The sequence below is a fragment of the Platichthys flesus genome, chromosome 7 (genome assembly GCF_949316205.1).
Source record: "Platichthys flesus chromosome 7, fPlaFle2.1, whole genome shotgun sequence".
Classification (NCBI taxonomy): Eukaryota; Metazoa; Chordata; class Actinopteri; order Pleuronectiformes; family Pleuronectidae; genus Platichthys; species Platichthys flesus.
In genome coordinates, this window is record NC_084951.1 from 6,530,520 (window position 1) to 6,591,467 (window position 60,948).

Here is a 60,948-nt window from a genome sequence, read left to right on the forward strand (position 1 = left end):
AGGAGATATTATTTCCTAAATGCATCTCCTCTCTCCCCAGGGTCTGGCACCACTGCTCCCAGGGAGGTGTTGGTCATTCCCTGGTGCCCAGGGAACTTATGCCATTACTCTCTCTCATCCGGTGAAGATAACGCACGTGACAGTGGACCACGTCTCGCGCTACAATTCACCCACTGGCAGCATCAACTCCGCGCCCAAAGCCTTTGAACTCTATGTGAGTGCTCCCAATACTATTAGTTGAAATCCATTATACGAGGCACTGCAGATGTCCTATCACTCTGTGTTTAAACCTTGAAGAAAAAAGTGAGTCGCATACAATAGTCGCAACTCTAATGTATTATTTCTCTCCCAGGGAATGACAGATATCTCAGAAGAGAGAACTCTCCTTGGAACATTCACCTACAACAAGAGTGGCGAGTCAACACAGACATTTCAGCTGCCTGTAAGTTCAAATGATCAAATCTATGAAGACAACGACACCATGAAAAAAAGTCTAGGCCTGAACACAAAACATGGCTTGCTCTTGTTAAGTCTTAAATCTTAGAATGCAGTAACTTTATGTCTGTTTAATTCTATCTCTTTATTCCTCTCACTCATCGCAATTGATATTTGTCTTCTTTGATTCTCTCCATTCTCCTCTTTTCTCCTGTGCCCTGGAACCAGAACCCAACTGACGACATCTATCGCGGTGTGGAGATGCATGTCCTCAGTAACTGGGGACAAGCTGAATATACATGTCTTTACCGCTTCCGTGTTCATGGGAAGATTGCCTCCACATGAGTTCTAATGGACTGTCTCTCTCAGTCCCTCTCTCTGTCTTTTTTTTTCCAATTCCCATCAGTTTATGTTTTTGGATGTAAGCTGAGGTTATGGACATGTCTTCAGTTGTGTACTTGAACCGAATTCAGTTCATATTCAGCTGTATAAAATGCATTTCATAGATGAATGTAAACTATAATACCAGATGTATCATAATCATAAAATTCTACTATTTTCAAGAATTGATGAAATAAAGCATTATGGTTTCTTACTTTAATTGTCATTGCATATATATAAGGGGAAGAGCTGAAAGTCAAGACCTGCTGAGTTTTGCTGCCCTCTTCAGGAAGATAAGTCAGTACACTTTTGCACAGATCTGTGGGTCAGTGTCGATTCAATTTATATCATAACAAACATTTTCAGACATGAACTACATCGCCATCGACACAGGCCAAGCAAATAGCCCACTCAACTGGGCAGGTTGCACTGCTCTAGTAAAAATAATTATAAAAGTTTATTTTGATTGAAGTCACTACAAATTAATACACAGATATTGTGATGAATACGATATATGTCGTCTGCAATCATTATACTTTCAACTCGCCAACATGTTAATCAATATGTTTTCATAACATTGAAATATGAAGTATTGATTATTATTTTCAGCCAACTGCAACAAGGTTTAATTGTGTCTCAATATAAATGAGAGCAGCATCACACTGGGTAATATTTGACCTGAGTTTGGCTCCTGCACTTAACAGTGAATTGAACCTGAGCCACCGTTAACTTTGGATATTGCACTGTATCAGTGTGCAGTCCAACTTGACTCTAAAACCACCTCAGATCAGACTTTAGTTAGCTCAATTATCTCGGCCCCCCTGAGGTGTCTAAGGCCAAGTGCCCAGCTTTACTGCTTTATCACCTGATATTCTTTGTAAACCTCTCCAGACCATCGTGCTAAGATGCTCTTCCGAAGCAGGGCTTAGCTCTGCTTAGTACCAGATGACTCCTCAAGCCCCATGCCGCTTCCAATACCGCAGCACTGCCTGCAGCCAAGCCAAAAGTGATACAGGGAGAGAGAAAGCAGGAGTGCGGCTCTAGCAGACAGGCAGCGAGAGAGGGAGGGAGCAGATGAGAGGTCAGAGGAGATAAAAGGATGACAGAAGTGACAGAAGGGGATAGAGAGGCAAGAGAGTGTAGAGTGGGGTGGAGAGACTGAAGAGGTGTGTGTTGGAGGGTGATTAGATGACTACTTTGTCTCGTCAGGTTTGTTCTCCTCCGTCAAGGCGCTCCCAAGCAGCCGACCGTCCTGCTGAAACAGGGAGAGATGAAAGTGTGCAGGTAGCTCGGGGGCTAGCGAGAGGAAAAGTGAACTGAGCCCAAACAACAAGGAGCGAAACAGAATGGGGGTTCGGTTTGGTGAAAATAGCTGGAGCCGAACTTGAGGCTGAATTCATAACACCAGATTGGCATTTCATTGGCTCATGTCGTCTGTCGTTCGATGCTATAGGTCATGCTATAAATTATGGGGGCTATTCTGTAATTCACTGATCCAGCCTGGTGCAGTGAAAAGTAAATTTTAACCGTTTCCAGGATCCGAGCATAAAAAAATAGTATTTTCAGAGAGTTACTGCTTAAGTTGTGGAAACATACAAATAGATTACAGTTTTAATGTTTTTTATGAAACCAACTGTGCCAACTACTTGTTAATTGTGCCATTAAAAATATGATAATTAGCTATTAGGTGTTCCTGTTTGCCGTGTCTACATGAAGTATTTGCGTTCACTCTTAGCAATAACATTTATCCTGAATGTGTCTCCATGTTAATGTGTATGTGGTCGCACTTGCATTCACACAGGGAAAAGAAAGTGGCCACCTTTGAGCTTGGTTTGAGGGATTGCATATCTGAGCCCATTCCAGAGACATTCGGCTGCATTCAGAAACCAAACTTTCCAGTTGTCGTCTGATCACTCAGAATGGATGTTATGCTGTCCCAGGGAGGTTTGTTTATTTGTGATCTATTACAATCTACATCCTGTAAAATGCAAGGCAGTGCAATGACTTCACCAAGGAGCATGGTGAATATCTCTGCAACTTTTTTTATGCCTTTGTCATGGATGGAATGAAGAAGAGACCGATAACATGCAAACCAGGGACGTAATGCTCCACTGTGAGCTTGTACGATTTTTCCAATATTCACCATCTTGGTTTAGCTATTTATCAAGCTGGCATATGCTAATAGTTGAACACAAAGTGCAACTAAGGCTGATGTCATCAGTTTTGCAGGCGTAATGAGGGAAAATTTGAAATGAGAAAGTCTGGGGATGACCAAAGTTTTTACAGTTCCTCCTGAGGGGAATTTAAACTTCAGTATCAAATTACACGACACTCCAAAACTTGTTAACACATTTCTCTTATGCTAACCTCATCATTGCCCCTTGAAGAGTCAGGAAATAACCACAGTTGTAGACATCTGTTTAATTACATGGCAATCCATCCAATGTTTGTTGAAATATATGTTCTAAAGTAACCAGCAAGCTGCTAGCATGGCTAAAATAATTAAGCTGCCTACACATAACCAGTAATGATAATTATTTTTTACTTTGGCAGTTCAAAACCCTTTTTCATCTTATATCAGTGTTCTGACAACATCGTTGGTCTGCCCATTATTAAAACGTTTTCAGTCCTGCTCATACATGCACTCGACCACCTCGTTTTCATATCATTAGATATGTCATTTAGACCTGAAACACTTACACCAGAGTGATAATAACTCCCTGAATTAACGAAAATTATCTTTATTATTTATTATATTTGCATTCTGACTTTTTAGTTTGGTCCATGTCTCATCTGCTTTCATAAAGGAGGCAGGATTTATAGCTTATACTGAAAGCAGCCATTAGTTGGCGATCGAGACCCTTTGGCTTCACTCTTGGGAGTTGTCATGTCATCCAACTTTATATTTACGTAAAGTGTAGAGCTAATGTGTTGTATAAAAGCAGTAAAAAAAGTGATTTTGACAGACACATGAGTGATGAACATGTCCAAAACACGCTCCACTTCATGAATTGTCAGGTCATGCACCAGCACAGTCACAGTTTAGCACTTCATTTTCTTCAGCTTTGACAGAGGGGGAGCAGCCAGGGCTGACATGACTCTCTCTGCAGCCCTGATTCTGCGCTATCATCTTATTTCCCCTGCTGGTCGTCATTTGTTGCGGCTTCATAACAGCAGAATGAACGAGATCTGAGCCAGGCAGTATAACCGCCCACCTCCTCCAAGACGACCAAAGTCAGCTCTCTAGCCTGCTTTTCATATCTACACTCACTAGTCTCACTCTACGCCCCTGTTTTTCCTATTCTCACTGTTGCTGTCTTCAGTTATGTTGTCCCCCTCTCTGTGGACACAGACGGGTCTTATCGCAGTTTAATCACCAGCTGAGAGTCAAAGGCTGGGGGGCCCAAGGCCTATGTGACTCTGTCTCTTATTCCGTGTCGGGGCATCTTGAGAGCAAGGCAGTGTGTTTGTTTTGAGAGTGGTCGGGGTTATTGAATTGCCAGACATGCCTCCAGGCACAAGAGAAAGAGAGACAAGCGAAATAAGAAACAAGTACATTTCAAACATCAGATGCCCGGATATGTGAGAACACAAAGCCAAACAGAGGGGCGATGGGAGATGGTATCTGCTGTCTGTGAGAGTGTGTGCCCCTTGTGGATTAATCTAAGCACTGCTCGCTTTACCTGCTGTGACAAAAGTGCTACAGCATGGAGTTCAGACAGTATGCAAGAGGCATATTACAGGAGAGGAGGGGGAGCGGGGAAGAAACCCCTGAGGAAACCATCTCAGCCTGTCTCTCTAAAAGACCAGAAACACTCCAATCTGCTCCTCAGCTTGAAACCTCTCCACTCACAGAAAGACACAAGAGTCTGAGACAGCCCTGCAGGTGGAGGAGAGAGGAATATGGGGGGAAAAAGGATTTTGAAAAGCACTTAGGATAATAAAGTGAGGTCAATTCCATTCAGAACAAAGACAAGGTGTCTGTGATATCCAGGGCAGATTCTCTCTGGAGGTCTGAATCTCTCCTCATAATGGACTTTTTAATTGATTGATGGCTTGCCTGTCAAATCCTTTTGTTCCCATGGGGTGCGTGTGGCGCTTTTTAAAATTTATATTTTCCAACTGGATGGTCTGAGGGACGTGACGGGGAAGAGAAGTTGATCTGTTTTGATATGATTTGCTCAGGAAAGGAAGGATGAAGATGTTCTGTTTTTTTATGTTCTGCACATCACTAACCAATATGTTCACTTGCTATTCTTAACATCCACGGTCAACTTTATACCCAATTTGTCTGTGTATACATGTCCCAGTCAGATTCATTACTTTTTGTGTGGTAGAAACGCTTCTGCTGTAGTCTCCCCCACGTTTCTCATGTGAGTTGTGTTTTTGTGTACTTGTGTTGTCAAACTGATGAAAATGTTGTATTCAGTTCTTTGTGTTTTTTCTATGTGCATGTGTGTCCTTAAATTCAGGTACGCTGAGCTTTCTTGGCCACTGAACAAACCAGCTCCATGGGGTTTAAGACTGGAGACTGTGCCAGTCCTCAATCGTTTGAAGACACAGTCTGGTTCTTTTCTTCTATTCATCTGAAGTATCAATCCCTCAACAGCCATCGTCCTGTGCTACTTGTCCTTTTTTTCTCCATTTTGATAATAAATAAAGTACTACTACCTGCAGTATAGTACTGGGCTAATACTGCATTAGATGTAGTAACACATGTTGTACAAAGAAGGGTTTGTAAGTAATCAACCAGAATTGGGGCAATTGTAGGAACCATTATCAATGTCTTCATCAACATCACTGTAGCACAAGTGAGTGGAAATCACACGGACGCAGCAGCTTCTTCTTTCCCAGAATACATAGAGTACACAGAGTACAATTCCAAGTCTCATATGTACTGCTTTTGATCTGTTGAGTTCTCCTGTGGTAACGTGCACTTGAGATAAACTTAAAACTTGTTACAACTTTCAAATTCACAACTTTGAGGATATGTACGGACAGGGAGGGGAAATAAAGACATCAGACGAGCCAGATTTAGCAAAAAACATGTTTAATCTCTCCTTGATGCGTGTCTATTTACACGTAATAAATCTGCAAAATAGGAAAGAGCAGGATATTTACACAGGCGTGAAACAGCCAAAACCTGTCACAGCAGCTTCAAGTCTCAAACTCTTAAAAAGGTATCAGAATTCATAAAGTATTAAAACTCTTTAAGTTATTTTTTTTCTTTCTACCTCCTCTTAATCTGTGTGTGAAGATATTTTCTGTCCTATACTCCTCTGAAATGTACTTTAATCAAACTCAGCAGGTGATGCTGCCAGAGAGTTGGAGCTGAGGGATGAAAAGCCCTGTTGAGGGGGATCAAATCAGAAATGGCAGATGAATGGGGGATGTATTAAGGTTGTGCGCTGTTATGGGTCTGAGGTGGTGTCATTTTGGTGGGTGGAAGTTGTGCTGAAAAATAAGCACACTTACGATACACTTGTAAAGTTTTAAAGACTGCTTTCAGAATGTACAGAGGGTGGGCATGGGTTGCTAACACCTTGTTTCAGAAATAGTCTGACATTTTGGGAAATGTTCTTTTTCCCTTTTCTGCTGAGAGTTGGATGAGAGGACTGAAACCCGGTCTAATGAAAATGAAGCTGGAAACAGTGGATAATTTAGCTGAGCAGAACAGCTAGAAGGGAGCACCAGCTAATCCAGTGCTTTTTAAAGGTTAAATGAACAAAAGAAATTGTGTTCTTTCGTTGATGGGAAAAATCCTTTCAGGTTAAGTCTCTTTATTTTATTCTTTATATCTACACCCCACTCTGCTAAACCTAGCTAACCATCTTTATACACCTTATTGATATACACTTAAATGTACTTGCACAAATATGTGCTAGTTGTTCTTGTCTTATAGAGCTACATGATGATGTCACTGTTATTTCTCTGTATTTAAAAGAGAGCTGGAGTCACAATGTAGTTAGCATAGATAAAATTAGCAAAAAGACAAAGAGAAAACCAGTGTACCGAAGCTAGCTTGATCAACAACAAGGTAAAGGTTGATAAGATATTGTTTTAGGGGTGGTTGTGGTGGAGCTTCCTGTTAAAAGCTTGCTAAACCTCAAACGGTGTAATAAGGTACTTCCAGCATATTCCCTTCAAAGCACAAACCTTTGAATTGCCTTGCCTTGATTCATATTTCTTTTCAGTATGAGAAGGGGCTGACAAAGCTCGGAGAACAGTTCTGAATCGGTCAATCAATGAGAGACTCCTTCATCATTTCATCACTGTCTTTTTCTATGTGAAAAACTGAATGCGACGGATGCAACAGAATGGAAAATGAAGCGGTAACATTGCCTTCAAAGCGCTTCCTCTGCCTCGCCCAAGTCTTTTCATCTTTCACCCCGACAAGTGGTGAAGCAGAAAACAAGAGGCTAAGAAACAAAAGCACCAGAGACCGAGTGAGTCTTATCCCACCATCTTGCTAAACGTTTCTTTTTCTTTTTACACCCTTACAAAGTTATCAACAAGGCTTAATAAGCCTCATTACTCTTTCCAGAATCTCTAAAATTATCTTTACAAGCCTTTAACACAAGAACAAATGAGCAAGTGAACTGCTGTCAAAACACCCATTTAAACTGAACAAAATGTGTTGATGAGAGCCTGTACATGGAAGTAATGTCTCGATTTCAGCATTCATGAGCCATAGAAAACTAAATTACTTCCTAGTTATTTAAAAGACTGTAACTGAAATCCGTTTTGTGGAAGTGCTGAGAAGCAGATGGATCAAAATTAATCTCCTGTCATGGAGTTCCTCTCCTGATGTGGATGACGAAAGCTTTGGTCTGCTGCCCTGCATGTTGTTTTTTTACCCTGTGTAGATCAGTGGTTCAAGTATGGAAGCACAAACAGTACATCTCACCCTGTCCCACATTCATGCTGTCAGATGAAACGTGGCGTTTCAGTTTGAACTGCAAACAAATATACACTGCATTTTTTAAAGGGTTTCTTTACACATCCTAATCCCTCAAAGGTAATGTGGTTTTGTTGGAGTCAAGAGCTTCCACTTGACAGCAGCAAAATGTGTTTGGCTTGGAGGCTACACAATGCCACTGATGCTAAGTTTGCCTTATAACTTCAACTGAATATTAAGCGACTGAAGATCTTTATATTACGAACCTGTTTTCTCAGTTGAGGGAAAAATATAATGTTAATTTTTTAATAGTTGGGAAGTGGGATTCAAATAAGGAATCCTTGTCATCAATCTAAAGATTTGCATGTCAGTTTAGTTATCACCTCATATGCGGCTCTTTTCAAAACTTGATTTTTGTTTCCCACTTTCCTTTTAAGCGTGATGCTTTGATTGGAGGGAGTGCTGCTCAAAAGACACAATCCAAAGGGTTCTGATGTGAAAATTAGCCGAACGGCCAAACACACTAAATTAAATATCACCCTGAATTTCGTTCTGTGTGCCAGCTGTGACTGAACAATATCCCTGGGTTATGTTCATTGGTCTGTTTAGTGCTTTTTATCATGCCAGGTGCCTTCTGAACAGAAAGTCCTTTTCAGGATCTGAACCAAGGTTTGTGTTTTTGTTACATCATGTCAGCCAACATTTGATCTGGTTTGTTTTCACATTGCTGCATTGCTCTTTACTTGACATTGGTTAATGTGGGTTAATTCTGTTGGCAGCCTTTATTGCTTGAAAGGAGAGAAATTAAAGATTGATCCTGCTATCATAATAATAGCATAGTGGTAGCAGAACAAATCTTGCATGGATAACATGTTTCAGTTTGATGTGGACCCACAACACTTCTTCTGTTTTGGGTTCAAATGACCTGAAAAGTCCTATGTCCAAACTAAATATGGCAGGTGTGGAAGCATCCTTTCTCTACGGGCTGTTTTCTTCGGAACAAAGAAAATAATGTAATATTGTCAGAATAATTTGAAAAAATATGTGGGGTGCAGATTTAAATACAATTATTTTAGTTCAATTACATTACTTGAACTAATAACTTAGTTTAGGAATCCAAAAATATGCTAGTGTCCTTATTACTACAATTAATATTGAAAAGATTTTCCAGTATTCCCAGCTGACATTTGAAAGCTCTGTTTAAACCAAGTATCTATTCCAGCAAAGGTTAATTTGAGACAATGTGAAAAGAAGAGAGGTGTGAACAAGTCTCATTGTAGATAGATTACAACTGTGTTCGAAAGTATACTTGAGAATTTCCTTGACTGTGTTGGATTGTACCGAAGAGCAGCACTCACTGCAGTCATAAGGATATATTACCAAGATAGAAAAAGCAAAGTAAGTTAGTAATAACTGCCATCTCTCACTTTGCTCTCCTCGGACTGTCTAAGTGTAGGAGGGGATGATAACTCAAGTGGTGCGGTTTAGTATAAACCTAGCAGGCCTGTTCGCAGACACCCCCCAGTTGTCTGCAGACTCTTAGTTATTCAAGCTGGGGTGAGTACTCTGTGGTTCACTGATTATAGAGTCAATTCCGCTGTACTGCAGGAAAAAAAAAAAAAAACTGAGGGAAGCACTGTTGAACAGGAAGGAAAAGAAGGGATAAATCCATACTACCCCATTTCATTTGAAAACAGAATTTTTCCACACAAGCGTTTTGGCTGAGGATGAGTTTTAATTCCTATTCATACTAACATGCCAAAAAACGCGGACATAAGTTTGTTGGTGTGAACAGGAATTGTTAGAATATAAGCTCCTTTTCGCATGTGATCACTTTTATCATAGTTAAATGCAGAATTCAAGCTGTTAGCAAGGAAAAAGGGGTCAGCCTGTTGCTAATTGATTATCCATGTTGTGTTCTACAGTGGGAGCCGAGGCTAATGTTGGTTGCTAGTAGTGGGGACCCAGGCATATTTGTAGCAGAGTTGATATGTTTTCAACCAAAAATATAGTAATGTGGATGTAGCCAACAGGATTTTGATGCATTGGTAACTGCAGTATTCTTGTAAATCCTATGGAAATCAACCTGTTTAACCATCATCTATTTTCTCCATTATCAAAAGAAACAAACAGGGATAAGTAGTTCACTTCATCTGCTCTTGTTTGTGGATGAGTCTGATCTGCTTCTCATGGATGAATGACAGTTCATCAACCATACATTTTACATGACATTACCCCCGATGTGTTTAACGCCAGTCAATCGTATTTTTTTCTCTAACACTTACTGTCATAGGATACAGGAATGTCTTGTTCATGTACGCATGTTTTTTCTGAGCACTGCCAGTTTATGTGGTGCAGCACGTTCTTCACTTTTTTTGATACCCCTGTAAAACCACAGAATGAAAAAAAAAGGCCTTCAACTGGTACAAAAACAACACTGACATGAATCAAGCTACATTTCATTATCGCTTCATAAACCACATTCACATTTCAAAAATGGAGCCTTGAGCTTTTACCGTATTCACTGCAGACTAAGAAAAAAAAAATACAAGCCAAAGTTCGACAACACTGTTTCACTTTCTTTTGCATCACACCAAAAACTAGCCTTCATGTCAGATGGCACATCTAATAAAATGTTTCAGACAAGAGGGGGAAGGCTATAAAACAAGATCAAGAAGTTGCAGAGAACATGTGCCACGGTTCAACCTCGACGGCTGCCTAACTCCTCCAGTGGTCCGACCGCCACACAGAGACCAGGCTGGCCTCCACAGAAATGACTTCATCTAAATCAGCTGTATTTGGTTGCTTCAAAACAAACACAAGAGCACTGTAGGTCGTTCGGCGCACAGGCGACTTCCAGACACCATTTGTCCTTTCGCCAGATATGTAGCACACAACTAACTAAAGACCTCATGAAATATAGAAAGTGTCTGTAATTATATATATATGTATATCTCTGCCAGTTACCTATTTTTTAAACTCTCACTTTCAGTCGGTAAGCATGGCAACATTTCATGAAAGCACATTTCATCTAACGTAAAGAAGTCTTTTTGCACTAAACAACATTCAAAGGAAAACATGGCACAGGACTACTTTTTCCTCATAATTTTTCATCTCGTAAATATCAAATCCTCTTGTCGAACTTATCTATTGTACAGTAAAATGGAAAAGAATTCAACTTCTCATTTGTTTTAAAAACAAAAGGTTTGTATTTATATATCCATATTTATATATATATATTCATATATCCTCTTCTCTCTTTTGATTTAGCTTTGTTGTGCAAATTCAGCAGTAACACAAGTGGCACAGCACTAGGGAGAGTAGGCAGTTGAGGGAGCAACGGAATCAAATACAATAACAAATCAAAAGCCGAGTGGTGAAACTGAGGATGTCCTTTCTCTGAGGTCTTGTTGATAGAGAGTCAGTACTGGAGGAAGAGTTTCCCTGCAAAGTCCTTCCTCATGGTTGCTCTGCGATGGCAGCCAAGTGTCCTGCTAAAGTGTCTTTGAGCAACACACTGAATTTCCACCAGCTCCATGGCGGCTGCTCTGTAGCTGTCCCTGACCACTGACATTCCCGTGGAGGACAGCAACAGGAAAGAGAAAGGGATCAAGTATAGAGATATCGCATCCTGGATTTCTATTAGCCAACAGTTGCTATTGAACCGTAGCTCTGGCTGTGGAAAGCTACTCGCTGGTGACTTGTACCTTTCCCCCTGCAGCGTTTCAGCTCTACGTCCAGCTCCATGAGTCTCTGGTCGCCTCTGTGCATGTACCGCTCCTGATTGTGGCCAAAGTACCCAGCTGCTGCCCCTATAGGACTCGCCATGTGATGAGGGGCCTTGATGAAAATGAACTCTCTCCTGAGCTGAGGACCATATCTGCTGAGGCTGTCGGGGGGTTGATTTGGTTGTTCAGGGCTGGGTTGGTGGCTCAGAAAAGACCCCCAAAAAACAAAAAAAAACACCAACCCTGCCGGCGGGTTTTTAGGTCCAAACTCTGCTATCTCTCCAGTGTGCTGCCGCAGGGTGCTTGTGTCCTGGCAGTCTTTTCGGCTGCTCATGTTTGTTGTTGTTTACGAGGGCGACAGCGAGAGACTTCAAACGTCGAGGGTCTAAATGTCACGGGGCGTCTACGGTTGTCAGGGAAGGTGTGTTGGTCGGCCAGTTCTCTGCTAGCCGAGGAGCGTGATTGGCTGGTCCTCAGCTGGCCAGAGCCATGGTGTCGATCACCTGCTCCAGCTTTCCGCGTAGCCGCTGTCTGCGCGACTGGTCGTCCTTCTGCAACGCTGAAAGGATCTGGACACAAATATGGAGAAAGATGATCAGTTCTTTATATCTTGGTGCATGCAGCAAACTCAATAACACAAATGCTCTGTGGCTAATGTCAGAGTCTCTGTTAGACTGTCCACAACTGCATGATCAAGGCTACTTGGTGTGTGTGTGTGTGTGTGTGTGTGTGTGTGTGTGTGTGTGTGTGTGTGTGTGTGTGTGTGTGTGTGTGTGTGTGAGTGTGTGTGTTGGTGTTTTATTATGTGGGCCTTGAACAGGGCAGAGAAGAGCTGGTGCAAAAAGACTGCATTTATGTGTGCACTTGTCCTCTCTTACTGAAGTGTGTGTGTATCAGCAAACATATTTGTGCATGTACATTCATGCACACGCTTTTTTGTGTGTGCATGTGAGGTCAGGGCATGTGTCAGAGGGCGACTGCGATTTTGCAGCTGCCTACATCTGTATAATAGGCTGTAATGAAGGGGGGCATTTGGTTTGAATGGAGACACCTGCAGCCAGCCAGCATAACCACTGTAATACTGCTGCTACGGAGGGACGGAGGGGAGGGAGGGAGGAGGGGAGGGAAGGAGGGAGGCTGAGACAACTTATCGGTCGCCACATAAAAGAGCGATAAAGCTGGGGAAGGCGGAGGTTGCAAAGGACACAGAGCTGTCCATCAGAAGCGGGAGGAAGGGGGGTTATATGAACCGCAGTGACTCATGGGAGGGGGAAATTAAGGGATGGAGAGGATGGAGGATAATGAGGCAGTGAAGGAAAGAAGGAGGGATAAGGAGATGGAGGAAAGATTAAATAGCTTGGAGGGTGGGGGTGCGAGGGGGCTCTTTCAGTCATTTGGGTCTTAATGGGTTGGACGAGGGAGCATGGAACAGATTTAAGGCTAAATTATCAGTCCACTTAAACAAGGACATTTAGCGTGCACACTTTCACATGCACACACACGTTCAGCAGAAGCAAGTAACACACACATTATTTGACTAATTAATCCTGCCTTCTTCTCTGCTTGGAAAAACATGAGCAACGTACAGCTTGATCACATTAGCAAAAATAGTTCAATATTTGTCAAATACACTTATTTGCTTTGTTGCCGAGAGTTACATGAACTTCTATATTTTTTTCTTCTCTCTTTATTTAAGGGCTTGGGCTCTCAGTTTTAGTGTAAGGGTTATAGGATGTATTGTTTTCAAGTTCAGATATTGTAATGCTTTCACTCAAAACCTAGCGCTTCCACTAAGATGAACCTTGCTTGTGCTTACATTTGCTGTGCTCCAACTTCAGCTCTTCTCCACAGGCTGCTTCTGTGCTTGTGTGAAACATCCGCTCTCTGATTTCTCCTCAACTCTCAGTTTTTTTGGGGCAATGAATCTATCAAAACTCCCCAACCAATTGAATGCCAGGTGTAGTGTTGACAAGTGAAACTGTCCCGCACCGTCGTTGTGAATGTGTTAGGTTTCTGTCCTGCACAGGCGATCAATTTAACCAGGTTAGTACACTACCGCTCTCCAAAAAGGCATTTCATCATCACTCCATCTGGCATTCTATTGGTTAGTTGTTGCACAGAAAAATCGGATGGCAGAAGTTTCTCTTACGCACAAAAGCAGTAAGTGGCGAAGAGCTGAAGCTGGCGTGCAGCAAATCCAAGACTACACTCTTGGAAAAAAAAAAAAACATTCATTTTTTATATCACTCTCATATGTGTATGTACGCTAAATTATGAAGCCATTGCAGGAAGATGGTGAGTTTGTCTGAGCACAGGCTAAAAACAGGGTGGAGACCCTCATTCTGGCTTGTATCTAAAGGTAAAACAAAAAATCGACCTAGCAGCGCTTCAAAAGCTCAGTAATTAGCATGTTGTATCTTGTTTGCTTAATCCCTACAAAAGCCTCATATTTAGCACAGAGAGGAGAATGGCTGGTTTGATCTTCTTCAGCAAAAAAATATCAAACTGCTCCTTTATCAGATAAACCACACACTTTGAGCAGAAATGTGGAGTTTTAATCAGCCGCCGGCAGCTGTGGGACACTGTACATGTCGAGGGGAAATGAAAACCACATTAATTTAATGTGGCTCCGCTAGGTCTGTAATGTGTTGAGCTCATGCCTTAATGTGCATCCTAATGGTGATAATACCTTCCACTCTGTACCACTGGTTATCAGTGTAATTGAATTAAAATGACCTCATGGTATTAGTCAAGGCAAGTGAGGAGGGTAGAGTGTGTGTGTGTGTGGGGGGGGGGGTCGACGGAACCCACCTCGTCTTTGTATTTGATGATGTAGGAGTAGATCTCGTGCAGCGCAGACATGCTGTTGAACTGGCTGAGGTGCAGGCGGGACTGCTCTGCTAGGTAGGCACTCATGTCCTGGTCGCTGATGGCCGGCATGCGGGAGATGTCAGAGTAATACCTGGAGGAGACATCAGGCAGACAGGGAAACATCAAGAAAACATCTGTATTACATCCAAAAGCGTATCCACTTATTTTATTCAAACAGAGTCTGAACATGAATGTCCTGGTCATCCAAAATTGCTTTGTGTTAAATTCATTTTAGCGTGAGCTTTCCAGATGGGTTCTCTGTAGACCTCTTCATCTGTTGTGGCCCAAAAGGTTACGACTGGGTTCAGACAGGTTTGGCCAAATAGATTTTACTATAAAATATGCAGCAGTCTTTCACAAAATAAAACATGTAAAACAAATCTGTTAAGTTCTGTCAATTAGCCATTAGCTGCTGCCTGAAAAGATTGACCATACTTTCCAGTTTCCGTGTCCATGAGATTTTTTTACTCACATCGGTTACACGTGCATGTTCTCATTTCCACTCATACTAAAATGTGTGTCCGCACGGGTGTTGCGTTCATGGCTGCATAAGTTATCCAACATTCAATTTCATTATATTCCAATAGGTGGCGCTAATCTGCTATAAGATTTGTTTGTCAACCGCCATTTATATTGAGATGAAAATGGATACAGAAGAGCTTGCTTCACATATACAAAAATATTAGTTATTTATGTACAGTCCCTAATGTTGAGTGTTGACTTGCACCTACTGAGGTCCGTTCTGTCCGAGCAACAACCTTCACACTATTGACTCAGTGTTCTCGGCCGCAGCAGAGGAGCAAAAACTCCAGTAAATATGTAGCAGGCAGTGAATAGCATGGTATATTGAGAATATATACCAATATTGAGTTGCACCTGAACCTGCCTGCAGGATCCATATCTACACTATCTCAAGGTTTACTGCAGCAGGGCAGTCTGAGGTGGAGAGTGGGTTAGGAGGCATGAGCAAAACGAGATTTAACTGCACCCAATTAACCCTCTCCTATAAATCCCTATCTCTGCCTCCAAATGCTCTCTGCAAGCCTCAGGACTTACTGTAGCACAGTCAAGCCTGTTGTTGTCCAAGTGCATGAGTGCTGCAGCGGCAAGAGTAGAAGGGCAACTTTGGATATATCGTGTAGTTTTGAGCCAACACTTGTTTTACACATAATTATCCCCGTTTGGCAGATGATGTTTCCTGCTCTGCTCGCATTATATCTCGGTAAGTTCAATATCAGAAATATCAGAACATCTTTACATGCTGTTGAAGACCCGGGTAAGCAAATTGCCAGAGAGTGAAGAGGGGAGCAGCCAAGAGAAGATACTCAAGCCTTCTTTAGACATTAACCGTCCCTACAATTTTGTCAGGACTTTCTCAGGAGTTTGCCTTTCACATATTCAATTTAATTAAATTGTATTTGTATAGCGCCAGATCTTAATAATCATTATCTCATGGCACTTTACATTAGAAGGTCAAGACTTTAAAATCATTATAAAGAAACCCCAAATGAGTTAACACCTTGGCGACTGTGTAAAGACAAATCTGGCTTATTAACTGGAACAAAACCTCGAGCAGAACCAGACAGCCACCTGCCTCGACGGGTTGGGGTGAGCAGAGAACAATGTAGTAAAGATGGGAGAGAATAGGAACGTAGCAGAAGACGTGTTCACAACAACACAGAAATCACCAGAGCATTCAGGTGAGGGGTGGATGTAACTCTGTAATGCTGCAGAGATCAAGTTTTTGATTGCAGCACATAACTTTCAGGGCTGAATAAAAGATGTGGCGTGCACCAGAGGATGTATTTCAGCGTGCGTCTGTTCGGAGAGAGGGCGAACAGCTGTTACAGAAATCCTTTATTCAACCGGATGTTTCCTCTCTAAACTTGATTCTAAACAGGTGAAGTGGATTTTAAAGTCAGAGTGTTTTTTCTTGGATCTGATTCATAGGGTCAAGTGGATAATGTCACAGGCAGAACTGATAGTTTTACACTGTGTGATCTTCACTGATAAGACATTAACACAACACTTGTTGTGTCAAAGGTATATATATATATTTTCTTTCTTTAAAGCCGTGGGCAAGTTTGTTTTACTCCCAGCACATGATTGCTTAACACCAATTTAACCAAGCTCCAATCTTTGATTTCTAGAACCAGATAAAGTTCCGACTGTATTTTTGAGTGTTACAGTTGTTTTTAATCTAAATACCGTGTTTATAACCTTGATCCTATTGCTCCAATGGGGCTTGTCACTTTATCATTATTCACCTTCCACACAGATTTCTCAATAGCCAGGCTCCCTCCTCTGCCCCACAACCACCACCCTCTCTCCTCCAGCCTCTGCTCCTCTGATGCCAACCTCCTGTCACCTCCACTCAGGAGCAAGCACCAAACCTTGGGCGACAGAGGCTTTTCTGAAGCTGCTTCCTCCCTCTGGAACCCTCTCTCCCGACCATTCAGAGGCTGCACTGACCTGCCAACCTTCAAAACATCGCTCAAAATTCACCTCTGCAGAACTGCTTTTATATGAGCTATGATGTATTTCATATTTCTACGTATTTGCTTTCATTGGCTCTCTCTGGTTTTAACCATGATGCAATATTACTATTATTATTCCACCAGCTCATTAGTACAACAGAGTATTTTGTACTTGCCAATTTCTCCTTCGACTAGATCCAAAAGCTTGAGATGATTAATCTCATTGTCTTTTGAGATATTAAGAAACCTCATTGAATCCACCATGCATAAATACAACATGTTATCAACGATACCTGTGTATTATAACCACAATCAGACATCTCATACTCAACCGAAGGGGCAATTCAAGTATTTTTGTTATTTCTTAAACCCTAAGTATAATTTAAGAGGCTGCTCCACTATTATATTTTAATGCAGGGTTTTCACCCCCAATCTTATAACCTTTGTCTTGTAAAATTACAACTTTTTTCTTGTAGACACATTAATCTTGTTAAAATATGATTTTTTTTAAATACTATTTTGAAATGTCACAACATTGTCATGTAATATTAACACTTTATTCTCAAAATATTTAAGTGGCCCTAATACTACAAGTCGTACAAGGAACTAAATTAAATTCGAGGTGAGTTTTGTGAATTTGCACGTCAGTTTGTCTGTGTTAAACTTTGACCTACCTCTCCACCCAGTTCTTGTAGTTGGGGATGTCTTTAGCGTAGAGCAGCTTATTCGAAGGTGAGTCTTTTCCCAGTTTGTGTTCTGATGTTGAACAGGAGTCCATGAAGGTCTGGGCCACCACAGACAGACAGGCGTCTGTGATGCTGTTCTTGTGAATGTCAAATACAAACTGGGGGTTCTTGATAACGTTCACCCAGAAACGCAGAGGAAGACTGCAGAAGGTAAAGAAACACACATTCAAGTTTACATGCAGTACATTATAACTGGTAATACCCCTTGTGCCCCTATGCCTCTTGTGACAGGTATTTCACCGACTTTGTTAGAATTGTACTACTTCATTTTAATAATTAAGTGCATTGTTTACATTTAAACCTTGTGTTTATTGTAATCTCACTCAATAGGTGCAATGATCTCAGGTGATGTGTCAGTCGTCTGGACAGATATGCTAAATGTTTTCCAACAATCCTCTAAATGCTTTGCAAAAACTGTCTCCCATCAAATAAATGGGAATAAATAATGTATTAAAAATATTGCAGCAATAGTTCAAAGATGTTCTGAAGTCATCCAGTATATTATGAACAAGCATACAGCAACTATTTAACTCGTCTGTGCATTTTGCAGACTTGCATTCACTGATTTAATGACTTAAGTTTGAATAATTATTCACAGTAATATATACTTTCCAGGCATTAGCAGATGGGATGCAGAACACTATCATTATCACCACATTATATTACACAACACACTCAGTTACAAGACCATTTAAATACACTTTGGCCACTAATTACCACTGCCCATCAATAATTACTAAGCCTCCATAAACACTATGATCTGTGGGTAGTATGCACACTTGGAACACAGGTTATGGACAATCAGCTGGTAAGAAAAACTTTGAGTGGTGTAAAAATCTGTATAACATACGGAAAATGTTAATGTTGAAATGACACAGTCTAGGCTATTCCAGTGTAGTGCTGTAAATTAATAAGTCAGAAAATGATAAATAATGTCAATCAAACTTCCAAGGCCAATGGAATAGTTGAAAAGTTTTGTTTTGTTCCCAAAACCAATTAATCAATCACTTGATATCTTATATATTATGTTGAATCCACTACACATCACATAAAACATAGACAAGTTACAAATCATCCAATCTGAAAAGCTGGAAACAAACATTTGGTATTTTCATTTGAAACAAGATAACTTAAATAGTATATATATGCGCAAAAGCCTTCATTGTATTTTAGCTTGTAACTGTAAATCCATGGCAATAGTAGTTTCAATTGTTAAATGTAAAACGAGAGAGAGAGAGAGATCTCACTTACCAGTTGCTCTTCCAAGTGTGTCGTACGTCGTAGTCATTGATCGAGTGTTTGTCGGCCTGCTCGTCCAGGAAGTCAAACATGTACTTGATGGCGAGGGGCAGCGCACTGCCTCTGTGTGCCGTGCTGAAGATGGTCTCAAACAGGTCGTCCACAAACTTCTGTAACGTACCCTGAGTGGTAGAGTGAGAAAAGTGAGAAAACAAGAACATTCAATTATATTTCTTAGTTTTAATACAAACTAGTGCAGTGCCCATCTGAAACCTGCCTGTTGCTCTGTTCTCTGGTCCTGTGGTACTGATCTGGAGCTACTTTAGGAATTATTCGTGGGTCACTTTTTATTGTTTATGTGTTGCAAAGTGAAACAAAGTGTTGTTCCATAAGAATGAAAGAACATTTTAATTTTAGTGGAGCTTGAATGCCAGTTGTCACAGTGTACACACCCTAAGTTGTGTTTTTTGTTTCATGTGAAGTATGTGGTCAAGATGGCTGCACTGTCATTTAAATTTCAATTGAATACATAGAAGTAGTCAGTAGGCCACCTGATTTATGTTCTCTAATATATTTAGACATTTTTTACGATATTGATGTATTATGAAAACCTTTAAATTTGAGACAATAAGACAATGTCAGTGAGAAGGCAGAGGCTGATAAATGACACTGTGACAGTGCTGTGTGTCAGAATATAGTGAACCACTTTGAGCCACTTGTGTGCACAGCCCCTGAATGGGCCATATGTGTGTATGTTTTCACTGGGAACGGTCCCACTGTGAATCAGAGCAATAACTTAGGCTTTGTTACAGCCTCGCTCTGGTCACTGAGCTGCAGAGAATCACAAACAGGAAGCCCAGCTCCTCGACTCGGAAGCTCTCCTCCAATGACAGCTCTTCAACATAAATGGGACTGAATTTGCTTAACAACACATTTGTTTCCTGGACTTCTCCGGCTGGCTGAATCTATTACTGCAGAAATGTTTGGGGATCGCATTTAGTCAGCCTTCCTGAAATGGAACAGAAATGAATTCTGTCCCAGGTCTGGATCAAAGTGCTGAGATGTGCATAGATGAGACATCCGGGCAGGCAGACGCACATAGACAAGGACAAGATGAGCTACTCAATTATATTTGCCTCTCTGTTTTTTCATCATGCGTGGCCAAATCTTCAATCCCTCAACAAATTACCTGTCTCCTGACACCTCCTGTATCTGCCTCTCTGCACCACAAGCCAACATTTTATTAATCTGTTTTTTCTTATTACCAGTGGAAATTGAAAAGCAGACTCGATTGTAACTGCTGCCCATTTCTCTGCCCCCCCACCCCCCACCCCCCCCGTATGATTAGGGGACAGAGAACTGAGAGACACAAGGAAAGACAGCTGGATTGTCTCTGAGACGTAGAGGATTATATGTAAGTGTGTGTGAGTGGGTGAGTTGAGATGGTTACGGTTACAGTTATGAGCCATGGAATTAATGTCATCCATGAGTGTCCTCACAAGGATAGAAGTACAGGCTTGTGTGTCTAAATACACAGAGGGTCCATTGGTAAAGTATTTGGTTAGCACAAATCCCAAAAAATAAAAGGCTTTGTAAATCAAGAAAATGTACTACAATGTGACATACTGCTATCTATCACCAACCATCAATCATGATGTTATGCACATGATAAATGCTTCACTGGCTCTGGTTAGGTTTGGTAAAATGCTTTAGTACAGGTCTCCTAAGTGCGGTTTATTGATGAAGCTGACTCTAAACCGATCTCAACTGAAGATCTTTACAGGCCAGACCTGTTAAGCTGCTTTCCGACATCACTGAACTCCAAGCAGATTGTGAGAACAAAAATGTCCGAGTGAGAGGCTCTACACTCTCTCTGGAGTTTCTCCTGCAGGCCCCCAGGTAAAAAACCCAGATAATAGCAGAGAAAGTCACTGTGAGAGCACAGCTGGAGATCCTCTGACGGATTCTGCTGTGTCCATAAACATATCTGGGGGCTTGTCTTAAAAGCTAGTGCTGTTGTCGGTATGTCAAGGTTTTGGGATGTAGTTAACTACTACTGTGGTACCTTTGTAGGCTGTAGTGGTTTGAGTTGTGGCAGTGTGCTGCTCGTTGTGTGGAGTGGCCTCCTCTAAGGTTACTATGCATTTTTATATTTGTTGCACGTAACACTTTGTTTGCATAGTGATCTTTTGTGGATTCTCAATTTTGCTGTGCGTGTTACTTTGTAGCACTTGGTTAGCACAGTAAGCCAGACAGTACCGTGAGTGTGCGTTTGTTTTTTGGCCACAACACTTAAATAATAAAACTGTAAATAATACAACGCTGACGCATTATATTTGAATTGACTATGAAACTTTGTGTGCAGAGCTGAAGGGGAGTTGTATATTTGTGGTTTTGGTGTAAGAATTACTGTGCACATTGGTTTCCCTGCGTAATGATGGAGTTTGATTAGGAGGATTTTCTGAGCAACCCTAGGCACGAGTTGTATGAGAAATGTACTAAGGATAATCTCCAATTCATTGCAAAGGAATTAGATATTACTATCACAAGGCAGGAGGCCGGTCGTACGGGCCGTTTCAGCTGTCGTCTGCTTTGGTTGAGAGGAGATTGCTTTCAGCTGGTGAAGACACGAAGGGCGGAGTTGCTTCTCCCAGGTGAGAGGAGGCGGGTTTGGATGAACAGCTGACATTGAAAGAGATTGAGTTGGAGTTGTGTCGGCTTGATTTGAGAGGGATATAAATTACCCATAGTCTTGAGCTGAGAAATCTTGAGGAAGAGACTAAGTAGAGACTGCCTGTGAAATAATTAGAACTAAATGTAGTTCTCCCTCGACTTTACCGGAGTCTGATGTGAGCAGCATCATCCATCTCGTTCCGGCCTTTCATGAAAAGGATGTGAGTGGGTCGGAACAACACCAAATTGGTCCAAAGATATGTGGATACATTTATGGCAGACCATACTTATGGGTAAAGTCCAGGAGGTTTATGCAGCATTGCCTCATGAGAAGAGCCTTGATTATGAGAACGTTAAAGCTGGTATTTTGGGATCATCTGAACTTGTGCCAGAGGCTTATCATCAGAAGTGCAAATACAGAAAACTTGAGTCTCAAACCAATGTCTAGTTTATTCGCCAGAAAGAGACATTATTTGGTGGTGTTCAGCACAGGGTATCGAAATGTTAAGTGATCTTAAAACCTTTTGGCTCTTGGAGGGGTTTAAAAGCTGCTTGGCTGAGAGGGCTTCCACTTCCCTGAATGAGCAGAAGACGCTAAAATATTCAGATGCTGCGATTCTTGTGGATAAATATGTTCTCACTCACAAATCTGTGTTTGGTGAAAAGGATACTGTGCACCCTCGGTTTAATGATAGCGGTTAAGATAACGGTTTGACTTACTTTGTGTGCCGGCTCATGTCAGTGTTTCAAGTGGGGCCTAAGGGGAGATCCACTAGATAGAGCCGAGTTGGTTTTCATTGTTTAAAAAACGGGGACATATCAATGAAACTTTTCATGCTTTGCAGAAGAAAAGCCAGTAAGCCAGGTGGTGCCGTGGTTGATGTAAAAAAATCTATGGCACAAGAGCAGCTGGCAGACAGTGTGGCATCCAACACGGCAACTGTCAGTTCTGTCATTGCCTTTGTGGAGCTGTCCAGTGCTGAAGGGGTTTGCCCTGCTGTGCCCTTTGTTGTCTGTGTGTGTGTGTGTGTGTGTGTGTGTGTGTGTGTGTGTGTGTGTGTGTGGTGGTGGTGGTGGTGGTGGGGGGGAGCTCTAGAAGTTCTTCTCTTGGTTAACATCCTGATAATACTGATCATTTCTGAATTCCGCAACTTCTGCATCCACCCCTCTTAGAGGGTCCAGATGTTTTCTTTTCTTATAGTCCCGGCCTCTATTTGTTTATTCTTCGTTTTGTTAAAAAACTCTTTGTTTTAGTTGTGACTCCAGCGTGGTGTCCTATTTTTATGTTGCAGTCACAGTGTTGAGCCAAAGTAAATTTATGAGGCTTTGGCTGTAACAGGACCCAATTGTGCTTTCGAGTCTGACTACTTTGCTGGACAACCACTCCCTCCGCTCCCTGGCAATTTGCTTTGACTTTTCCTGGTCTTAAGACCCGGAAAAGTCCACACAATTGGTTCCGGTCTTTTCTCCTCTCTGAAAACGGCATTACTTGCTTTCCTGTTCCAAGTTTCACTTTTTCTCTTGAAGATTAGTAGCAGTCATTTTGCTGAAACTGCTCTGCTATTAACTTTAGCTACAGGATGCTAGTTGCAACAACAAAGAGGCCACATGATCAGTTTCTACCTCGAAGTAATGAGTTAATATTACATTCGAACATCCATTTTTTAAGTAGTACTTGGAGCTTGTATACCATCCAGACGCTTCTCCTTTGCGATGTACTTGTGTTCTGCTCAATGCCTCTGAAAGCTTACAGCTGGACAAACATTCCGCCAAATGCTTAATGGAAATTTAAAATGTATATAATTTACCTTTCTAGGATTTTAAGGCCCCTCAAGGACAGTCAGTTTGAGTACTTTCCTCCACATCTACAACCTTAAAGGTTCCATTAGTCTGAGTTTTAGTGTTGGGTTTGAATGTCCCTCAGCTCTTGTAAGTGCTGTTTGAGAAAATAACAACACACAGATGTGCAGGTTCCTCCCCTGCGTCTTACTTTGGTGGCGAGCAGCCTGGTCAGGTAGATCTCAGAGACCATCTTGCTTCCCCGGTCGCCCTCTCTCTGGTCCGAGTGGTCGTGGTTCTTCACCAGATGCCACAGTTTGGTGCCACTCTCCAGGTCGGGCGTGATCATGGGTGTTCTGGATCGTAGGCTGTCTGGACTGCTGGCTGTCCTCAGCATACTCTCTAAATCCAGACACACAAGACAGATTGATTATTTCAGCTTTATGTCAGCTTCCTTTTGAAACCGTGATGCAGTGAATGCAAAAGGGCTAATTTGCCTTGTTAGGGCCATTTTAACAGACCAGTAAATAACCCCAAACACACTTGAATATCTTTCCCCCACCATTTCTCTCTGGGTTGCTTCATTATTCATGGTGTGGGTGTCAGAGTTGATTAGAGTGAAGCAAAGAGATGCATATCTATGACCATTCCATTAAGGGTTGAGAGAGAGGGAGGAAGGAACAAGGGAGGAGAGGTGCACAGGGGGGAGATGAATATCTGCTGAGTAGCTCCCATCCTGGGGGAAAGAGGGAATATGGAATGGATGGATGAGAGATAAAAGAGAAAAATGTTGCCGCGTGGGAAAGGATGTTGAGAGGAGTGGAGGGAGTGAATGTGGGGAGATGAAGGGGGGGTAAATGGACACAAAGACTAAACATCTGGGGGGGAGAGAGGGGTGAAATGGAGAGTAATGGGGGAGCACAGGATAGAACAGTGAATGAGGCTGAATGGGATGGTGCTAGTGCCAGCGGGATGCGGAGTGGCTCTGATACCAAACCTATCATTGCTGCTGGTGGCTGACATTAACGCACGCACACACACACACACACACACACACACACACACACACACACACACACACACACACACACACACAAAAGCAAAAGCAAGGTGTGACACTGATCCATGGGCTGTTTTTAAAGATGGATGATGCCTTTCCACTTCCTCCAACTATCAGGAAATGAAGCCAAAATAACCCAGATGAACGCTGCAATCTGTGCAGTAGTGATCAAGGGTTGGAGCTGTGGTAATGACGTCCCGCTGATAGACGTAGTCAACCAATCAGAATCAACTATTAGTACTGACATTTCAAAATGATAATTGGACATGCGTCAATGTAATAACAACTACCTAAAATGACGGACAACAACTTTGAGAAAAAAATATTTGACATGTACAGAGGCAAATATAATTGGGTAGCTCATGATTTGTTTAATGCAGATTATCATCTTATTGAGATCTAAATATGGATCAACCTATTATATAAAATAAGGTTCTGGACAACAGTAACATTTACAAATTTAAAGATACATGATAAACTGGGCTAGGGTCCTTTCCCTGCTCCAAGCCAAGTTTGGTCAGAGACAAAGCATTACACTTCACTCACCACGGAACACACCTGCTGCAGGGGAGAGGGAGTGATAGCTATGCTCTGGAGAATTCCAAAAACGGCGAGCTGAGCAGGAAAGGGAGGTCAAAATAATTCACTGAGCTACAGCATCAGAGGAAGATAATACACGGCACACAGCACAGCATGCACACACTCCCTTACGGTGACATTAATATGTACACGCAAATGGAGTCCAACAACCTCATGAATTAGAAGAGAGCCTAAACATATGCCAGACTGCAGGAAGAGTTTACAGCAGGGGCTTTGTTGTTCACAGCAGAAACACATTTCTTCATGCTGGTCAACAATCACACGTAGAGCTGATCTTTATGATAACCTCATGAATTTCAGTGGACCATTACCTTATCTATTGGCTGTGTGTGTGCGTGTGTGTGTGTGCGTGTGTGTGTGTATGTGTCACTATCTGCGTCACTTATTGATAGAGCTTGCTGAAGCACCGTCATGAATTGCCTCAGCCTAGTTTAACCAAACTCTGTGAGCTGACTTGAAAACTATAAATTAATTATTCAAACAGCAGTCGTGTATGAATGATTTGTCCAAAGCTTCTTGGTAACTTTAAGTGTTTTTTCAATATGAAAGGTGGATGTGAAAATAGCCACCTTCATATACGATGTCATTGTACAATGAGCTGCTTTCGAGCATTTTCCATACGGGCTTTCTACTCGAACGCCTATGTCTGAGTTGGCCACTGAAAAATGCCACCGGAATTATTCTTCATGTCCTGCACCCTCTCCACAGGCGACAATCCTCGAGTATGACCAGGACAATCTTCTGCAGTATTATTCATATATGAAAGGAAATAATATTCCTAATTTTGCTGACAACCTCCACTTCTCTCTTTGTCTCTTCTGGGCTTATTTTTCTCCTGTTTTCAGATACCACAACCGTCACCAGAGTTAATTCAATATCAATGCCAAATTGAATTTCATATCATAGACAAACACAGGAAAAGGGGATAATACCTTGAACAAAACGTTTTTCGTTTTTTTTTTTTTCAATTTTATTTTATCAGATGTACTTTTAGATTAGTTTACCTTGGGACAACAGCAGAAATGTAAATGTAAGAATAATTTCCCACTGAGTAGCAGACGAGGTTCGAGCTTTATCTAACTACAGAGCCATTTATCTTCATCATATTCTAATTTTCTAGTGAAGTATACAATATTGATGCTGGGCCTCTATCTGTTTATCTGACTGCCAGGGGTCCTCCCTTTCTCTGCCTCTCTTCTCTTTGACTCTGTCAGCTGGGATCGAGGTGTCTACTTTAATGCCTGTCATTTATGGACTGCTTGGAAATAGCCATGGAATAGCCTTGGCCCAGGCTGATAGCAGAGGATAAAAAGGATTGCCATTCACTCAGAGGGAGGCGGGAAAAAATAAGAAAAATAAATGCAGCCAATCATGGCAATGAAAAACAAAGAGAAAGAGAGAATGAAAGAGCAATGGAGGGTGCAGCGGGAGGAATGGGAATCATTGACAGAATGATTTAAATAGGATGAGGTGAAGAGCAGAGCGTGAGCCGTACCGTATCTGCTGAGGCTCTTGGTGAAGGTGGACGAGTTTGAGATGTTGTAGGCAGAGTTCTGCTTCGGCACCAGGGCGATCACTGAGCCGTCCGTCACCTGCACAAACAGACACACAACAAAATACAGTATGAGAGTGACTTAGCGCCCAGCTCCTGCTCGTTCCCATCTGCAGTGCACGATGGCGCTCGTGTACCTGATAGTGAGCCAGTGTGTTGAGGCGCTTCCAGTCGTTGTCGATCTTAGTTGTGACATCTTCATCTTGCAGAATGATTCTGGCCATCCGACCTTGACGCCATTCTTCAGAAAAAAAGAAAAATGGAGGATTAGATAAACTTACACAACTTGTCAGTTCTTAAGCTAAAAACAAATGCAACAAACAGTGAATAATGTTTTCTTCATGTTCTTCTTAATCACAACTGTTGCAGGCTTTGAGTATTGGCAGTGCATGTATTTGTGATGTGTTTGCAGTGTACTCATCCACTTCTTTGAATTGTAGTCGCGACTTAAAAATGCTCAAATCAATATTTTTAAACGAACAATGTCTCGTAGGCCTCTGCAGCTCCTCTCGGCTCCCGTAAGCCTTAAAGAGGTTAGCTGCTCTCAGCTCATTATTTCGCTTTTTACTTATTTTTTCAATGTGTATTATTTTTAGTTCTAAAGTACTGAATGGCTCATAGCTTTTGACTATTGCTGATGAACATGAGGAGCATTTACAGCGCCAAATTTTTTCCTCAGTAACTGGAAGAGACTAGAACAGAATAGGTGAGCAACCTAATAATGTGATAATAAGCAAATGTTGTGTTCACGGGTTTCTGCACTCTCCCAATGTGGTCAAAATATTATGAATTATTTCACATGTGATAACAATAATGTCAACAAAAATCTAGTCACCTGAGTTTGATTCAAGTAAACATCCAACACATCTCTAGCTCTGTTACGACCACTGACATTAACCAGCAGTTCAGACAAGTGCACCGAAGTACTCCTCATACTAAAGCTAACTTGTACAAGTTGTGATTGTGAGCTGAAGTGATAAAATCTATGCATGATTCATACATGCATGTGCAGCACTGTGCTTCTTACCCAGGTCCATATCAGAAGCCTTTGGCCTTTGTGAATAGGGGCTGCCCTTGTACACAGCATCGAGCAGCTTCTCTTTGACCTGAGTGATGGTGTCACAGTTCAGACACTTGACCGTCACCTCGGCGGAATTCTCATTCTCTGGGTTTACACAGTGCAACGTCTGGCAGAAGAAAAAAAAAACAAAAGGGAAGGAGACAAAATAAATTAGGTTCAAGCAGGAACACTGCAAGTTATTTACAATAATATGAGGCTTTGCTCAAAGCTTTAGAGCTAACAGTAAACAAGGAATGACTTCAATGTGCATTATACTGAATCGGGAACAGTGCATAGACGCTGGACAAGTAAGGGCCCCTCTGTGTAAATTGTGGCCTTTTTATGGCCCCTGATGATGAAATTCAGCACTGCAGTAGCTATATTATCATCCAGGCATTTTCCTGTTTTACTGTTTGTAAAAATGAACTGAAATGTTCAACGAGGTTCATCTGTGTGGTTCCAATCCAGACCTGAAGTTCTTTTTTTGGACAGACAAAGTGAATAGCAAAGTAATAAGGTCGGGCCAGTTTTCAGATAACTCCCATCCTCACTCCAAACATAACTGGTGCTGCAGCTTTCATGTTTCCCCTGGACCAAATCCTGAAGCAACATTCCACATCCAGTCAGGGAGAAAGAGGCTCTGTCGTTTCTTACTGCTGATTACTTCCAGTTTGGTTTAAAAATCGTCATCTTTGTCAAATGTGACAGAAACGTAACGAGTCGTGAAGTGATTCAGATCGGATAGGATAGCCCCAGCACCCTGGAGACACAGTGAGTTCACTGACCAGTGTTTTGTAGTCAATCTGCTGCCTGATGAGCTTGTCCTCACTGAGGGAGTAGCGGGCTTCTCCTGTGATGGCGTCGATGGGTCCCTTCTCCATCTGCTGCTTCATGGCACAGTAAAGCATGAACAGAGGCTCCCCAGCACACTCCTACAGAGAGAGGAGGAAACATAGGTTCTAGAGTCAGTGGTTCTCCTTTCTTATTGTCTCTCATTTGACTAACTGGTTCAGTGGAACCTGCCGGTTTGCTTGGCCTGTGGTAAAACTGATTGCAGCTTTCTTTCTCAAAAAGCTAAAGTGATGCTGAGTTGCAGCAAGTAAAGACCGACCCCTGAAGCTGCGCCACACCTGTTTATTCAAGGTTCAGTGGAGCTGTAACCACAATCAGCAGTCATTGTTGTTGTTGTAATTGACAACGTCACTTTCGTGGATGAGACCCAGCTGCCGCTACAGAGCACTGGTTGACTGTTTATTTAAAATGTATAAATGTTAAACATATCATGTGCCAAAAACGCAAAATTCAACACTGCACTTTTTTGGAGCCGAAACAATACACGTGTAGTGTGTGAAGCCGACGAGATAAACAGTCTGGTGGATAGTAGCTAAGATATAAGACAAAGAACCACAAATGAGGCAACGTAAGACATAGATCTGATTGATCAAATGAATTCATAAATAGAATATCCCTTATAGATCATCCTAAAAATGATTTTCTTAATTCATGACACATCTCATGACCCTCTGCATTTATTATGATTTAATATTGATACTTAAAATGTAATCTTCATGTACAGTTAGCTACTAAATGTTGGGAAGATTTGAGAAGTTTTACAGTTTGTCTCTTACTTTCTTTTGTTGTGCTGCTGAGTTCTTGTGTTGGAGCTGCGGTAAATTAACTTTATGGATCTTTTCATTTGAATTTCCCTTCTCTCTTTCTCCTCTTACACCTGCCTCTCCGGGTTTAAAATCTGTGAATCAAATCTTTAAGTTGAATTTCAAACCCAATTTTCTCTGCTGATCAATATTTATAATTCTTAAAATGTACGATAATTTTACTTGATTATTTTGGTATAGTTATCTGTAAGGTAATATATGTATCTATGTCTCTCTGTCTAATGCTTGTTGTGGTGATGTAGGTGAAAATGGACCATGCATCTGTTTTTTTGTGCACATCTCTTTTCTCGAGCTGACCAGCCAAGCATCATTTTCACAATGGCAGAGGATGTAGGATACACCATGTTTCTTCCATGTGATTTGTAGGCAGTGTTTTATGAACGTTTTGCAATTTAAAATAACAAAAACAACAGGTTTGGCTATATCTAAGGCCATGTGCAAGTTATCTACTTTCCTTCTTGGCATCTACATAGCTGGAAATCTCTAAGGTGCATTCCAGGTCAAACAGGACCATGTTTATAGTGCAATAAAAACAATTAGAACCACCTTAACAGAGGCTAATGTGTGAACAGGCACAGTAACATTATAAAATTTTCTCTGGCCAGCATGTCATTCACATTTTGAGTCGAATGTCCAAAACCCTCCCACACCTCTAAACTTAGCATCTATCCTTCCTTTGTCTCCTCTTACTGAAGGATTATTAACGTCTCTGCACAGTGTCTGTATTTTCCATATGCTTCCACTGAGTCTGATACATTTAAATATTCTATTCAATTTGAGAGTTCGCTGCAGGATTTAAATGAAGTCAAGCAGTGGGGATGATTTTCTGGTCCTCTCACTGTTTCAAAAAAGAACATTTTGGGTCCATCCAATCCTGAGAAGCCATCAGGTACAAGGCGAATTTCATACTCTCCTTGTACCTGAAGCTGTGAAAATGATCCAGTTCACTTCCCATTCTATTTCAGTATCTCAGTGGCTCAGTTTGATTCACCCAGCACTGAGACCACATATCAAAAACCAAAAAACTAATTTCTGTGATGAATTTCTGAATATATTTCAGCAGTGGACATTCTAAATATCTGACCTTAAAGTAATGTCTCGCCACATGAATGACACTGTGGTGTAACGTAAAAATCTATGTTGTCTTGCGGACTTAAAGAGTGAAAGAAGCTGTTATATAAAGAACCTTTTCAGGTCTCCCGCATTTGTTTACATCCCAGAGTGAGTCTTATGTGACTAGACCCAGATTATATAAATATGTTCCCCACTTCTCCCTCTATGAAAGACACTTGCCAATCAATACTGTCATTAGTCATCACTCAGGCCTAAAGGAAAACACTCCCAACCGAGGCAGCAGCAGTTTAGAGAGGGGAGAGAGGACACATCACAGCCAATACGCATCCAGACGAGAGTTTAATGATCGACCATGCCGTGCTCAGGGAGATACTTCAGGCGGTGTGTTTGTGTGTGTGTGTGTGTGTGTGTGTGTGTGTGTGTGTGCGTGTGTGTGCGTGTGTGAGAGAGACAGAGCCAGTTGAGCAGCGGGAAAAGTACAAATGTATCTGTTTCACCTTCAAGCACACTCAACAAGTAGCTTTTTCTTTGTATCACGCATTCCTCCCTTTTCTCTGGCTTTCCCCCCTCTCTCCCTGTGATACCAATCTTCCACCCTTTACTCTTTATTTAATCTTCCATCTCTCCTTCTCTCAAATTCACTCACACAGTATTTGCTTCCTGTCTCTACCTTTGATATGATGCAAACATGTAGGATGTATGTGATGTTATCATAGATGTAGAAATGGACGAAACGACTGCTCCCCAAAAGAGAAGCCAAAGCGTCTTGATTGGTAGCTGGTGGTTGGCTGCACTATATCAAATATAAAAAGACAATTTTTTTTTCTCAATGATGGTTTCTGTTATTTCAGGTAGTTGTTATGTGCTCATCTGTCCAGTAAATTTGATTTCAATTATTTGATAATGAAACAGAATGAAACGTCATGATTGACAGCTGAGACCGACTTGTGATCGGTCAAGTGCATCTGTCAATGTGACCTTGCGACCACAGCTCCATCCCAGTGACAGAATGGTTAAATATTGGCTCAAAAACGATTTGGTTATTCCTGCTGATGCTGAATTTTTCACTCTATCCACTAAGGTGGATGTGGTTGTGGCTCAGGAGGTGGAGCAGATCATCCACTAACCAGAACGTTGGTAATTCGATCCCCGGCTCCACCAGTCTGCTTGGCAAAGTGTCCTCGGGCCAGATATTGAGCCCAAAATTGCCCCTGATGGCTATTGTGTAATATAAAAAGAGGAGGATATATAATTGCTGTATGAATGTGTGGGTGAATGGGTGAAAGCAATTTGTACCTTAAAGCGCTTTGAGTGGATCAATAAGACTAGAGAAGTGCTATATAAATACAGATGATGTTTGTACAGAAGTGCTTTTGGTAAAAGGAGGACAGTTTAGAAAAGAGTATGCTTGAAAATACATGTCAATCAATTCTTGTCAGCACAATGAAGACTGAAGACTGATGGAAATATATTTGCATGCTTTACTAATGTTAGATGAGTTTAATCATTTTGTTTTCCTCCTAATTTCTACCTTTAAAAGGCATCACCATAGAGTTTAATATTTTCTCTTTTTGCCTTATTAGACTACAAGGAAATGCATAATGCATCCGGGTGAGAAATACTGAATTTAGCAGAATTTGTTTTTGTTTACAATAAATATTTCCTAACCTTTTAGGTTAGAATAACAACACACCCACAGAAGGTTTAAGGAAAATTAACAAGTTGCTGTTACGTTTTATTTAACCAAAAAATCTGATTAAGAAGGAAATATTACCTCAAACATGAAGAGGTCAAAGGCTGAACTGTCATTGACCCCCTGTAAATGGCAAATATCTAAAGCTAGTCGATTGCAGACTAAATGTTGCTAGACGTTGTAAAATTTGAATTAGCATATTTATGATGTCATCATGCCGCATGCAAGGACAAGCAAGGTGATGATCTGTTAAAACCAAAAATAGATTTTAATTAGACTATACCAAAGTGGAAGTGATATATCTCTCCTTACATTTGATCTCAGAACAAGCTTCTGTCTCATAAAAGATCTAATATTGCCTCTGCATTCCTATCGTACTTTACTGCCAACTGTTCATTCCTTTTTCATTTGCCCCCCCACACACATATTATTTTAGTTATTCACTATCAAAATTAATTCAATGATTCCAGAAATCTGTTTGTGATATGTTCAATATGAATACATTTTAAGAAAAAGAGAAAGAAAACCACAACAACCATCACCAAACACCAAGCAAACAGCCCATTCCAGAGTGATGGTAAAAGTTATGTTGTATAGAATAGTAGTTGTACAGAAGAGTTAGAGGATTGTCTCCTTCCAATATCTTGTCTACTTTACTTCCACTCTCTTTCTGTCGTTACTTGAACGCTGCCCCTCCTCCACTCTTGCTCCTCCTTTTACATTTGCTACACTAAACTGTCGCTGACTCTTTTCCTCCCACATCCTTTCCCCTCACTTCCTCCGTCCCTCGCTTCCTCCTAATTGTCGAGACTCCCTCTATTCTTCTTCCCTCTCCCCACAACCTCTAACCCCTTCTTCTCCTCTCTCTCTCTCCTCCCTCCCTCATTTTAATGCCATGTGCTCTAAGGAACCTTGTTAGCATCTGGGCCAATTAGGTGGGTAGCTACTAACGAGACAGAGTGAGTATACATCACACTGTTGAGCTCTTGCTTTGTCTTTCCGCCTTTGCTGCTCTGCTGCTGCGTGCGTTCCGACAAAAATGTGCGTTTCCTCAACACAACGCCGTCATTAGGGCTCCCTGATTGTATACTGATATAATGAGGAATTGCTGTTCAGGGAAATACATAGTCTCTGAGTCCTACATCACTAACAATCACTGGAAACCAAATCAGCAATGCATGAGTCAGGGACACTGTGTCTCTTATTTCCTAGGCAAATAAACCTAAAGAGTAAAAGGGATTTAAGTAACAGTTTAGATGCATCATATATAGTTTGCATGTACTAGTGAAGGGTCTGTTCTAAACCTGCCTGTTCGCTTGTCTTGTGTTAATGCTCTGAAACTACTTCAGAAGTAGTCCTTGTTATTAGTGAGTCCTGCTCAAACAGTTCTACAATATAATGGAACTTTTTATTGTTTATGCGCTGAGTTTTTTTAGAAACATCCTACCTGGTTTATCTGCATTGAAGATATTCTAGATTTTTTTTCAGACAATTGTGAAATTCGTTGGGGAATGTATTATATTCATACTTGTGAAACAACACAGACATCAAAACTAGAGAATGACACAAAAATTTAAGGTTATTTTCTCTGAACACTCAACATTAACTGAATGAACATAGGCCTATAATGATTATGGTTTAGCGCTCATAATGGGATTAGGATTATAACGCCATATGAGGACAACTCAAAGTTTTGTAATTATAATGTGGAGAGGAGACGACAAACTATTGCGAGAGAGAGAAACGTCAGAAACCATTTTATGAGCAGACTTTCTTTAAGCGGCGAGTGACAGGGAAAAGGGACAGGGGACGGCAAGGATTAAGGGTAGGAGAGGAGGCGTGGGACGACAGCGCACTCCCCAGTGATGAAAATGACCTTAAGGCAGAGAGCGAGAGAGAGAGAGAGAGAGAGTGACGGCAGTAATAATGATAACAGAAATGACACTGATGAAAGAGACATCAGAAGGAGGGAAGCTATAAGAACGACAGGAATATCAATGACGAGGACGTGTCAGGTACCAGACTGAAATTATGAGAGGTGAGAGGATCTGCGCACAAAGGAAACAGACATTATAACAACTGAGAGCAGAAGAAAGCTGCCGCGAGCCTTTGATTATCTTCTGAATGTGTAATGCAAGGTAATATGCACTGGAAACAGGAAAAGCCTTTTAATAACAACAATGAGATAAATCCAACGCAGAAAGAACATAAGCCAGGGGAATTCAATAAAACTCCCTAACACGAAGGCAGTGGAGATATATTTAAAATATTACACGATATGTTCTTAATCCTCCTTAGATCATAACTGTTTATTTTGAATTATGAAAATTGAATGATTATAGCTGGTTGTTGTTTTTCTTACCTTGAGGAACTTATACAGCAGAAATGTAAACCAGTTGGTCAGCATCTTCTCAGCCACAGACTCCGTTCTATTGCAGGGAGGAACATAAAGATCAACATTGAAAGGAAAAGCTACAAATGAGTGAGTCACACAATTATAAATCCTAAAGTTTTCAAGTCTTACAATGTTTGTCAGATAGATCTAGATAATTAAGTATTAATTAAAAGGACAATAAGGAGTTTGGTGGAGAAAAATGTCTGTAAAAGAACTGGTCCACTAAAACAGATCAATACAAGACTCTTGTGAACCCATTACGCGAGGTCAAGGCCTCAGTGCAGACATGAATGTGACAGGAGTCATTTGAAGGCTTTTCTTGGCCCTCAGGCCTTTTTGCTGCCAAGTTGTTGCAATGAGTTCCTTTGCTTTCAATCATATGACCCTGGTTGCAAGTAAATAGTAAATCATTATTTATAAAGACCGAGATCAATAAAGTGTCAATCCATTCATCCATCTGTTTGTCTATTAGTTAGCACAATTGAACCAAAGCTACTGGATGGATTGCCATGCAGCTAAAAGGATGCTGTTTGGTTCACAGAATAACCCATTCAATTTTGGTTCAGCTCCAGATCAGAGAGGTGGATCCAGAACTTATTTTCCCTTTGTTTAACATTTCGATATCAGACTTTTTTCAACACTTTTGTGTAAGAATCAGGCATATGTAAAATGCTAATAACTATGAGCAGGTGAGGTTTTCTTCAGATCTGGATGTGATCCGGATGTATCCGACATGTATTTGCCATATTGCAGCCAGTCAGTGATTCTGAGTGTGCTACAACCCCTGGTTATTTTATTTGTTTCCACATCAGTGAAGCTGACAGAACCTTTACTTCCCTGCCTCATTTGTGGAGTGAGAGATCTTCAAAGAAGTCTCAAACTTCTATGGCTCTTGCAGCAGTTCTCTTTCTATATTAGCCGTATGTGATGCCGTGTGACGGATGATAATGAGGAAAATAGATTTGTCAATGGACAGTTTAACGAGCCGTGGATCTATGCTGTGGCCAGTTGTTACAGCAGGTTGCTAAAAAGGAACATTACAAATCACTACCAGACTCACTCTGAATAAACAATATCTAGCTTCTATGGTAGCACGTATACTAGGATTTGGTTTGTGGGTTTATTTGTAATAGTCTGTTTTGCCCTCATACCTAGTCTTTGTTCGCAGCAAAAGTTTTAAGCAGGTTCAACTTAATGGATTGAGATGAGAGGTGAAACATCTTATTAAAATTGGAACATGTCCAGTATCCAGTCTATAGTTCATCCCTGTCTCTCCACGTCTGTCTCACCTCCGGAGCAGCAGTTTGGGATGGTTTTTGCTCTCCAGGTTTCGGTCGATCAGGTCGGACAGCAGCTGTTTCAGGACTCCAGTGGCGTACTCCATCTCCCCCTGCAGGGCCGTCATGATCAGAGAAGCCACGTTGCCTCTGTCTCGCATTGAGAATGACCTGGAAACACATTGACACTCTCGATGAGACTGTTCCACGAACGTTCGTCACAGCTTTTGTTGGGTCACATTCAAAACTGCTCATAAAAACACAGCATCATGTAACATATACTGCAATGACCGCACCATAGATTTAAAAATGGAACCTTGCTGTAATAGTTGTAAACTTACTATAGTGACAGTTTTGCATTAACGTGATCCTGTTCCCAAAACCAGGAGTCTACTTTGATCTCTACTTTGATATTAAATGCTCTTATTTTGCTTTTACATTTCTTTTCAAAAGTGGCAGACATTGTTTATTCACGTTGTTGAAAGTTGGGGAAAACCTGTTAATAACATTAAGAGAACATATTTAGATGTGTGAGAACCAAACTATCTAAAATGACCATAGCTGCCTGTATGCATGCATTTGCACTTATACAGATGTGTACAATAAATAACAAATAACAGACATAATTTTACTGTATTGTTTATTTTCTTTTAATTGTTATTTATTTGTCTATGTTGTTTGTCTTGTGTAAGCCTGTTTAATTTTTTTAATTTTTGGGATTGCATGATTTTTGTAGTTAATGTTTCCTTATGTGAGATTCCTACCATAAGCCTCAAGGGGTTTCTTTGACGTCACCTGCACATATGTTTTTTGTTTTTTTTTTACTTTTGTTATTTTAATCCAATTGTTTTGTTTGTGCAAATAAAATCATCAAATCAAATCAATAATTAAAGAACAAGAGGAAGTGTGATACCTTTGTGCCTCCAGGGTTCGTATGAACGTCAACAGGAAGTGCTTCTTGGTCAGCAGCTGGCCAAACAGCGTCAGTGCCTTCTCAACATTCGCCTGAACCTGAAGAAACACACAGAGACAGACAAGTTAGATCAGAAACCATAAAGACCTTCTCTATATATCAACATTCCTGATTGTTATTGCTGTATGGCTACTGAGGTCCAGTGACAAAGCACCACATGCCTTCATCGATCTCTGCTAAGGCATTGCCACGTGTAACAAAAGGATTGTCTTCTCCATTCTGCTTATTATTTGACCTCTGCACTGCAATCATTTATGCAAATGCTTATTATTTATTGGTTCAGTCACTCTGAGTGTTTTCTTAGCACTTTGCGGAATCAGCTATCACTTCCGATACGTGAAAGCTCTACAATGAATCTTTGAGCCACACGTCAACACCCCGCTGTCAGTGGGAAACTCTCGACTTTTTATTTGTTCAATCAGCCCAATGTCAGAGATCTTCTTCTGTCTGGGAAGAAGCACGGGGGGGCATGGCAGGACGGTTTTCGTCAGCATTGGTGTCAGAGGTGCACCCTGCTTGTTCCAGTGGCTGGCACCTGTCACTACTCATCAACAGCACGCTAAACCCCCCGAAGACGCCTCGCTGTCCCTCACTCCCTTCGTCTTCCTCAGCGCTCTAATCCCCCCCCCCCCCCCCACACACATTTATTGTTGACTGTTTCACATCACTGGTCTTTCATCCATTTTAATTTCTCCTCCTCTTTGTCATTGGCGGGCTCACACACACACTCACACACACACACACACACACACACACACACACACACACACACACACACACACACACACACACCAGTTCATTCTCCCCTCTTTCTCTCGCTCTCTATTGTCATCCTTTTGTGCCACTATAACGTCTTTTCTCTCTCTCATCCGATGTGCCAATATAAAGTGTCTGGGCCTCGCTCTAAAGGGCTAAATGAGATTCTCGGGCGTCCAGGGTGGAAACTCAGTGTGATGTGAATGTGTGTTAGAAGAGAGTCGGAGCAATGAGATGAGAGACGCATGTACATACGGTACAGTCCTGCAGACAGCAGAGTCTTTACTGAATTTCAAGAAGGGCATGTCTAGCTCTCCTGAAAGCCGCGTACGTTTGTGATGTCCTGTGTGTCTGTGAAAGAGAGACTAAAACTGGTGTGTAGCGTGGCTGTCCAGATTAGAGGAGAGAGCAGTCACACAGAGCAATAAGACTAGGAGCATTGGTTTGCACAGGCCATTGGATTAAGCCAGCATCCCTCTGGGAAATATAGAGGGAGAAAGGCGGAAGTCTAGACTTAACCATCAAACACGTAAGATCCCTTCACATTTGTGCCCGCCTACAATTGAGAGGGGAAATGTACAGACAGAGAATCTGACTTTTTCATGGCAGAAGTAGAAAGATTCTTTTAAATTCAGAGGCTGTTTCTGTCTCCTGATTCTGTGCTGCCTGTCTCTCCTGCGCTGAAATTCTCTCTAACTCTGCCTGGACAGCTTCACCTCTCTGTACTCCTACCTAAATGAAGCATTTAGATTATATATCATTGAGATGCTAATGTGTTTTTTGATGAAATACACTATTGCGGAATTTAAAATCACATTTAATTACAAAGTTGATAAAAAAATCTGCATTTATGGGTTGAACATGGCCAATAATGACTCCTCCTGTTTCAAAATATCTTGCATCTTATGCTTATATAGAGACAACCATTTTGGACATCTCTACATATTGACATTAATGCATAAATCAAAAATGTAACACTGCCGGTGGTTTGAATGGCTCAGAGCCATCGGGTCCTCAGACACAGTTGCTTCAGCACCGGCCGCCTACGTTTCAATTTCTGTCACAAAAATGTGAGTGATGCAACTGGAGTTGTCGCTCATAGGAAAACAACCTAGATAAGCCAAAGCTTATGAAGTTGAAGTTGAGCTCGAAGTTAATCCCTCAATCAACTTTTATGACAATCTTGAAAATATAAACTATTACCTGATAATGACACTGTCTAAGAGACAATGCAGACGCCTGCATTTGTCTGCCTCAATACTCAAACTCTTCAAACATACTGCAGACCTACACAGTGATTACCAGAGAGAAATACATCGTTAGAAGTTGTGCAAGTGTAGGTAAGTAACTGGACTTTTTTCAACTCTCATCCGGGAGGAATCTTCAGTAATTCTCCTTGTATTTTGTATGTCTGCATTATTGGAAATGTCTTTGTTGGTTTTTCATTTCCTGTTGTATTTTGAAGACTTCCTTCATGTTACTCTCTAGTTGTTCTCCCTCTTTGTTTTTTGGTTTCCCAATTAATTACCAGCCTTGCTTTTTCATGTATTCTGAGCTAATGTTTTAAAACCCTGTGTTTCCTGTTGTTCATCATCTGTTCGTCTGTTAACACCGATGTTTAGGTTGTATCTGTTTTTTGTAGACAGCAAAAATAAATGCAGAACTAATAACAGATTCTAAATGTTTTAATTATTTACAAAACTGTAAATGTTGAAAGCCTAATTAAATCTGAAAAGTGGGGTTTGAAAGGATTTAGATCTGATAAGTTTAATACAAGAGTCATGGTCTAAATAAATACTGAACCTAGAATACATTACCTCACAAAGGTTCATATTTGTCTGTTAAAACAGTAAAGCAAATAAAATGGACGTAACATTTGAGTCTGAGTAGATTTACTCCTCTGCTACCTTCCTGCTGGAGAACACTATCTAATTACTCTGTAGTCTTTTAAGTTAAGTTAAAGCTTTATAGTGTCCACTGGAAACCATAATTTACTTTTTTTAGGATTATTCTTTTGTGTAAGTAATCACTTATGTTCCCCCTCGCCAAAAATAGCAGAGGATAAATCACTAAATTCACAAATGGCAACTATAAAAACCCAGAGGACTTTTTGTCTTTCTATTTTTTCATAGGAATATAAATCCACTCTCTGGATTAGAACGGTTAAATGAAGCTGTAAAAGGTCAAACAAATTATTCCTCGACTTCAAAAAGTCAGCGCTCCAATCAAAGTCAATGGAGCGGAACCAGATTCTACATCTTAATGATACTGCTGATTACAAACTTGGCTCGGGCTTTTTAGCTTTGGAGGAGCGTTGTCTCTGTTGACGTACCATTGATTCCACTTCCCTCGGCAGTAGCAGATGTCTTTCTAAATCCGCTGCATCTCAATTCAGCAGGGTAGTCGTATGTACTTGCTTAATTGATAAATTAACAACTATCTATAATACTCCTATCCTATAGTAACTGTGGATCTTATCTCTCCCTCTCTGTTCTAATCCTCTTCTTATCTTTGCCCTCATCGTTGGCTACACTCACAATCCTTTCTTACATCTCTTTAATCTTCAATTCTTACTTTAAAACTCCACTTCTAGACATCATGAGAACACAACGTGCGTCTGTCCCATGAGAATTGACTAATGAGGCTACTTAGGTGCCCGAAAAGTCCCCCGCAGTCATTGAGACAAGCTGAATATATTAAGATACAGTAGGTGATATGTAGGCTATGCGATCGCTTTAAGGTGAACCATGTGTGGAGTTCTTCTTGCCTCAGATTTTTTTCTGAGGTACCAGTCTGTGATGAAACCTGCCATGGGATAATGGCTACCGAAGTATTAGGCTGTAAAGCCAGAAGGACATTTTCATGCTGTTAAATCCAAATTTCAATCCAGAGAAGTACTTCTCCGAAATACTTCTCCGAAATACTTCTCTGGATTTAACTTCTCGTCACAGCTATAAGCAACCAGTATGTCTCTACTTCGGACATTAGTGGCCTAGTATTGGGTTCTACTGCGATTGATTATTCATGTTTAGTTGGTATCCGTTTCAAGTTCAGTTGGTAGTGTACTGACCCGTACCTCCATCTCCTTGAGCACGGGGTGGTCCTCGATCCCAGGGAACAGGACCCTCATCGCATACGTCCGATAGTCAAGGAATGGGATCCCAGCCCCGTCCAGCTCCTGGGTCAGCTCATGGATGTCTGTCTGAAGCTCAGCAAAAGCTAGAAAAAAAAGGGAGTATCAGGATAAAGGTCAGTTATGGATTGGATTTGGAACTCGCTGGCAGATCTTTTAAAAGTGATTATGCAAACTCCTATAGGCTGAGTCACATCAGCATCTAAAACGATGGAGCTCTGTGGTGGTGACATTAATTCGTTTCAGTGACATCAGTATGGTGACATGAATCCTTACTCTGAGGTCAACCGTGGTGACCTTTAACATGTGAAGTTGTGTTATTGACCGATGGCAAAGGGTCTTGTTGTTTGAGGGAACTAAAAGCTGGAGCATAGGGAGAGAGCTAGTCCAGGCTGTCCTACTGTGCTGCTCTGCTCTAATCAGGTGACTCACTCTCCAAAGCCTCTACAACACAAAACCTCCCAATTTGGCGGCCTCTTTGAGCTGCAAAGATTTCTCATCTCTTCTTTTACCACACCAGCATCCACCTGCAGACTGCGGCAGGGGGGGGTTACACATATTTGCTCATCTCTCCCCATTATGTAATCATATCATGGGAATAATGAAGTAGAAGCTTAGAGGTCAGAAACTCAACATTTGTATTAATCTTGTGTTTAAGCACTTCTTTCCTTGTCATTATAAACTCCGGTGTTGATCGAGGGTGTTTGTAGATGACGTGCTGCCTCTGTGACGCAACTCATCAACAGCATCACATGCGGCTTAATTTTTACCTGCCAGTGAACACATTGCTACAATAACCGAGCTCCTGAAATTAACAATTTGGACTGAAGTGAAAAATAAAACAAAAAATAAAACTTATATAAACGTAAGAATAAAAAGTATCAAATACTCTCAAATATGCTGTAAAATCCGGGGAATTCCAGGGGGTTATTTAATCTGATCCTAGATGGCCGCAGCACAGACACAGAGCTGAGCTTTCTTCTGCTTTCTGTCAATGTTTGCTTTTGATAGGATGCCGAAACAGCCTTGTTGGCAGACGTACCTCGTCTGCCAACTGCAGAATTCTGTTTCCATTCCAGACATTATATTAGTATCTTTCATAAATTATAAATACACTAGATTATTGTTGCAGTCTATTTTAGCATCTTATCTAAAATACATCAAACTGTGTTTGGTAATGTCCAAGTGAGTTGTTCCAAAGGTATCTGAAACGTTAACTTTCGCCATGCTAGTTAAATGTAGGATAATGAACCAACTTAGCCATTGTGAGAAAGTAGCAGTAAAAAATCCACATATATATGTTTTAAAGCAGTAAAAATATTTATTTAATATATATATATATAAATACAGGCCTATGTTACTGAGAGTGTGAAATAGGGAAACGTTAAGGGCCATGTTGGAACCTGTGCACTTTAGGTAAGGTAGCAGTAGCCCATGCTTGAATCATAAAGTGACAAGTTTATCTATCTTGAAGTCATCAATCGGTAACACTTGAGATCCCATGTAATTAAAAGCAGAGGGTAATTCTGTAATGCTTCACCAATGGCACTGATTACAAAGATGGACGGTGGACATAAGAATCACAAACCAAGACTGCACTGACAGTGTGTGACAGCACTATAAACAGGATGTATGTGTCAGATGAGGAACCTGCCTGACACAAATAAGGGGAGGTACTGTTGACAGACGCCAACAGTGCATCACTTCAGGTACAGTGTCTGCGTCTTTAACAAGGGGCTAGACAGTTAGGCTTAAAAATAAACACCATAATGAGGATAGAGTCCCACAAAGGCAATAAATGAGAAGTAAAACGCAGACTAGACAGAACCATGAGGGGAATACAGGGATAGACAGTCATTAAAGCACAATAACCCACCCAGGATCAGCTAGTCACTTCATTTTAGTCACGCATATGTAGAGAAAGCAACGGGAAAAAGCCAGTATCAGTGTCTGTCTGACTTTAATTTTTTCAGAAAAACAAATCTGGATGTGACAATTAGGCGAAAATTCCACTGAAAGAAAAGGCTGAACGTGTCTGGAACAGAATTTCTCCAAGTGTGACTTAACTTCAGTAAATTCAACCTTGTCAAAAAAGACTTAAGCACAATGAGATGAAAAAGGGAAAAGCAGCCTGGGGAGAGAAAAGCAGAAAATGGAAACAGAAAACAAAGTTCCTGGAAGACAATTAATTGCATGAATGGATAATTATTAAAAGAGCAACGGATGAGTTTTCATGCATAATTTCCCCCAGCTGTAATTGGCCTGCTTGGTCCACAACAGAGAATGACAGGGGGATAAAGCGGAGGAGATGAAGGAAAGATGAGGGGAAGAAAAAGAAGAAAGGAGAGGAGAAAAGATCATGAGGGTTAGTGGTGAGGATGGAAGGACAGACAGGAAAGGGAATCCAGGGGATAGATGATATAAGTGAAGGGGACTAAGAAGTGCGAAAGATTAGGAGGTAAAGGGTCAGAAATGAGAAGTGGAAATTACAGTGGAGACGTGGAGAAAGAGGCAGAGTAGAAGAGGCAGAATGGGAGAGATAGAGTAGAGGGATGTAAAGAAGATGAGAAAAGGAGAATGATGGAGAAGAGGAAAGGGATCGTTAGATATTCAGGAACATGCTTTCTCTCCTGTCCGTTATCGTCTCCACTTCCCTTTGTCATCTTGTGTTTCACCTGTTCCTCTATTCTCTATCCAATCTTTAATTTATTAATTAAATTAGTAAATGGTTTAAGCTATAAAGGGTATGGTAATAATAGAGACAGAAACACTGCAGCACATCAGGATTCATACAATTTGATTTATAACCCTGGCTTTGTGTCTGCAGCCATTTCCCAAAATGTCCCTTTTTTTCCTGAGTCAGTCATAGACATAACTGGAGTGAGACCATTTACAACAAGCGGAGCAATGGATGTACTGGTGTGTTTATCACTCTAAAATACAAACCATTTCAAATTCAATGATTGAGTTTTATTGCTGCGGAAATTATCCTTGCAAAAGTAAGATTGGGTTATTCTGTAAAACCTTGAACTACACACTCAATAGTAAAAATAACCACAATAACAATCAAATATACAGAAACTAGATTACTAGTTGTCCGCATGACCTTTGTTTGAAAAAATAGGTCCATCCAGACAATAATACAACAATTATAAAAAAGGCTCTGGTTTTGGTGCATGCAACAAATCAAAGTAAACTGTGATTTGTTGTTTCCCATATGCTGGAGGCTTTAAAAATCTGCACTTTGGATTTGCAGAAAATTCTCAATAGTATGGACAGAGTTTGACGCTATATTTGTACTTATTGTGAACATTGTGTTAGCATATGTTTTGTAACAGAAAGTTGTCACTGTGACTTCCCATGATGTTCTAAAAAGCGTATTGGTTCCACCTCTATTTCCTTATGAGTATTAATGTTCTGCTTCTTACTAAATTCCACACAAAGTCTTGTCTTTGCCCGTTCATTTATTTGAAGGTCAATTTGCATTTTGTTTGCTCATGTAGCATCTGAGAAAAAAATCGTCTCTCCTGAACTAAAACGTGACACTTGCCATTCAGCAGTTGTCATTTCTATACTGTAGCTAATTGACTGATGATGAACTAGTTCAGATGAGAGTCCGCTTCTCACGGCCGACGGGGCCTGACGTCCCCTGTCACTTCCCCCCTGAAAACTCCTTGCAGCGAGCAGCCAACCTCACACACAGACGACCGCCCCTTCATCTGTTCCTCCGCCCACACGCACAGTCTCGTCTCAGCGGGCCAACTGGGGGGGCCGTTGCAGGCGTGTTCATGTTCTACTTCCTGGAAAACCAAATGTTTTTTTTCTGTATCGACAAAAATCATATCAGACTTGTCCTGTGTCTGTCCTGTGTCTTAAAAAAAGGTCTTACTCCTCAGACGAGGTGGGAACACCTCTCTGAAAACGTGACCTTGCACCACTCTCCTTGAAACTGCCGCACTTTAAATCAAAAGCTGTCGTGGGTTTTGTCTGACAGCTGATCCTTGGCGGCTGACAGAGGCGTGACTCTGTGTCACGGCTGTGGTGTAATCAGACTGTAACCTTGTACCATAACTGTGTGTGCCTGTGTCATTATAGGGAGTGTAAACAGCTGGACTGTCCCTACATCAGTCACCAGACACTACTGCTAACAGTGTGACCTCACTTGATGCCCCTCTCCCTCCCTCCCAGCCGGCTGTCTCTCCCACCTCATCTCTCATCTCTCTGAGAACGAACTCACGGTTAGAATGTCAGCCTGTAGAGTTCATTCCTCCGCCAAGGCCCGACAGTCGCCTTATGAAACCACATCTATATTCCCTGGATCTGCGCCCGGCTGACATACTCATAAATGAAGCTAAGTGAAAGTTCAGTCAGATAGACCGTCTTCTTGTTCATAACCTCCTAAGTCACATGCACAGTTCCCCGCTCTTCCTGGGCTCCACCAGCTCATCCTCTTTTTATCCAACCAAATCCTGACACGCTCCCTTTGAGCCAATCAACCGTAAGCTGTCAGGGTTTTAAAATGTTCTCTCTCTCCGCTGTCAGTTCAGCAGGGCGAATCTGAGCGACCCCTGCACCATCTCAATTCGGGATTCCTAGTCATCCTCGACGTTCCAACTCTGCGCTTCATCCCTCTTCATCACCACCAGTGTCTGGGCTCCAGGGAAAGTCTCCTCCAGATCAGAAGCGTCTGACTCATGAGACTGCTCTGGCACCACAGACTATTTCAAAATAAATGATAACAATATATGATTTTTCATTCTAATTTACTCGTTCTCATTCATTGCTATATAAGTGTCTCCTGATTAAAATATCAGACGTTAAACCCCGAAACATGCCAGATTTTTGTCCATCTATATCTCAAGGTTAGTCACAAAGAAATAAATGAGAATATTGAAAAACACCTCAAATATTGAAAATTGGTGTGTCATGCGTCAGTGTTTCATACACATCCTGTGCTGAAACTGTAACTGTAATGATAGTAATGTAACTGGGCTGGAGTTATTTCCATTATGTATTTAGATCAGCACTGCATTCTTACATATAAAGTGTTTTTTGCTCGGTACGAATCAGGTATGACACAGTCATGCATTTTCCTTGGTATATACACCCTGCAGCAACCATGTTGTCATCCATGACAACAGCCAAATACTGTGGATCTCTCTCTATATATTTTGGGTATAAAACTCTCTTAATCCACATATCTATCTTATTTTACCTTGTTCAACCGGCACATTTACCAAAATTCATTAAACTTATACTGAACTTCCAGTTTTTATCATGAACTGAAGGACACTTAATCAGTGTCATTGCCTTTCCCTTCAAACCAGTTTACTCAGCTGATATGTAAGTACTGTTAGATGAAGAGAGTACGATGTTGTGTGTAGCAATAATATGGATTCTATGTGGGACTTCACTTTATTTATTTTATTTAGATTAAAAGTGTATTAGCCTGTAACATAGCAATGGTACACACGAGAATTATTGTTTTACAAAAATATTAAACACCTCATTTGGTCTTAACCCAAAAACTAAATTTATTTGTTTCTTTATATTAGCTAAATTTATCTCATGTTCTCTACAACAGTTCAATTGTTACATTTGAATAAATTGTATGTTTAACATTAATATAGATATTAATGAAAATAACTTTATAGTTATTAAAAACTGTGGCTAGCACAGTTTACTCTGTTTATGTGACCTACCTTCTTTACACTCCAGAGCCACTCTGGACTCCAGGTTGTCCATCTGGAGCTGAAGCCGTTTCAGTGTGCGGTCAGCGTCCCTCGACTTCCTCTTATAGGCTATCAGCACAGCGATGATGACCAACAGGAGCAGGCCGCCGCCCCCTCCGATGCCGATGATGGCGGGGAGTGTCAGAAGGCTGTCTGAGTAGATGTGAAGAGTCCCGGGGGAGTACTCGAACCCCCCAGCACGGATCTGAACACACAAATGCAACAAATATTTAATGATTGAGAGAAAAAATAACACAAGTTCCAGTAACTCCTTAATTATAAGGAGACACAGTCATTCACCAGCTAATTTACTTTCCTCTGTCAAATTTTCTGGAAACCAGCACTTCCCAGTAAGACATATAAACCAGACAGTGGTCACTTGAAAAGAATGGTCTGAAGAGATCAAACAGCGGTGGTCTGTTGAAAGAGAAGTCGGTTGACCCAATTTCTACCACAAGCTTCATTAAATGTTTATCTGTTCTGTGCTTGTGCTAAACAGGCTGATCTCTGACAGGCTGATACAGAGGAGTCTTACATCCCCTCAGCTTTGAACATTACTGGTAAAGGTTTTTTCCAGTCTTGCCTTTGGGGGAGCAGCTTCACAAGCCTTTGATAATGAAGATCTCACAAGTTAACTTGCTCAGTGCTTTAAATGATTTACTCTCCTCTGCATTGTCTGCACATCCCCCGGTAAGTGGGTTTTCAACACAGATGTTCTGTTATACCACTTTTCCACCGAGGCAGCTCCAGGGCCAGTTTGAAGCCAATCTGGAACCAGTTCTATGTGTATTGACAGCCAAAGAACTGGCTCTTGGCCATAGAAACAAGAATCGCCTAGAGTTTACACGTGTGTCCGATGACGCGGTGAGTATGTGTGAGTGTGGTGATCAGTGTTGATCATGCGGTGAGTCGGTGTCAGGGTGTGTGTGTGTGTGTGTGTCTCTGCGTGTCAGTGCAAGCAGGAGAGAGGAGAGCAAGCAGAGTAAGGCTGAACTTAATAAATGAATGAACACATGAAATATAAAATAATATATATAGTTGTCAGCTCGTGGGCCAGGTGTTGAGATGACATGGCTCTAAAGGGGCTCAAGCCTGTAGAAAATCAAACTGGTCTTTAAAAGCTTTGTTAGTTGAACCAGCTCTGAACCAGCACTAGCACCCAGTTCACTGCGGTGGATTAGGGTTATTATTTATGTTCTAATTTCTTACACGTTTATGGACAAAGTTAAACCAGCCGATGGTGTAAAAGTCAAACACACACACACATACACACACACACACATAGAAACACTCAACACATACTTAATAGACTACACAAACACCCAGACACAGTATAAGTAATCAAAAAACATAATCACCAGCGTTTAAATCTCTCCCCAAGGAGCTTGGCTAATTATGGGAAGTCAAACACATGTTTTTTTTTGTCTGACTAACTACATTTACATAAGCACAGTTTGTCTCAGAGAGGAGTACAACACACACTCACACACACACACACTGCACTGGATTCCATCAAATCAAGCGATCCTGCAGGGGGGTTGATAACAGATTCAAATGAGGTGCGATTATGTGCTTTGAAGTTTCTGTAAGTGAACTTTCATGTTATCATTATCTAAGTCTGAAAAAAGAAAAGAGAGGAGCCCTTAAATCAATATCAATGTAGTCATAACCTACAAATTGAATTTGCAATGTCGGAGACAATATAACGAGAAGACGATTAAAGTAAGAGTTTGGATTTATTAGTTTGTGGAACGGAAATGTATGATTTGAAGAGATTATGAGACAACTGGGCGGGACAGCAAGGTGGTTGGGTACTCCATCATCCTCTCGCAGTTTAAGGACATGCAGGTTAGGGTTAGATTGGTTCTCTAAACTGAGCATAGGTGTGGATTTGAGGTTGTTTCTGTATGTTGGCTCTGAGATATGTTGGCGACCTACAATAGACAAAGGACGGATGGATGAAAGACAGTCTTTGTCTAGTCAGTGTAAACATCATACAGGATTCATTTTATGACCTAATAACTGTCAACAGAATAGCACAGGCTCACAGTGTTGATTTACTTACATGCATTTAAACATCAAAGCTCTTTTTAAAACATTTTTTTTTTATATTCATTTAATTTTTGTATGGCAACAATTGGTTGTGTAATGGGTCAGTTTTAACTCTGGACTCTGGATAATCTCCTACACTTTTCCAGAGGGGCTGTTTGTGACACAAATCTCTGAGTCGGTTGCTCCGGACATTCTGCAGAGTTTCTCCTGCCAGTTACCGAGTAAAAACTGTAGACAATGTTCGAAAAAAGCAGGAGATTATCCAAAGGCTTCACAGAGAGCGAGTGGGTGTGTTGATGATATTTCTGACAAGAGACATTGACGAAACTGAAAATAAGAACACTAAAATCTCAGGTTGAAAAAGAGGTGTCATACACATAGGACACATAGGAGATGTAATATTTGACAGGCGACGAGAGCTTTGAGCATCGTAGGCAATGTTTTAACAAACACGTGATCTCTAGAGAATTGATAAATTACGTCCTGCCCACTGGATGCTGCGTCACCCCTCGTCTGAATGCTCTGGAGACTTCTGTGATTGTGCGGACGTCTGACAGGAGAATCTCCTGCTGTGTTAAATTCATGAAAAAGTCAGGGACATTTTCCTGAAAGTTCAAGTCTAAAAACAGCTCTGCAGCCATGCACCCACAGAGCAACATCACCAAACTCTACTGTTCCCTTGGTTTGATGGGACAACACCAGATTATTGTTTGGATTTTACAGCATATTACTTTACTGTTCGGATCCGCCCTCACATCTCACGGCATCACTGTCATGAGGCAGCTGCTGTCAGTGGAGCAGCTCTGATAAACCAACTGTGTACCTGCCCAACATCGATCACAGGACCAGTGACTGGCTGGTAAACAGAACAGAACCATAACGAGTGAATATTCGATTTATAATCCAAAAATGCAGCAAGTGGTTATATGTCAAACCATTCTATGTAGCTCACACACCCCCGCAAAAAGAACATCAAGTAAAGCAAATGATGATGTCAGTGTCAGCAGGGGGTCGGATTTGTTTTAAATCTAAAAGTGAGAGGGCGTTTCCTCCCACGCCTTTTCATTGAGGATATTCTGACAGCAGGAAGATAAGAGGTGTAAATGTTTAAATTAGTGAGGACTTAATTACATTTAGCTGCTTCATTTCCAGGATCCTGGTGTTGTTCATGCTGTGCTCACTGTCACACACTGTCAACACTTCCTGGGACACTTGAACAGAACACGCGCCCCATTAACAGAACAGAGCAGAGACAGCGGAAAGGTTATTACCAACATCTGGGATTTTTTTTCTGAGGTAAAGGACAAAACTTTAACAACGTCAGGGAAATATGCATTTCAGAGGTCCCATAAAATGGAGCTTAGACTGATAATTCTATTTATGTCCACATGAAACTAAAAGCTGTGAGGTATTTGCATTTAAATATTCATGAGATTTCAACAAGTTTGTTTTTGGAAAAATGGGGATAACATATAAAACGGGAGGAAGGGAAGGTGAAGGTTATGTTGGATTTGGGAAACTCAGCGATGGGGTTACTTTCCCGGCCCATTGCAAATGAATACGTGTTACATAAGCAGAGGTCACCGGCATATCTGGTGCAATTAACCAGAGGGAGAAGTATCCTTCAATGACTCGAACGCAGTAGAAGTTGGTGACACATTTTCAAGGCGTTTTTCTATTTTTATTCTTGTGACAGACTGAAGGACTGATGGAGGAACTTGAAGAGCTGAGGGCCAAAAACACAAACAAGTTTCTTCGAAAACTCGAGGGAGGTGCACAGCTGCCAACACACAGCTGAGCAACTGAGGGGACACACAAAGACACATTGACGCACACACTCACCACTTCTTACTGTACAGCAACGCACAAATCACACACACACAAACGCAGTATGTCTGGACACCCATTGGGGTCCCATGTATGTAGGTCATTCTAAGTAGGGAGCATTATTGTGCCACAGCTGTGTGCACAAACACAGTCACAGTGCATGTAGTAACACACACACACACACACACACACACACACACACACACACACACACACACACACACAGCAGAAGAGATAAGAACAGACAGCTCTATTTTTTCTTCGGCTATTGTCAAACGAAGGACTAACTCCACCACCCCCCGCCACCACAATGCATCGCTCCGATATTCGACATGACATTTCATTGAAAAAAAAAGAGAAAAACGGGAGGCTAGCAAAAAAGACAGAAATTCAAGAGAGTTCCACCTTGGAGCTGGCTGTATCCAGCGAGAGCTATCATACTGAATTACATGGATGTTCTGTCAGTGGCTTTCTAGGTGTATTGGCGGTGGCTGGCGGCGAGTAAATGTCATAAAGATTGGTGATAAGTTTAAAGCCGGGGGGGGGGGGGGGTTTACTGGTGGGAAATTTGGACAAACAACCAAATATATTCATGGCAGAACCGAGTCGCCTGGAGGAGAGCTGACCTTCCTCTGTGCAGATGCCCCAGGAGCTGCGTGGTGATTTTGAAAGTCTGCTGCAGTCAGAGCGAATCAGGGATTTCAGATCTGCCGTCTGCTGACAGCTCACCACTCCGGACAAGTAAAGCTGGGACGCCGTCGCACGCTCGTTCTTTGACTTTCCCCTGAACTACTTCCTGCTCTATTGTAATTTCTGGACTGCAAATGGAAGCAGCATCGGCATCATTCACACTGTGGGTGGTGGTAAGAAAAAAAGAGAAGCTAGCTACAGCTACTTCACTTGACATACAAAACAGGAAGTAGAACTAAGTGACGCTGCAATGATGCTTTAGCTTGGATTTGCTGAGAGTTGGACAAAATTTGCACATCATAGAGATTTATACAGGGAACGAGGTTCCTGGATTTAGGCTTAGAGACGAGCTTAGTGTCTGCATATCAGTGGCATCCTGGAGAAACAATTCTATTCTTAATACCACCTTTTTATGTTTCTGCATAAGTCGAGGAAAGAGCTGCGCTGGTGACAGTGAGACAGTGCCTCGTCATGGACATAAGGGGTTAGGGTAGCAAAAGTGAATACTCATACATTTCTCTTATCTCTCACCAAATATGCTGTACATTAATTCAGCTCCCTGCTCCCCAAAACCAGTTTGATAGTCTTATGAATACAAACACACAGTGCACAAACACTGCACTGGGGTTGTATTCCTCCAACAACCACTGCAGCTTCAGTTTACACATATTTTATTTCCAGATTCAGATAAGGTCACTGTGACTTTTGACCACTGAAATATTATTTATCTTATTTACTTATTTGAGTCCAACTTAGCTTTCCAGCAACAGTGACTTAATCAAAAAAATAAATCTAGGATTCTAAGTGAATGTTTGTGTCCAATGTAATTAAATTCCAGATCGGTGTTTCCAACATATTGCGTTCATAACAACATGAGGTCACCATGACCCTGACCTCATTTAGAATGCATTTTAACATCTTTAAAACCCTTGATTTTCACCGGAGGTTAACTGTAAGTCAAGCTGTGTCCTATTTTCCGAAACGTCTCTCTCACTTACAGATGTGTGATTACACTTGCACTTCATGTGTGTCATGTGATGCAGGGCAAATTATATATTTTTAGGCTTACCCTCGCACTGTTTAATTCATTCTTTCAAAAAGCAATGCAGGCTCCTTCATTAAGTGTGGATTGTATAATTCAAACATTTACATTTACATGATTAATCAGATCGTTCCATTGTCGTAGCAGATATCTTAAAACATGCTGAAGGAGACAAAGTTCGGTGTTAATACATGGAGATATAAGTACGGACCAGCGTTGATGTGGGCAGCTTTGATTAAAGTGGGAGTGTGGGAGGAGGATTGGCTGGTGGATTTACTGAGGGTTAGGTACATTATATTCTGTGCACTATTAAATGTCTACACCCTCAAAGTAAAGGGAAGCTAATAAAAATACATGAAAAAAGAAGATGGCACTGAGGGGACTTGAAAAGCACTCAAATCCAAAAGCAGCAGCACCTGCAGTGGAGAAGTGCTGACGCCTGCACAGCTGCTGGCGCCGATACACTTCAGCAGAGAGACAGGAACATGGTTTTACATCTGCAGACATGTCTAAAGGTTCACTGTGGTCATGTCGAGGATATACTGTAGCTGTGAGACGTGACATTTCAGACACTTAACGGATGTGAACGTCTTAGACAGACATTTATCAGGAGTCTGGTTCCTGTGACTGAACTCAACTTCCCCACCGCCTTGTTTCAGCAGCAACAGGCCCGCTCAAGGCCAATGAAGAGCAACATGTTAATTGTGCGTTACATATTTAACAGCAGCCTCGGTGCGAGTGCCCAGTGGAGCGTGTCCCCGGATCTGTCGGCGGAAATCGTTTAGAAGCGACACGAGCGGGTCATTCTCATAACTCACAGACAAGGTTAGAGTGACATTATAGGTGGAGATTGTCAGCCTCCAATGTCTCATATTCATAAATACGAGCTACTGGGACAGTGCTGTCTTTTTTTGTCTTTCCAAGAAAATCGCTTTTAAAATACATTTCTAAATAATTTAATGAATGAGAAAGATAAGAAATGATATTAAGGAATCAGGTCACAACATCAAGTTCTCAATTCAGTGCACACGGGAACAAAATGGGACAGAAAAGTGCAACTTTTAAGCAAAGTCAGGACAGGTCAAAGTGACAGAGATAAAGAGGCAGAGGACACAGAGCGCTGATCTGACCGTGACTTTGTGTTGTCCAGTGAGGTTGGGCCATTCACACAGCAGCTGGCTCTCCGACAGGGTGAGGACACAGGGAGTCTCTCCAATCAGCACCGTGTAGTTCAGGCGACTGTTTCCTGGAGCCGCTGGGATCAGGTTACGACCCTAAACACAAAACGAGAAAAAATTCATGAGAGGTAGGAGAGGGCCTCAGCTCATATGATCCCACAGAGAACTGATCATGAGATACCATCAACACCTTTTCTTTAAAGGACGACTTTCAAGTGTAACCCTCTAACTGCTAATTGCTTGGCAGTTAAGTTGTTCAGTAAAACTTCAATCGTTTTCCTCTAATGAAATCATTCAATTATCTGTAAATGAATACGAGCCAGAGAGAAATGACTCACCGACAGTCAAGTGCTCAATTAAAAATGACTTAAAGGACGAAGGCGTCGATGCTCTATATTTTTCTTACTATTAAAAAAGCTTACTGATGATATTGATCTTTAAAAACAGGAATTTATTTCATCTTCTCTCTCAAAAAGGATTTCCTGAAGCAACTGCTTTTAGTTCTGTCTGTGGGTTAATACACCTTTGATACTCTGGTAAATACAGCAGCAGGATGAAATACAAAAAAACAAAAGTGCCCATGTTTATCCCAATGAGGAATGTTCTTATAGTTTCAGACAGTAATAGAACTCAAATGCACACAAACAAGATATAGGAATGGGGTTTAGAATACAAACACACTTGTTAATAGCAATCAAGTCAGTTTTGACGATGACATGTAGACGTGCCAGTACATTTGCTTATGTGACTTAATAACATCTTATACTGTTTTCAATCATCAAATCTTCACAATTGTTGTTTATGATTCCGGCCAAAAAAAAACTATCAAAAAATGAAATTGGGCGACTGTGGCTCAAGAGGTAGAGCAGGTCGTCCACCAACCAGAGGGTTGGTGGTTCGATCTCAATCTCCCCCATTTAGCATGCCAAAGTGTCCTTGGGCAAGATACTGGAGCCCAAATTGACCCTGAGTGATACGGACAGTGCTTCACATGGATGCACTGTCTACTATGTGTGTGAATGGTTCAATGGCAAATCTGTGATTTTCAGTGAATGAGTGGTTATCGTGACAAGAAAAGTGCTCAATATATACATAGCATTTACCCATGTTGACTGCATATGTACTTGGCTTACACTAAGGTGGTACACAGAACCCTCCCCCACGCGCACCAAAACAGTTTTTTCCTGTGTCCATGAAACTGAATTCCACACAAAGTCTGCACAGAAGGTGTTTTTCATCTTCTAACATTTGTCATTTTCAGTTCCAGTTTTTTCATTTCCATGTACCAAGTCCAATTTGAGCCCCACTCTGTGACGGACGGGAGGCACTTCTGTGGGGCCTAAAGAGGGATCCCAAAGTAAAGGTGAGAAAACAATCAGGGGGAAAAATGAATACAAAGAAAACAAGACGGATAGGAAATGCGGCGGTAAAACATCAGGAGAGCGGGCGCGTGGAGTGGAGAGAGCAGAGGGAAGATTATAAGAGAGGTAGAAAGATGTGTGGGGACTATAGCGGGCGCGCGGGAGAGATAGAGAGAGACAGAGAGAGAGGAAGATAGCTGCCGTGCGTCCCGCTGGCTTAGCAGTGGGACGCAGAGACAGACTCCGTTTTCCAATCCCATCGTCTCTGCAGGCTGCCACCTAGCCCCGCTCCGCAACCCTGTAAACATGCATCCCATTCCATCCTGCAAACACGCACACACATGCAGAGTTCGAGCCACACACACAGACTCAAGTCACAGCCACACACGGAGCTGTTGCCACACATACACACAACAGGCAAGAAGCACCACGCCGGGCCATACTGTCAAAGACACACAAACACACACAGAAAAGCACTCAAGACCCACCACAACCAGATAAATAATTTTTTCTCCAGCGAACACACTCACTAAAAACACACCCGGCACTTCAGATGAGAAATTAATTGCGTGGCGAGCGCAGTGCGTGATCTGAGACACGCTACCCCCACATCCCATCTTGCCAAATTGCATTTCTGTCCATCTCATCAGTGCTTCCACTAGGTAGGCAGTTCTACCAACAAGCCAAGCAGGAGATTTGACAATTACTGAGAGGCTCTTTGCTAATAAATTATCATTTAAGAAATAAATTACACTGGTTATGCTGCTTTCAATTTCTTCATGGAAATAAACACCGGGACACACTGTGATACCAAGGCAGATTATAACAAAAGACAAAAGCACGGAACAAAAGATTCTGAGCAAACGAAACATTGCTCTGCAATAGATTTATATTATGTTGTCCCTTTATTGTGTGGAGGTCAAGGTTAGGTAAAAGGTGTATAACCGTTTCACTCCTATAACGTGCGCAGTCCAAATCGTGCCATCAGTTAAATTCTGTTTCCACTTTGAGGTTAGCTCATTTTGGAGACGCACCGTATTGCAGCAAACATTGTGCAGCGCACAGGAGGTTGGGAGGAACCGACAACCGATGGACAAATGGATTTCTGACATTTTCGAAATGTTGGTCCTACGATTTCATAGCAAAATCGTAGGAGTCTCCTGTCTGTCCATATTACGATGCCTCTTTCTTTGGATATCTCGGCACATAGCGACACATATGAACACGGCAGCATGCTTCTCCTTTTTAGCAATGTTAGCAAACAAATGTCTTATTCTTTGACAAGTAGGAACTGATAGCAGCGTATATCGCAAATTATTTAGCTTTGGCTTCACACTGAACATTTACTTGTGTGAGCTGGAAATTAAAAACAACATCTCTAAAGTCCTGGAGTAGTCTAGCTTTATTTACTGATTCCAGTCTCATCGTTACGTTTTCCACCTCCCTCTCTCTGCAGTCACTCTGACTCAACATTTTGGGTGAGCACGTTGTGATCACATAATGACATACACACTCACAAACTAAAAAATTGCCAATTAATTTCCTTTTACTTGAGTCCAATCACTGTCGATGAAAATGAAAACCAACGAAATCCAAATCTCTTGGACTCCGGGACTGTGTGCTTCCACGCTGCCCTCGCGGAACCAGAAATTAATTACACAAATTGTTATTTAAGAGGGCTCGGGGCCGCAGAGGAGGACGGCAGTCAAAGAAGCTGCTGTTAGTTACTGAAGGACGAGAATAGGCCTTGGAAGGTGTGGACGTTTGCTTTCAGCTTTCAATTATGAATCTGTGAGACTTTTTCCTCCCCGTCTCACAAAGCATGTAAACACATTTGAGTGCTTTTTTTTTTCTAATAAGAGAGAAAAACTGCAGCTGAGTGTGTGTTTGTGTGAGTGAGTGTGTGTGTACTTGTCATTATTAATACAAGATGGGTTCAATATGTTCAAGACTCTTGTAGTCATCTGAAAAGCTATCTATCTACCACTAGCTGAGACTTTTTTTACGCCTGCTCCACATCAATACTCCGTTAAAAATCAATGACAGTTATAAAAGACAATATAAAACAAGGTTGGATAACTTCACACGTAGAGGTGGTGTGCAAGAGCGATAGTGGCCGGGTGAATAAGGAGTTTGGAGAGTGGTCTTTTCTTAGTTGTTAAAAAAAAAACATAAGTGTAAGGAATGGATTAAACTGTGTTTTCAAGTGTGTTCATAAAATATGCAATTACCTCACTACCTTCACATTAAATCAACATGTATTTTTCTTACAGATGCACATCATCAAAAACCTGCATTGGTTTTAGGGTAAGAGGAAATATTTGAGGCGCGAATCGTAGGTTTTCTCTGCTGCCAAATATGAAGACATGACGTTATGTATTTTGAAAAGCAGTGTTTCCTGTTTTATTTTTATGTTTTAGTAAAATGTCCTGTTCTTATTTGTTCCTATCTCATTATTACCTCACACATTTATATTCTTGTGCAATGATCATATGCCACAGCACTTAAATACTTCTTTCTATACGAACAATATATTTTATGTAGTCAAAGGTGTTTATGTACATATTGAGGAGTTATATTTCAAATTTGTTTTTTATTCTCGGGACCTCTTATATTTTTATTGTCTTAAATGAGTCTACCTCCTTCTAACCTGTCTGATGCCCTAATAAGGGAGTTTCTCTCAGTTCAGTCTGTCTGATCTGGGGGGGGCTCTTGGATCCCACCATAGCTTAAAATCAAGGATAACCCTATATTTAAATTTGCAAGAGATTAATTTATCGTCCCCTGAATATGGTGTGAGAAATTAATTAGCTTGGAATCCAGACGATTTAACACCAAGCAAATGTGACACGTTCTGTTTAAATGTCAATAGGCTCATTCCCACTGCAAACGCTGTCTGAGAGCAGAAGATATGAGTCTCTGCTGCATCATAGCTTCACAGCATCGCAGAACGAGCCCGTGTCAAGTTTAGAAGTGTTCACAAAGGCAACATTGTATCGATGGTAAAAACAACAGATGAGAGGAATAATAAAATCAACCAGATAGTAAGGGGAAGTACAGAGCAAATAACACCTCTGACCTTGAGAATGAGTGGTGATGTGGGTTTGAGCTCCAGTATTCCTGAGGGACTCAGCGGCTCAAACACGGGGTCGGGGTAGTAGCTGAATGTCTCGTTCACCACCACCAGAGCATTCACATTGTCCATGTAGAAGCCGATCTCGTCCGGCCCTGTGCCGGCCTCTGAAAATCCCAGTTCTGAATCGGCCACCGACGGGGCGAGGCACACCATGACTGAGTTGTTATACACCGTACAGTTCTGAAAAGGGAAGAAACAAGCACATATTGAGGCTTATGTTTGCAGTCACCAGGAGAATCTCCATTTTCTTTTATATTTGAGGTAATGCCGTGAAGAAGGGTAGAATAAAACTACATAGTAGATAATGAGTGAAGACACAAATCTAAATGCTTTTAATCATAAAATATTTATAGTTCCGTTAAGAAAATAATATCATGGATAAGCAGTCAACAGACTACGTTTAAAATACTGAGAATAACCCTCAGGTTATATTTTCCCCTCTAAAATGGATCTGTTGGGTACAATAATTCATCCGTTTTGCGCGTCAATGCCCTGTGAAACTGCGATGCTATTATCCTTATTGTAAATGTAAATTGGTTGCAAATTCATGATCAACTGTTAATAATCAGTTATGTGCTGTGTGCATTTGTTAGTGCATTTATTACATCATTGCTTTGGAGAATATGTGAAAAGACAATAATGTTTGCATTCATTTATAGGGCTGTTTGGGACCGCCCTTTCATCTTGTTTTAGACCCTTTATCACGGATGTGTTACCACAATACTTTGAAAGGAAGGAAACCAATTATGAATAACTGCTTGATTGATTTGGATTACAGCACATATATTTGCACATTGTTTATAAATAAGTATAGTTACTGAAATAACACAGCCTATTCTGTCGACCTCAACAGTGATAAAAATATAGAAGCGTAAATATCCAATGAAAAAACCTGATGTGTATTATTTGGCTGGTGAATGCAGAGCTATTAAGCTGTCAGATCTGGGAAAGGCTTCTAAATTAATTTACAGATTCAGTTTAGTGTTTGCTGCAATGCAACCGTAATGCCACTCTGGCAAAGCTAAAAGGAATCATGATGTTTGTTGTAACCTATCTCAAACAAATCTCTGCGAGCTGACTGTTTTATTGTACCACATCGCACAGAAAGCAACAGAAACCAAGTGAGAAAAATGCATTGACAACAATGTGAGAGACGATAGAATGTTTTGGAAAATGGCTGGTATTTGTGTCGTGACTTGTCGTGAATGGGGAACAACATTCAAAAACATCCTCCTGGTGCTTAAGTGCAGAGTTGTTTAATAGAGGACTGTGTGGGATACAGCGATGGCTGTTTTCTCAACGAAGGGCAGCTTCATCTGCAGGCTGAAGAGCCTTAGTATTGTTTCAAGTCGAGTTCCCTAACACTAACAACTAAAAAGCCTCAACTCACTCCGACAATCATCAAAGTGCTTTGAGAACAGCATCTATAGAACCTAAGACACTTTTCAACTCCTTAAGGCGGTTCTGTGTGGATATGTTTTCCTTTCTTCTTTATTCCCCGGATCATCCTCTGCCTCTGTCTCTCACTCACACATGCACACACAGCCTCTCGATTTGTGTCAAAGACACTCATGTGGTGCGCTGACATTTGAAAAGCTATGTGGCCTGAGGTAACGTTAGATGTCTGAAGGAGATGTGAGCAAAACACAGAGGCAGACTGCCGCCACCTTCAGCAGTACTTTAAAATAACTTGTCTGCAGATGTGCTTGTGTGCTCGGGCGGGTATGCTTCACTATATATGTCAGTTCTTGTATGTATGATACTGGCCATCTAATAATTCCAGAGTTTTGTCTGGCCCAAATATCATGTACACACTTGACATTATTAAGGGCCCCAGAAAGTGCAGTGTCGCATTTAGTGAGATTTGGACATGCAAAATCAACTTTGAAAAAAGGGCATCTCTTTGTGTAGCAGCAGTGTCACAAAGCTTCATTGCTCTGTGGACAGGACCGGTCGTTTCTTGCCGCAGCTCAATTACTGCAGTTCACTTTTACAGTTTTAGATAGAAAGCTGCAACCAGCATTACCACAGGGCAAGAAAACAGTCCAACACAGGCAGGTTTAGAACACCACTGCATGAGAAAGTCTACATCTAAAGTGGGTATACTGTAGATACTACATGCCCAGAAATATTGCTGAATGTCAATTTGTGCATATGAGTGGTGTGTGTTTCTGCACAAACTGCTTGTCACATGGACCTGTCTGTAAGTGTGTGTGTGTGTGCATGTTCTTGTAATATGTGTCAGTCACATGGATACTCACATGAAACGATTCCGCCTGCCCATACTTGGCCCTTATCTTTGGTTCTCGGATGGTTGCGAGGTTGGTACCGCTCACTGTCAGCAGAGTCCCACCACTGAAGAGATACAAAGGAAAGAGATTGGGTGATGAGTAAAACGAAAGGCCAAGTTGGTGGGTATCTCAGGGTATCTCGGATTGGTAGAGGCCGAACTGCTATAATGTTAACGCGAAATGGATATTACTGCAGTGTGCATGGAGCAGTTTGACAAATGTTCCAAAGAGAAGAGGGTAGTGCCGCTGAATTCAAAGTGCAGGATTTCTCTTTATTTCCTTAACCTTCTCATCCAGTAAATACAAATGCCAAAACTTGGCTGATGTCCAAAGAGTAATTTTTTTGGTGAGTGGTGAGTGAAGGGAGACTCACGTGGCTGGATCAATTCTTAAACAGACTTAGTTATTTTGTCCATGACCGAGGCTGCTTGTGTGTCAGAAACAACAGCCAAACACGAGTTCAAGTGTTGATGATGCAAGTCTGTGGGAAACATGAAGTATCCTTCGATGGTGTCCTACGTTTGTCTGACCCAAAATGTTATGTGGATTTGTTTCCTTTGAAACCGAAGTGGAGAAGGATCATAAAGTGAACTATAAAACAAAATCTATAGCATGGAGGAACCTGGCCATTTTTAGAGGCAATGGTGTTAGTTCGTCCTTTTCACGGCTACACTTAAACTGGATTTATAAGGTTTTTATGAAAGATGTCTTCCTGTCCCAATGCGTGCCTTGTTTTTACAACGGCAGTTCCAACTTCTGAGTACCCTGCTCAGTTTCCTGCAAAGCAGATCACTGCCTTTCACTGCAGTGCCTCCGAGAAATATACTGTCTAAGATTCCCTATTGTGTGTCTTTCTGCGGGTTTCCACTGCCTAGAAGAGGATGTACTGTCGTCTCTTTCACATTTGTCTGAAATGAAAGGCTGAGATAATAATGTATCTTGAAAAAGTCATAAACAATGTACAGCACTAAAGCATATTTTTAAAACCTTGAGTAAATATCCAAAGGGTCGTTTAGGCCTCGGTGAAGTTTGTAGTTCAATCCACGGTTTTAATATCTCATTAAAAAAGGGGGATCTCATTTCTCGTGCTGGTTGGAATGTAACACGTCTGCGTCTCTACTCAGAAGCACCTGTGTCTGACAGCTGAATCCACTTTCTACACT

At 41.3% G+C, this 60,948-nt stretch overlaps 1 protein-coding gene across 1 annotated transcript; it reads right to left on the reverse strand.

Annotated features, from left to right (window-relative positions):
• Positions 1-9,317: 9,317 nt before the first annotated feature.
• Positions 9,318-60,415, reverse strand: LOC133956923 (plexin-A1-like). Its single transcript, XM_062392291.1, has 18 exons — positions 60,408-60,415; positions 59,756-59,849; positions 57,438-57,674; positions 52,950-53,093; positions 46,179-46,413; positions 40,420-40,562; positions 36,528-36,625; positions 35,627-35,785; positions 34,305-34,371; positions 28,285-28,431; positions 27,467-27,626; positions 26,577-26,680; positions 26,383-26,479; positions 23,439-23,629; positions 18,788-18,957; positions 17,465-17,677; positions 14,254-14,404; positions 9,318-12,011 (listed from the first exon to the last, which is right to left on the reverse strand). Exons 1-18 carry the CDS (start codon positions 60,413-60,415, stop codon positions 11,916-11,918), a joined length of 2,514 nt encoding a protein of 837 aa, XP_062248275.1. The 3' UTR covers positions 9,318-11,915.
• Positions 60,416-60,948: the final 533 nt, after the last annotated feature.

What these genes read in the sequence shown, in the direction of transcription:
- LOC133956923 (XM_062392291.1), bottom strand. An exon ending in CTGGACAACACAAAGTCACG is followed by an intron (nt 46,414 to 52,949) that starts GTCAGATCAGCG and finishes TTGTGTGTTCAG; the next exon opens with ATCCGTGCTGGGGGGTTCGA. An exon ending in TACAAGAACTGGGTGGAGAG is followed by an intron (nt 14,405 to 17,464) that starts GTAGGTCAAAGT and finishes TGTCTCCTCCAG; the next exon opens with GTATTACTCTGACATCTCCC.